Source organism: Micropterus dolomieu, linkage group LG22 (genome assembly GCF_021292245.1).
Source record: "Micropterus dolomieu isolate WLL.071019.BEF.003 ecotype Adirondacks linkage group LG22, ASM2129224v1, whole genome shotgun sequence".
Classification (NCBI taxonomy): Eukaryota; Metazoa; Chordata; class Actinopteri; order Centrarchiformes; family Centrarchidae; genus Micropterus; species Micropterus dolomieu.
Window position 1 is genome coordinate 24,735,181 of NC_060171.1, and position 72,089 is coordinate 24,807,269.

At 42.5% G+C, this 72,089-nt stretch overlaps 2 protein-coding genes across 8 annotated transcripts in view; both read left to right on the forward strand.

Moving 5' to 3' along the window:
* Positions 1-2,180: 2,180 nt before the first annotated feature.
* mtss1la (MTSS I-BAR domain containing 2a) lies at positions 2,181-29,424 on the forward strand. Of its 7 annotated transcripts, XM_046037712.1 has the most exons (17): positions 2,182-2,794; positions 3,254-3,405; positions 5,609-5,670; positions 5,782-5,855; positions 19,156-19,240; positions 19,469-19,560; positions 19,651-19,725; positions 20,198-20,206; positions 21,568-21,725; positions 21,854-21,961; positions 23,069-23,166; positions 25,559-25,691; positions 26,389-26,463; positions 26,737-26,892; positions 27,249-27,425; positions 27,556-27,721; positions 27,974-29,424. In XM_046037712.1, exons 2-17 carry the CDS (start codon positions 3,334-3,336, stop codon positions 28,765-28,767), a joined length of 2,334 nt encoding a protein of 777 aa, XP_045893668.1. In that variant the 5' UTR covers positions 2,182-2,794; positions 3,254-3,333; the 3' UTR covers positions 28,768-29,424. The 7 variants fall into 7 exon arrangements, with proteins under 7 accessions (XP_045893673.1, XP_045893668.1, XP_045893669.1 ...); XM_046037717.1 differs by lacking the exon at positions 26,737-26,892 and having other exon boundaries at positions 2,181-2,794; XM_046037713.1 differs by lacking the exon at positions 3,254-3,405.
* A 17,400-nt stretch (positions 29,425-46,824) lies between these two features.
* si:ch211-186j3.6 (neural-cadherin) overlaps positions 46,825-72,089 on the forward strand; it is a 71,624-nt gene continuing 46,359 nt past the window's right edge. Inside the window, exons 1-7 of the mRNA XM_046038681.1 lie at positions 46,825-46,950; positions 60,041-60,238; positions 63,108-63,333; positions 64,244-64,448; positions 65,549-65,660; positions 67,835-68,084; positions 70,768-70,910. Coding sequence (XP_045894637.1) covers positions 46,929-46,950; positions 60,041-60,238; positions 63,108-63,333; positions 64,244-64,448; positions 65,549-65,660; positions 67,835-68,084; positions 70,768-70,910 — 1,156 coding nt within the window. The 5' untranslated portion in view covers positions 46,825-46,928. The remainder of the gene's footprint in view (positions 46,951-60,040; positions 60,239-63,107; positions 63,334-64,243; positions 64,449-65,548; positions 65,661-67,834; positions 68,085-70,767; positions 70,911-72,089) is intronic.

The window sequence follows — 72,089 nt, forward strand, 5'->3', positions numbered from 1 at the left end:
CCTCTGGTCTCTCCTAAGAATGAGGAGAAACACGCCGGTAAAGGCTGCAAAATAAATAGGCATTATCGCACAATGCTGGATGAAAATATACCCAGGAGTAACAGCCCTTAAAGTCAGTTATATAAGCCTTCAAAATCTTCTGAGTCTCCCCAGCTTGATGTATTTAGGGCTGATGATTGCTTTCAGTTGCACAGCCTTACTGGGAGAGCAAGGCCAAACAGAAACTCTCGCATTTTTCCCTTACTAAAACCCATCCTTGCTGAATTAAGGGAACTCTTACAGACGCACACACATCAGTGGTATGGCGGGGGGGGCGGTTGATGGTGGTGGTGAGGAATGTCAGCATCTGTGTTAGGGATATTTTCTGTTTTATGGATGTTTTCTCGGAGATGCCAGTGAGTGCTGTGGTGAGAGGACTGGGCTCCAGTCCCAGCCTCTCTACCTCATGTCTGTCCACGTGGGCAGGAGATACCAAACCAGACATAGTTCCTAATCTAGTCACCGCAACTTAATAAAAACACAGTATGGTTTTGTTTTCTTTGTGTTATTCTCAGTTTCTTTTTGTTCCTACAGTACTCGTGTTTATGACTCTACTCTTGTTTATAAGTCCTGCTCTCATGACAGGATGCTGGTATCTGGTTGCTCTATAAATAACCACAGTAGAAGTCATGTTTTTCTTCTCTATTAGAAGTATAAAGTATATTATTACACGGTACAACACTGATCATGTAATTGCTTTGTAAGCAAACTCTACTGACATGTGAGGGTGAAAGCAGAGGAAATTATGTGGTAAAAGAGAGGCATGATTGATAATAAATTACCTCTCCGAGGTTGATCTGTCTACTAAAGTGTGGGCTGCAGTTTTTGGCTGGACTGAGCCATGTTTCACAAAGACTACTGCCTGGTAGAGTGGATGCTCTGCCCTGAAAAAAAAACAACAGATGAGAGATGAAGGTGTGTGTGGCAGATGTACAGTTATAAACTGACAGGATGTTTATCAGGAATACTGTTGGGTGACCCCAATCCCCCATAGCCACTCCATAACAGACCAGTGATGATATGGTTAAATTACATTACACTCTGGTGGCCTCCCTGTCAGGCTGAATGTAATGGGTTATGGTAGACTGCTAAACATCTAATCAACCTAATATTAATCTACTGCCCAATTATTCTAAGGTAACAAAACTAGCTTATTGGATGCTTTCATTCTTTCAAATCTTCTCCTACATGATCTGAACAGAATAGTTTGACATTTTAGGAAATTAGCTTTTTTTCTTTCTTGCCAACAGTTAGATGAGAAGATTTACCATTCTCAGGCATAGGCCTATATGGTAAATGAAGCTAGGCCTACTGCTAGCAGCTGGTTAGCTTATCTTAGCTTAGTTTAGCGCAGACATGTGGAAACAGCTAGCCTGGCTCTCTCTGAAGGTCAGAAAATCCCAACTGCCAGCTCACTGATAAACATTATTTATTGTATAATCCATACAAAAACTGAAATACTGAAATATAAAAATGACAAATAACAGGGTTATTCCTGGAGTATCCACTGGGTGCCTAGGTAACCTAACAGAAATAGCATAGGCTAGCTCCAAGAAATAGTAATAATAATTCCATTAACATGTTATTTTGCACAAATCATGGATTAATTTGTGAACTTTAGAGCCCTTGGTAGGTGACCTTCTGACAGAGCCAGGCTAGCCGTTTCCAGTCTTTACGCTAAGCTAAGCGTCTCCTATAACTTCATATCCATATTTTATTAGTGTAACAATATTCTTATCTAACTCTGAGCAAGAAAGCGAATAAGCATTTTCCCAAGTAAGCCTACTCCTTTAAGTCAGGGGCATCTGAATTAACATTCTCTTGCCTTTTGTCATGTTGACTGAAGAGTGAGAGTGAGGTGATAATGGCCTACATGCTACTGTTTCCTGAAAACAACCAAGCCCCACACTGAGAGGTGCAAATGATCATTAAGAGACGCGTGTGGTGAATACACATATAGGATACCAAGGAAATCCTCTTTTGCATAGCCTATCAGTCAGGTGTTCAACGGCAAGGCAAGCTTCACTTTTGTTTGCACGGGTGGAGGAAGGAGGGCGGAAAGGAGGGGTTGTTCCTCCTTGACCCCGCCTACTCACCACTCAGGCGAAGAAAAAAAAACTTGACAAGCCCCCTTTCCATTCCCATGGATTGTATTACTGGAGACTCCAGCTCCGAGACATCTGCTCCGCTACTAACAACGGAGCGCGTCCCCGCGTCGGTCCTGCTCCCGTGGTGCCCCATCCTCCTCCTCCTGCCCTCGTCCCCAGACTTGTGATCTCTCCGTTATCAGTGTTAACGCGGTGATCATGAGGAGCCACAGTGCATGTGCCCTCCGCGGTTTCCGGCGGTAGTTCACCAAAGCAAAGCGCGTCCCTTTCTTCACCATCCCTCCCGTGCGCCCGAGAGGCAGCGAGTTGCGGCGGCGGAGCGAGCAGCAGCCCCCGGTGCCATCGAGCAGCACATTTCTTTTTGTCTGTGGGCTCCGCAGGCTGCTGGCTGCTGGCTTTGCGGCTTCGCATCCTCTCGCTGCTGGCTACGTTATTTGTAGGAGAGGACGAGGAAGGGCGGATGAAAAAAACACAAGATCTCCTCGTCTGATGTATGAAAGCGCTTCAACAGTCGGATATTTAATCAGATTTTGTTTTGTCTCTCTGCGAGCTTTTTGTGTTTGTTTGTTTTTGAAACCATGGAGTCGGTGGAGAAGGAGTGTGGAGCGCTGGGTGGATTATTCCAGGCCATCGTGAACGACATGAAGGTAACTCACGTGTAAATTAAAGTAGAAAATGATTATTATATGACCTCTGTGGCTGCACGGTGGCAGATCAGACGAATATTTTTACTGCCTTTGTCTCTTTCACCGGGTCCTCCCCCACTTGAAACACCGCTGCAGGACAAATTGAGAGATCAAACATGTATTCCCTTTGTGTTATTTGCATAATGTGCAGCAGGTCTGTCAGGCGCGGGTTACATTTAACAATTCTTCAGCCAGTGTGTGTCAGGCTGTGTCCCATTCACTAACTGCTTGCATGGAAGTATTAGAAAAAAATGTTAATTTTGTTCCTTGGTGGTGCCTGTATGTGTTTGGTTCAGGGGTCAAAACCAAACCCCGTCTCAATTAGAATCAAATAAACCAAGTAAGCATTTCATTTTCTGAATAACAAAAGCAAAGGAAAAGAGCTATCAAAACTGGAAGTTAATTTACATTTTTTTGCAGTCATCGCAGTAGAAATGTTCTGCTGTGACATTCGACCAAACAACTGTTCCTCCTGCATCCCAGCCTCCAAGGTAGATTAAATGTCAGACACAGAAGGATGCTCTGAAAGAAAACGACCAGCTCCATTGCCTCAACCTCCTGGACAGAAACAGGCATGAAACATCATTGATTGTGCTTCCTGATGTTTGGCCTTGTGGCAGGAAATCTTTACTTTACCAAAATGTAGTTCAATACACATTTGGTCCAGGCCTTACTTTAGTAATTGAACTGACTCACGTTGCATCTCACTTGTACATGGGTTCTCCACATCTCAAGATAGTTTAAAATTATATCTTAAGCCAGAACTAGATGTCCCCCATTATCTATTAGGCAAGTGTGTATATGTGTGTGTGTGTTGGGGGAGGGGACAAGTGAAGGTAGTTGAACCAGGGTGGTCTGTTGTTCGCCACAACAGATGGAAAGTGTGAACATATTCATCAGGCCTGGTGGCAGCTCCTAGTCTTCTCATTGTGGAGGATGCTCATGCTACAAAATGTTAATAGGAGCGAACAAGTCGAGCATCAGGCAGCAGTTTCCACCTAACATATTTCTTATTGATCACTGACTCACAGGGCCATGGTGCCTTCGGAGAGACTATTTATGGGCCCTCGTTTGTCAGGCTCCAATGAAGTCAGCTCTCAGCTATTGGCAGCGCTAGTTTGGTGTAATATATTTCCCCTTTTGTGATGTGCTCATGCCAGGGCCAGGCAGATAAAGAGGCAGTCTGTGTATTGATAAGCAGCACAGATGAATGAGACTGAAGCCCTTAGTCAGCACAGCGCCAATGTCCACTGTCTGAGACACACATCTGACCTCATTCCTGCCGCCTGGCTGGCCCACGCTAGCCTGTCAGACCAGCTCGCCCCCCCCGGGAGCGATGCCGCAGCACGGCTTTCCTGTGCTGATCTTGCTGATTGTGAACAATGTTACAGTATAGCTCACAGTTACGTACACGATACCCATACAGTGCACTTGGAGAACTTAAAAGGCCTGTTATAGGCCACACAGACAAAATGTGTTGATACAAGCAGCACCGCTTGGTTATATAACAGCACGAAAAGAAGTAAACGAGTAGGAGGTGGTAGAAGCGGAAGTAGGGGGTGAAAAGAAATAAAATGAATTTAAGAATTAGGTCAGCAATGGGTGTGGATGTGATTCCTTCTTGTGTGTGGGAAAGCAACCACCTTCTAAAAATGGCCCCAAGCAACACTGCCTACCAGCTCCAAGTATGATAGTTTTGACCTCACCCTAGTGAATGACGAGGCACGGGAGGAAGAGCGTCCCTCGCCTTCCCCTCCCTGTATTTGTCTCCCCTTACCTCCCTCGGCGCTGCTCTGTATGTAGCCCTCTTTGCCCGCTTCTTCACCCTCCTCCCTCAGCTGTCTTGGCAGCGCATCCCTCCTGCCTCTGGGAGTCACAAGCCACACAAGCTAATTAGACACCTGTTGGAGTCAAGTGCAGACAGCGAGGCGGGGAGGTTCACGGCAAACATTTTTGTTAAGGTTGATGGCTCCTTACTCAAGGCAGAGGCTTTATCCGATAGAGGCCGGGAGTTAAACACTGTTATACCAGAAACGACAAAGAGCAAGACTGTTTCCAGATTGCGTCCTGACTATATATAGTCAGGACGTGTGGCCTCTTTTGGCTCCTCTCCTTCAAAGAGGCACATAGGGGTTATGGCCTTTCTCCAGGGCTCAAGCTCTTGCTCTAATGGGATCTAGCCTTGAATGTGTTTTATGTTTGGCTTCTGCTCTCATAGCTCAAGGCAGCGTGTGATGATCCTGGGGTAAATCTAATCCAGATTTCTCAAAGACCAGCCATACTACCTGCCCTGTGCACATAAAACACTCATGGTATAAGAGCTTATGCGCAACAGACATGGAAACACGCAAACCCGCATAGACCAGCTCACAGCAAAGAAGGAGAGAAGAGGGCGTTTAGGCTCATTGAGGACAATCATAACATAAGGGTGCACTGAGAAATCAAGCTGACCTTTTTTTTTAAAGACAAGTCAGAGAGCTGAGCACACACACCAACCTGGTTCTAACCCCGGGACAAGAAAGCCAAGCTCTTTCTGTGTTATTGCAAACTTATTAGGAATTCAACTCTGGATCTCATCCGTGTAAAATGAGGAGAAAAAACATTTACTGCAAATATAGCTGACAAAGAAATGCTATTAAGTTGTAGGGTACATTATGTCTTCTCATCTATGTATGCATATGTGTGTGTGTGTGTGTGTGTGTTTGAGAAGGAATGCCTGTACACGTGGCAAGATATTTTGCGCGACTCATTTCTTTTCTCCCTTTCTCTTGTTAGAGCTCTTACCCCGTGTGGGAAGACTTCAGTGCCAAGGCCACAAAACTGCATTCTCAACTCAGGTGAGAAGTACTTCCTAAACCTTGATGGGGGGGGGGAAGAATCTTGTGCAGTATTTACACACTCTTTATGCAGTCACAGTGCAGTGAATATATATGCCAATATATTTACAGGACCACAATTCTGGCAGCTGTGGCCTTTTTAGATGCCTTTCAGAAAGTGGCGGACATGGCTACCAACTCTAGAGGTAAGGTGGAGTTTTTTTCTTCAATTAATTCAAGCTCTCACACTGTGGAGTTCGTACTCTGAAAGGAATAAAAGCAGAAAGATCACCTTCTCTCGCTTTTGAACAAATCGATATGTTGTCTTCATGGGGTGTTGCACGCTGATTTTTTTGTTTCTTGCTAAGAATGTTCAAAAGAGGGGGAAAAAAAGCAATGGTGCAAGTGTAACTCTGCGTTTTGTTAGACTCTGAGCAAATTTTTAACCCAGAGAAAATAGCATGGATAACTGAAACTTATTTATTTATCATTTACCTTTTAGAAATGAATTTGCTGCTAAATATAAGAAAATTAGCAGTGGTCTGGCCCTGCGGTCCCCCCTGAGACCCAAGTGTGCCTCACTAAGATGGCCAAAGTTGGGGACAAGCGAAATTCTGAGCTTATTGTTTCTTCGGACTTAATGAAGTCTGTTGATCTGTTGTTTTTTTTTTTAACCCTGATAGTGGCGAGCATGCAAAGGCTCCTGATATGCACAAACAAAAGCACAGAAACACACACACACACACACACACACACACACATATCCAAAGAGTGACAGCTGGTAGCCGGCCACCTGACCTTGCAGGTCAAATGCCAACAGGCTTTTAAACAGTTTGTACAAGTACAGCCCCTTACTGACCACTTATACTGGAGATAATAACTGAAGAGGAATTTGTTCAGCGGTGTTCACACATTCTAACCGGTTTCACTCCTATAGCCTGTCCAGTAACAGTAGAGTTTATTGCTGCGATACATCAAGTTACCTTAAATGATTCCTGATGTGAGTGCACGAGTTCTGCAAGATGAAGCAAGGTAGGCTAGGGTCAACCTGCTAGCTGCAAGCAGCTGGCAGCTTGCATCTGTGAAGTAGAAGTACAGAGCATGGCATGGCAGGACATCAAAAGACAAGTGTGTCTACAGTAAAAGAAGTGAAAACAGAAGAATGATAGACGGGCCAGAGAGAGATGAGAGCAAGAGAAGGGAGTATTGAGTTTTACAGCTATAGATGCATAAAATCCCTGTAAGTGTGTCACCCATACGCCCACTCACTCTTCTGTTCCTCTCCCAGGGACATTAACTTTAGGATTAATGTCATCCTTCTCGGGCCACAGACTGCATGAGGGCTGCAGAGAACACTATGTGATGAGAGACTTTGCAGCAATTATAGAGAATCAGATGAAACGCGGTTTAGACTACGGCTGATGAATTGATGTACAGACAGTTAAGACAACCATTTGATTTGGACATGCTAGTGGTGTGGCTCTGTGGACGGCAATGTTGCTTTATTGGTTGGTTTTGGTTTATGACCAAAATCCTGCAAAACTGTGAATCAATCAACTTGCTATAATAACGTTGGCATTTAGGTCAAGACACGGCTGTACTCGTAGTTGCTTTCGCTCTTCTTGCATTCCAACTATTATTTTATGGAAGCGATTGTGCGTCTTTTATGCGGTCTTTACCAGTGCACCACTTCAATCCCACTTCTCCTCTGGGAGCTGTGTTAGTTTTTGCGTGCTCCTATACCCAGCACTTAATTTGGCAGGAGGAATGTCGATATTTATTGGAGCTGGCTCGTAGCGGACTTGGATAACCTTTGCACCCGAGGCTGCAGGCTCAATGGACATAGCTTAGGCAAGTGTGTCTTTCTGGCAGCAGCAATGTTAAAAGTAATTAACCTAAAATACATTGGCATCCAGATGTTGCAGTCTTTGCACTTGCTACACTGACTAGACTCTTCAGGAAACAGCGGTAGATAAATAGAATTCAGAGAATACTTACTCACCATTTTGCAAGTCTCTATTTCTGTCTCTGTTGCTCTTTCTCTCCCTGTCCCTCTACCTTCATGTGTGTGTAGGTCTGTCTGCCTGCAGCGATCATGTTTGTCTCAGCGTCTGCACCAGCACATAGGGCTGATTGCACCGCAGGAGGCAGGCCCTCGGCTGTGAACTGCTGGCCGTTGTTACTGTCACCCCGATTCCCCTCTGGTGTTGGGGGGACGAGCTGCAGCTGCTGGCACAGCTGGAGGTTTCATCACGTTCTTCTTCTGCTTCCTTTAATCTACCTTTGACACAGTCACCCCGTCACCCCTTTTACACACACACACACACACACACACACACACACACACACACACACACACACACACACACACACTCTCTCCAGACTATACACATTTCCTGCCAAGGAAAGTGACATTTCCCCTCATTCAGTGCTTCTTGATTGATCCAGGGAGAGACGACGGTTCGTGGGTCAAACTACCTTGGTCTGCGTTCATGTTCAGGCTTTCTCTTGCCCGTGTTGTCTGCTTTTAGAGTTTATGATCACGGTCATGGCGTCAGTGTCTGCATTTTCTGAAGCAGCTGGAGGAGTGTGGCTGCCAGGCGTTTTGGCACTGTGTCTGATGGTGCTGTTTCCCTAAGCTGTGTTGATGGATCCATGTCTAAAGGCACGTATGTCTTGTTGAACTGGCAGCTCACATCTGGGTTCCATAAAGGTCCCCCAACCACAAAGTTTATATTGGATGAATGTATTTGGAGATTTTTTTCCATTAAAAGAAAAATGTTTCATGTTTCAACACCCATCTTTTTGTGACACTGTTTGAGGCCCTGCAGCTCTCTAGAGTGTTTTATTGTTAAATTGGTCATCCTAATTGGTTTTGGTGTGTTGTCCAGACTATTTTTGGCATTCATACTAAATTGTTGTTGTATTGTTTGTTTGTTTTTCAGAGTGGCGGACCTATGTGGAGAATAGTGGGCTCTGTGTTTGGTGTTTTGTTGTTGCTAGGCTGGATAACGTGTTTTAGTAGAAGGTTTACTTAATTTTTTTTCCCATTTTGGACATGGTTGAATTAGATGGAGGTCAAAGAGCAGGGCTAACGGTCCATCAGGGTATGAGATACAGGCTCCATATTTTTTGGAGATAAGTTAGTAGTGTGGGGGGTGGGTTGGCCAGGGTGGGGGTTGCGGTGGCAGTGGGATTTCCACAGCTCTGGGTATCCAGGCTACGCGTTTATCTAATCCTCTTAGCCCCACTCTGTAACACACAGACACAGACTGCCTTCTCTTCCCTTCCTGATCAGCCACCCCCAGCTTTAGAAATTCACACTCTGGGATCACTGGCCAGACTGCAATGCACTGCAAGTTTGTGTTCAACACTGATGAAACCTTTCCCCTTTACATCTGTGTGCCAGATTCTGTAGTGTGGTGCACACACACACACAGACATCATGTTCCAGTGGGTCATTGCAAGCTCTCTCTGCATCTCTTACTCACACAGTCCATACTCAGTGGAGGAATGGAGGTATGCTAGTAGATCAGTGTCTCAGCGAAGCAGTAATCTGCTTGGCCCCTGTGCTTCTCTGGCTTGGCAGATGGGACGGATATCCCTACCCGCCATCTGGACAGCCTGGCATGGACGAGATGCGGCCGTGGCCTAGTGCAGGGCAAGATCAGGGGATTACAGTCCTCCGCGCTATTCCAGCCGCGCAGCTATTTTTACGGACATGTCAAATAATGAGAGTGTGCCCATGTAACCAGCACGGACATCCATTAAGCTTGGCATGTCATGTTCAAGCCTGATATGAGCCTGTATTGTACTTAGTCTGCACGGACAGGGAGGTTAGATCTGCATCTTAAACGTCGGGTTGACTTCGTAAAATGAGTTTATGGATTATGACTGGACAATACATTTACATGCAGTCTCTTTAATGAATGCACTAGCTGACGGATTGTGGCCTGCTGTCATTCTGCTGGCTGTTTGCAGGCTCTTCAGGTATTTCATGCCCCCCCAGCAATAAAGTAACACAAAAAACTCTTATTTCTCCTTCAGCCATCTACCTTGTCTGTCAGAACAGTTCCAACATAGTTCTCCATGTCCCACTCCAGAGTTTATGGGCTTTGACCTCAAAAACTAAATGTGGTCGACCCGCTAAGGAATGTTTTCCAGCTATTGTGATGACTATGTGCAAAGTGAAAGGGTGAAGTGGCTGGAACAATGATGTGAGGAACAGACTTGAGGAATAATAATGGGAGAAAAAACAAATCTTTGGTCTCTGCATAACTTTCGTTCTGAGGCAGAATACCAGATTGAGAAGCCAAACGTGAGACTTGAGGGGAACACTGTGTTCAGCTATATCCTGAACACGAACTTGGCGCGGAAGGGAGCCGGAGAGGGGAGGGAAAATACACATGAGAGAGAGTCTGATAGAGGGAGGACATTAAAAGAGGGAAAGAAAGGGACATATGCGTAGTTTTAATCAACTGAGGTGGCTGATTGAAAACTGTTATCATTAGAATTGGCGGAAAATGAAGGATCACTGGTCAGATCACATGATCAATTGTAATTATTTTCAGCACAATGTCACTGTTTTTAATGTGCTTCTTTTTGCATTACATTTGTTTTGTCTTTTTAGTTGTTCTGGCAGCTTGGCTCTTGGGATGGCAATGTCAGTCAGTCAGTTGGTCGGTCCACCACTTTGTTCCAGACACTCCTTAGAGGATCAATCATACTAACTTTGGTGATTTGACTTTTCCTCTAGAACCACCAAGAAGTTGACATTCTTGGTTATTAGTGAAATAGCTGAACAGCTATTGGATGAATTATCAGGAACCCCTCAAGATGAATTTTCATTTTGTGGTAGATCCCCCTGACTTGACCATATGGTCAAAATGTCATACCTGCAAAACTAATGATCTTCGCAGCCTTAGCCTCAGCCTTACCTTGTGTTTAGTGTTAATTAGCATGCGGACATGCTAAACTAAGATGGTGATCATGAGTGTGAACAATATACAGGCTAAGCGTTGCCATTTTGAGCATGTTAGCATGCTGACGTTTGCGTTTACCTCAAAGTATCACTGCGCCTAAGAACAGCCTCAGAGTTGCCAGCATGGCTTGTAGACATGTCTAATTGTGACTTGGAGATACTTGGGTCTTTTGGGTATTCTCTGTACAAACACTTTAAGCAATTGTGGTCAGAATCAATCAGCATGAGAGGAACAAAAGAAGACAAAATAGGATTCAGTTTGAAAATGTATGGAGTTACGGTTTAACATTTAGGCAGACTAGCAACAGATCGGTACTCACTTAAGAAGACTTTATAGGTTTAGGGTTCTAGTGTAATGTAATTGTTTAGTAAAAGAAGAGAGTCCATCCACCCACATGGAAAAGTTTCATCATCATTATGTGTATATAAGTATGTGCAGAGTTTATATTTGACGTCTAAGCTCCGACTAGCCTCTCCCAGCAAGCACACACCAAGATCAGCGCAGAGGAGAATAGGGAGTGATGATAAACTTCCCCTCAGGGTACTTCACATTCAGAGGCTATGGGTAGAAGGTGGAGCTTATGAAATGATATATGATCAGCATCAGCGGTGGTGTCAGCATTGTTTGGAGGACTGTTTGCAAATGAGCTGCATAATAGTTGGTAGAACATTGTCAGCCGAGAAAGCCTTTTTTCAAAGGGTGTAAAGCAGGACGGCTTGAGTCATCTGATTGAACTGGCTTGCAGACGTTGCTCTATTAAAATACTGAGTCATTCGCAGACTGCTGCCTCAGTGTCTGTCTCTGCCTGTTTGTATCTGGAGTTTGGGTCTTTTGCATTGCATAGGTTCCTCCAGTGTCCTCTCGAGGTGAGGCAAAGTCATACTTTTCATGTTATTGCACTGTGCACTACTCATTCTCTTACTGTACATTTTCTTGTTTTCTCTCTCCATCTCCAATGAAAAGCACATCTGGACTAGGAGCGGCATTTATTTTTAGCAGCATTCATGTTTCCTGAACAGGAAACTCCTCACTCACTTCCTCCTTGTTCTCCTCCTCCTCCCTGTCGTCTTGTCCTAATGCACTCCAGAACATGTTTACACCACATCAGGACACACAGAATCTGTCAGCGTCTGTGGGTGTTTCTGGTCGTGAGGTGAAACTCTCTGTGCACACTGGCCAAACAACAATGGGATGTGTGTGTGTGTGTGTGTGTGTGTGTCTGTCTAAAACAAGTGATCTTGGAGCCCTTTCCTCTGGCTTCCATTAGTATTGTTGCTGGGAAGAAGAGACATTCCACATGTAAGCAAGTGACACAAATGCGGTTTCTGCTGCAGACACACACAGCACAAATAGCAGCACATAACTTCACTCATAACCATAAATATAAACACATTCATTTTGAGTTATTTCCAGCTTCCCAAATTTGAGGATTTGACACTTGGCTGTTGGTCGGACAAAACAAGTCAAGATAATAAAAATTTGTTACAGAATAGTCCCCTTATAGTCCCCTTACCCTGCACAAACCTTAAGTCCATGTCTTTGTTCTTGTGTTTTAGTGTTGGGTCTCATAAAATCTATTCAGTTCAATTCAATCTAGCTTTATTGGCAAGAATGTAACAATATAACAACAATATTGCCAAAGCTACAAATAAATTACAAAAACAACAATTCATTTTATAGAGTTCATTAATCACCTATAAGAAGATGATGATAATAATTTAAAAAAATGTATGTATGAAAAAATATAAAATTAGTAAATAACAGTAAAAGTGTGTGTTAAAAAAATTAAAATAAAACAGTAAACGTGAGTGTGTGTTTATAGTAATAGACAAAAAAATTTAAAAATCAGTAACGAATGTGAAATTAATAAAAACAAATAAAGGAACAATTACTAAAGACAAAAACAGACAATGAAAATAATAATATTAATAATAACAGTTATTTAATATATTTATGAGTCTGTTCTGAGTTTCCACTGGTTGTCCTTACTTCATGGCATGAGGAGCAATTATTTGACATTTTGGCATTTCTCCCAGTAAATAGGGGAGTTTCTGTGTGTCTGATTTCTATCTCGGGGTATATTTGGGAAATGTTTGCAAAGTGTTTTTCTCTTAATGTTTAATATTTGGGACATGAGGTTAGAAAGTGCAGCTCTGTCTCTACCTGTCCCCTGTCACCCTGGGAGCAGAGTCTCTCCTCTTGTGGTAGCCAGCTCTGTCTGTGGCGACCCTTTTCTATGGCCAGGCTGTGTCTGTGTGTTGTCAACATTTTATTGTGCTCAGGTAATTTGCCAGTGTGAATTCTCATTTTAGGAGTAGATAACATTGTGATTTACTTTTGTGTTTTGGTTATTTCTTTCCAGTATTCAATATATTTTTCTTTTTGCTTGTTGATAATTTGGTTTGGTCTGCATTGTTGGTTTTGATGTTCTAAGAAGAAAGGAAAAAAAATCTACATTTAAACTCTAGGTAATTTTGCAGTTATTTTAATACATACAGCAGTGGAGCCCAAATGTCATTGAAGACGAGGAAAACAAACGATGAGCTTGTTTTGACCAAAGTCATTTCAGTATGTAACCCCTACCTTAAACACCATCACACCACATTGGGCTTTGTTTACAAGTAAAATATACTCTTCAACCCAACCTATTATAAACATATTTTCAGCTGATAAAACATTGACACCATTTCTTTCTGTTACAATCGTGACCAAAGAGTCATATGAAATGCTTATTTTTTTCAAATCTACCTCCTAAGAATGTGAATATACTCGCATTTTATATTAGAGAGATTGTGGAGAGTTTCTCAAAAGACTTGCACACAGTCTGTGTATGTCATCCTCCTGTGTAGCTCTCTTGCTGCAGGTGTACAGCGCAGTACTCTTGTTCCGCATTCAGTGTCCGCACGTGGCTGTTCTATCCGCCACTCTTCCCTCTATCAGAAGATATTGCTCCCTAACCAGCAGATGCCGGGGATGCTGCTTTAATTTTTAATACTGACTGCTCCCACTGAGACACACCCCCAGAACTCCTGCTGTGCTTTGAAGCAAATGTTTGATGATGTTTCATCAGGTTTTTGAATTCAGAAATTTCAGAAATCTTGTTTCTTTTCATCGCTGGGGGAGGGGGGCATTTGCATGATGTTTTCAGTTCCTTGGAGAAGATAAAACAAACTCCATGAAGATATTGATGAAGCTAGAATACATTAGTTGAACCAGTTATTCCCATTTACTGCTAATCCTCAATAATGATATATTTACTGGGCCTAATGTGGGAAATTTTATCCTGGCAGCGGCTGATGCACCTGCAGCAGCAAGCAAACACTTCCTCTGTCCCCTGACTGGCTAAACCCAGCCGGCACCTCGGCAGTGTGTACCCTCTTTCATCCTCCCCTCTAATGCCTCCTCATCCCAGAGCCCCTTTCATCCATCAGTGGCCTCCGCTGTGTCCCTGCCAGTTCACATTTTGTAGCACTTGAAAGGGGTGAGGGAGGGTAAAGGCAGGAGGCTTAACTGTCTGTGCCAGCTCTGCAGCCGAGGTGCCAAGGTGAAGAATTACTGTTGTCTCAGGAATGATGGAATTTCCTTAGCTAAGCGGTGGCTGTATGAGAGCTTAGCAAAATAAATAAATAAAGGGAAGTGTAACCGTGAGGATGTTCTGTACCATTTCGCACTACAGCCCACATAAACATGCTTTTATTGACGCAGGAAGCAGAGAGAGACAGTGCACCCGCTCAGGAGAACTGGATTCAGCCTGAAACTCACCTGAGCCTAACTGCGACAGAATCTCACTCCAGCTTGGTAGTCTCGATGCAAATGAAACCTGAGCCAGGCAGCAGGGTTTAGATGCTGAAGGAGAGAGATAGTTAAGCTAAGCTCCCATGTTGAAGACATCAGGGAATGAGGCCCATGGCAGTTTAGCTCCTGGCTCCCAGCTCCTGGCAGGGGAGCCCCCTGTAAAGCAGGCCTATTAAAATGTTCCTCCTTCCCTGCGGAATCAGAGTAGTAAATCAGAACCAGAGCTCTGGATGGAGTAGCTTACTGAATGCTCAGACCACATTATGCTGGTCCTGGATCTGGAGATTAAGGTTCCCACCAAAAACCCAACACTGGGGGCTTGACCTTCCCACCAACAATCCCATGTACTTCTCAACATGCATAGCAGATCTCGTGGCAATTTATATTTATGTTCGGCATATATATTGAACCAGGTGCCATCAGCCTTGGCGACATGTGCAGTGGTGTTGTTATAATGAGCCACACATTTCTGCGCTGCTGAGTTGCTCCCAGTTGTTTTCTCCATGTCTTAAGATATGTGGTTGGGCTGCAAAATAGCTCTCTTCCATCCTGGCCTGTGTTTTGCTTCATTAATGCACGTGTGGGTGACTGCTAAGAGGTCGGCCCTGCTCCCCCTAAAGCCCCAGGGGTCCAGGTCTGCTAAATAATCACTTTCCCAGCTCTTACGCACAAGTTTGAAGCTGCTGCAAAGTCAAATATCAATAGATCTAGAGAGACAGTTTAGTACATTTCATCAAGGATAGAAATTCTCTATGGATAGAAATTCTTTATATTTTTGGTTTGAAATCTACAAAGGTTTGGAGAAAAACTTTATAGCCAATCTAAACTAATCTGTCACATGCCTGTGTGTGCGTGCAGGGTGCTGTGACAGTGAATCACTCTGTCCCTGTCCATCCGGTCGAGGACAGAGGCCAGCAGGGCTCTTGGACATGGGCAGGAAGCCTCTGGACCTCCCCAGGATGTAGCTGTCAGCTGATCCCCCTCTGGGAGGGAAAGGCAGAGACGGGAGGGGAGAGGAAGAGAAATTGGCAGGTGTGGATGGGACAGGAGAGTGGGGGTTGGGGACTCTCTCTGGCTGACAGTGACATTGGGAAGGTCTGTTATACAGATAAAAGCTCACATAACTCCGCCTCTCTCTCCCTCCGTCTCTCCTTCAGTCTCCCTCCATCCTGCAAGAACTGATTTGCGGCTGTGGACGCCGCCTGTAATGCTTTTAAGAGGAAAGATGCATAACCTGCACACTCGTCTCCTGTGTCTGTGTTTCTCAAATGTCTTTACGCTTGGCTTTATGAAGCGCTGAGGCAGTGTGAGTAGAGGGCGTTACGTGACAGATACTCAACGCCTGTCCTTTTAAAGATGGACATCTCTTATGCTATATATATCAACAACTCAGTTTAAAGGATCCACATGTTCGCTCTATCACTTCCTGCTGGTGTTTAACGCCTGTTTTACAGCTGGCTGACCTTTCGCCTCTAACCATTCCCTCTCTGTCAGTCAACTAGAAAAGCAATGCGGACACAGAACACACAAACACACAAGTTATTCTCCATCTGCCCGACGAAAATGTCCCCAGGAAACAGAGTCCAGGTCTGTTGAATGTGTAACAACAATATTGCCAAAGCATCATATAAACTACATAAGAACAATCAACCTCATCCATTTCATTAAACAAGTAATTAAAGCATGTGTGTTTGTGGAGAGAGAGAGAGAGAGAAATTTGTATCAAATGTAAAAACAAAACAATTACTAAAATATCAAGAAATAATAATAATGTGAAAATTTGTACAATTATTTATCAGTCTGAGTTTCCACTGGTTGTCCTCACTTCATGGCATGAGGAGACATATTTTGCAGTAATTATTTGACATTTGGGCATTTCTTCTAGTAAATAGGGGAGTTTCTGTGTGTCTGATTTCTATCTCTGGGTATATTTGGGAAATGTTTGCAAAGTGTTTTTCTCTTAATGTTTAATATTTGGGACATGAGGTTAGAAAGTGCAGCTCTGTCTCTACCTGTCCTCTGTCACCCTGGGAGCAGAGTCTCTCCTCTTGTGGTAGCCAGCTCTGTCTGTGGCGACCCTTTTCTATGGCCAGGCTGTGTCTGTGTGTTGTCAACATTTTATTGTGTTCAGGTAATTTGCCAGTGTGAATTCTCTTTTTAAGAGTAGATAACATTGTGATTTACTTGTTACATTGTGTTTTGGTCGTTTCTTTCCAGTATTCAATATATTTTTCTTTCTGCTTGTTGATAATTTGGTTTGTTCTGCTTGAGTTGGTTAACTGATTTTAAGTGATTGTAAAATTTAATAGATCTTTTCTATATTTTTAGTAAGAGGGGGTATTGGCCGAGCTCTGTTCTGCACAGTTTATTTGGTGTCTTTCTCTGCACCGGCAGGTTGCTCTTATAGAACGTCCCATTTGTCAAATTCATTATTTAGTTTTGGCCCTCAAATTTTGCTACCATGTAAAATTATTGGTTCTAGTACAAACTGGAAAATTTTAAGCCAGATTTCAATTGGAATATAGATTTTAATGTTTTGTTTTATTGCATAGAAAGCTCTCCTTGCTTTGTCCCTCAGATCTTTCACAGCCACGTTGAGGTTTCCTGTGTATGTAATGTTAAGGCCACGGTAAGTGTAGTTTTTTTTATGTTGTAATTTAGTTGTGTCTAAATAGAAATTGTGTGTAACCTGATTTCTGTATTATGTATTGTTATAGAAAAGGCCCTCGTGCCAGATGGAATCAAAGGCTTTTTGGAAGTCAACAAAACAGGCATATACCTTTCTTTTCTCAATGTTTAATTCTTGATCAATTAAAGTCTGGAGGGTAAGTATATGGTCTGTTGTGCGGCAATTTGGCAAAAAAACAATTTGGCATTTATGCAGAATATTGTTGTCATCAAGAAAGTTGACAAGCCGTTTATTAATGATGTTGCAGAATATTTTTCCCAGGTTACTGGATACACATATTCCTCTGTAGTTATTTGGGTCATATTTATCTCCGGATTTATGAATTGGGGTTATTAAACCTTTGTGCCAGATGTCTGGAAAAGTTCCAGTTGCTAGAATAGTAATGAATAGTTTTAGTATAGCCAATCTGATTTTATGGTTTGAGTATTTGATCATTTCGTTGAGGATTCCATCAGTACCACAAGCCTTTTTTCCTTTCAGGGACTGAATGACTTCTGTTAATTCTTGTTCTGTTACAGGGTAATCTAGAGGGTTTAGGTTGTTTTTTTTTATCACTGCCTCCAGAGTTTTCCATTTTGTGAAAATATTGTACTGATCATCAATTTTTGATTACTGTATAATTCACTAAAGTGATTAATCAAAGTATTTCCATCTTGGATCGCCAATTCATCCTGCTGGGTTTTGTTTAGGTTGTTGACTCTAAGGATTCCTCAGTTTCACAGAGCTGGTTCTTGCTGTGTTGTTCTTTCTTAGTTTTTAGGGTGTACTTGTATTGTTTCAGAGTGGCCTCATATTGACAGTGTCAAACCATTTGTTACCGTTCATTTGTTGAGGTTTTGGTTTGGAGGCTTTCAAATTAGACAATAAAGCCAAATGATGAAATATTAGATTGATTTACACAGTAGAATTTACACCAGAATTATTCTGGTGTAAATGTTTTGATTTTCAAGTGCCTTTTGGTACGCCCCCATGCTGTCTGGGGTCCATCTGTATGAGTATGTGCTGTTAAACAGTTCACAGGCACTAGGGGCTCCAGACTTGGAGCCCCTAGTGCCAAAAGCTGAGCTGTAAGTGTAGCGACCCAGAGAGTCCCCTCTTAGTCTCTGTCTCTCTCTCTCTCTGTCTCTCTCTCTCTCTGTCTCTCTCTCTCTCTCTGTGTCTGTCCGCCCTTCATGAATGGTGTTTAGGAAACAGAGTGAACAGGAAAGGCAGAGCAGACAGGGAAGAATAGAGGGATATCCCCTTACAGGGTTCCCTCCTTTTTCCTCCGGGATAGAGGGGTTGAGAACTTCGGAAAGGGTGTGGGGGTTGGTAAATCACACCACCTGTCCGCACACACACAAACATGAACCTGTGTGCATGCAGTCCAAAAATCAAATACAATCCTGTCCTCTCTCTTTCTCCCTGTGTGTGTGTGTGTGTGTGTGTGTGTGTGTGTGTGTGTGTGTGTGTGTGTGTGTGTGTGCGCGGCAAGAGACCCTCAGATTAGCCCTATGTGGCCCAGATTACAACGGGATCAGTGCTGCCACATATTACACAAGCCTGTGAACCATCAGTGACACAGTGGGCCAGCCTTGGCTTAAGGGGCTGAAACCCCCATTTAATTACACTCTAGCAAAGAGGAAAAGTACAGTATCTAAGTCACACAAGCTGTTTATTTACACTGTGGTGAGAATCGTGCATGCAATCTTGAAAAGAAAAAGAAGGGGAAAATGCATGTTTTGTCAAGAGGGTGGTGTAGTAGGGTTTTAGTTTGCAGGCGCTGTGTCACATTGGCTTTCCACAAACAAATGTGACATTTATAGGCTCTGCTTTACCATCAGCACTTGTCCACCTAGTGGCTGCAGATGGAAACGCCTCTCCAGCAGGGGGAAAAACACCCCTCCATCTGACAGCAGAGAATTAGACCTTTGAAAATGCTCCTCTGATATGTATTGTCTCCTTATAGAAAGCCATATTTTTCTAGGCAGGTTTTTGATTTTGTAATGCCAATGTCTAGACAGTAGATGACAATTTCTTCTTTTTCCTGTTTGATCCAAGGTGCCACCAGGGACGTTGGCTCAGCTCTGACAAGGATGTGTATGCGACACCGCAGCATTGAGACAAAATTACGCCACTTTACCAAGTAAGTGTCACCTGTCTTCCACTAACACACTCCCCACCTCAATTTTCTCTCTTCTCTTGCCTTGAGTGGGGATTATTGTGTTCCCAGGTCCTGGCCTATCTCTGTTGACCCTCTTCTCATTCTGCCTCTCTTCACTGAGTGCTTTTGTGCCATGGAAAAAACAACAATTTGTTTTGGCCCTCATTCTCTTGCTGTCTCTTCTCATGTTGTGTCTCCTCGTTGCTGTAGTGCTCTTATGGAAGGCCTGGTTACGCCACTCCAGGACAGGATAGAGGAATGGAAGAAGACAGCTAATCAGCTGGACAAAGACCATGCCAAAGGTGAACAACCAGGAAACACAATACCTGCTTGTGAGCACTGTACATGGGACAGAAATTGATACATCTTTGGTTTTGACTTGCTCTCCACAGAATACAAGCGGTCTCGTCAGGAAATCAAAAGGAAGTCGCTAGATACCATAAAACTTCAGAAAAAAGCAAGAAAAGGTGAGAAAACTTTCTCCAGTAACCCTTTTGATTAATAAAACCTGTGATAAAACATCTAAATTGAGATTTTAGGAGCAATATTAATGAAGTCTGCTTGGCTGCTGTTCCCTGCTTTGGTACCAATGGTTCAGATTGAACTGGCGCCATCTCCAGCATAGAATCAGAAATGACAACTCTTTAAAATCACAATTTCACAATTTCACACTTTCTAGCTTTGGATGATTTTGCTTCTAACCATAAATCAAAGAAATTACCTTCTTTCCTGGCTGTGCTTGGATTAGCCCCTACTGCTGGTTGTAATTAAACTCCTATTTTCATGCAGGACTTGTACACCAGTGGGACGGGCTAGCCATATACATGCAATGTGCCCTGATATGATATAGCTAACACTGCCTCTTCTTATGTCTCTCCTCCCCCTGCCTGTTCTGCAACCCCTCCTCTATTTCTTTCTGGCTATTTACCCTGGCTGTAGAGCTTCTAGGTATGTCCGCTGAGATCTGCCCTGTATGATAACTTCCATGAGACAGTTTTCAGAAGCCATTGTAATCATTTTTACATCAAACTGCCAATGAAAGAAAACCCTTTGCTGTGTTAGCATTTTTGGTTTAAGGAAGGAATAGTTTGACATGTTGGGAAATACGCTTAATCCTTTTCTTGCTGAGAGTAAGATGAGAAGATTGACACCCCTCTCATGTTGCTAGATATGAAGCTACCACCAGCAGCCAGTTAGCTTAGTTTAGCACCAAGGCTTGAAACGGGGGGAACAGCTAGCTTAGCTTTGTCCAAATGCAACAAAAGCCACCCCCAGCTTCTCGTGAGTAGTGTAAAGATTACACATTGTTGTGTTACAGATTAGCTAGCTAGCTAGCTCTCTGTTTCCCCCTGTTTCTAGTCTTTGTGCTAAGTAGCTGCTGTGGTAGCTTTATTCTATAATCCAAATCTCAAGCGATGCACTCATTGTAAGCATCCTTACATTAAATGATGTAAGTAATACATGGCTGTAAGTGAATAGGCCCAGGTCATAGCAGGAAAAGCACATTATGGGACCCTTGATTTAATCAGTGCCTTTATTAAATGAAGGTGCACTGAATTAAGCTGATATGTATTAAACATATAGACAGTGGTATGGCAAATATACACTGTGCTGCCTGCTAAAGTGGAGTGCTGTTAGAGTGATTATGATCTAGGCAGCTGCTAAGAACATAGCAAGACACAAGTCTGAATGTTTATTTTCAAGTTGTGAGGTGGTTGCCGTGTGCACATTGTTTGAGATTGAACCAAAAATACTAAGATATACATTGTGGTGTGTTTAAAAACTTGAAACTGGCAGCATATATCTGTGTAAATCATGCAATCAGATAACACAAATGGCATCTTCATCGCATCCTCCTTTAAACCTTTTGCCCTTTTTCATCATCATCTAGTCATTGTAGTATGCGGTCTTGAATGACTCTTGGACATTCTGTTTACTTTCATGTGTCTAATCACATCCATCTCACGACCTACAAGTCCCCACCAGTTGCTTTGCATCAACTCATTATTGATGACATGTTTCAGTTTCCCCTCATTCCAATGTACACGAACCATTTGAGTGTAATGTTTGTTAGTGCGTTGACCTCTAGTACACAAGACGTTTATCATTGTTTGCTCTAATCATCTGTCATTTTTTACTCCCTCCTCCCTGTGCTGTGTACTCTTTTCTTCCTTCCATAATTATTACCCGCCCCTCAAATTCCCAATCTCTTTTCACTCCTCCTCCTCCTCTCTTTTCACTCCTCCTCCTCCTCTCCTCCCTTTCATCGTCACTTCTGTGTGTCTGCGCCCTTGCTTTGCCTTGCACAGGCCGGGGTAACCTGCGCCCCCAGCTGGACAGTGCCATGCAGGATGTCAGTGACTTATACCTGCTGATGGAGGAAACGGAGAAGCAGGCAGTGCGCAGAGCCCTCCTGGAAGAGAGAGGCCGTTACTGTACATTCATTAACCTGCTGCAGCCTGTGGTGGTGAGAGGCATTAAGGGTTGTAAAAAATAACTTTGAATAGCACTGATGTAAAAAGATGGTTTACTTTGCTTGCTCTTGCTGTTGATGTGGTAGCTGTTTAATCCTATCCATCCCGTTTCCCCCTCCAGAATGTAGAGATTGCCATGCTGGGAGAGATAACACATTTGCAGGCCATTGTTGATGACCTCACTGTGCTGACTGAGGACCCACACAAGCTGCCACCCGCCAGTGAGCAGGTAACAGAGGTGTACTACTACTACTGCTGCACTGACTCCCCCAGAGATGGTCACTGTTGTTAACTGTTAAATGATAAGTCTAGTGATGTTTTTTATTTGTCATATTAGCAACACAAAGACCAAAACCAACATCTTATTATTTCCACTAACAGGTATTTTCTGTGTAAAATGGGCACTGTAGTTTATTTTGAGTTGATGAAACACACTTAAGGTACATGCCCATCTGCTGTAAATACTTCCTAGTGCACCATGTGGGTATCAGTCCGCTAGTAAAAATAGTCCCCAACACATCACACTATTTATTATTTACCCCTGTTTGAGTACTATTCGCTTAAAACTACAGTGCCCAGCTGTTTTAGGTAGGTAGGTAGGTAGGTTTATTGTCACAATATAACAAGTTATAGAGTGAAATTGAGTTTTGTAACGCCCCTCTGCTACTTCGCAGACAATATACATTAATAAAGAATCAATTATTAAAAATGGTAAACAGACATATACTATCATCACTGGAGCAGTGCTGAGGATGAATTACAGTTTAAGACTTTGATAGCTTGGGGGAAAAAGCTGGTCTGCAGTCTGGTGGTGTGGCAGCAGAAACTTCTATATCTCTTCCCAGAAGGCAGCAGGGTGAACAGGCTGTGGCTGGGTGAGTCCTGTCCTTCAGTATCCTTATCAATATCACTGAGGCTCAGGAGATGGGTACCAATGATCCTCTGAGTAGTTTTAATCACCCGCTGCAGAGCCCTCCGGTCCTGGGCCATGCACACATGCCAGTTTATGATGTTTCCAGTCAGGATGCTTTTTTCTGCTCCTCTGTTAAAGCTGGCAAGAACTTGACACGGGAATTTGGCCTTCTTAAGCTTCCTCAAGAAATACAGTCGCTTCTGAGCTTTCTTCACCACGATTTTGTTTTAGGACATTATATAGAATTGTCTAACAAATGAAACCAATATCTGTGACTTATTTTTAAAGATTTATGTCTTCAGTAGGAACAAATGGGCTTAGGGCCGAGCTTATCAAAAGTATTGTCTTTTCATTAAATGTGCAGGCTCTAAAAGCGATTTAGCCCAGGTCTATTGTTGTTAACATTTGGTTATGTGTTGCCAGGTGATCCGGGACCTGAAAGGCTCCGACTATAGCTGGTCCTACCAGACCCCTCCTTCTTCCCCGAGCAGCACCGGCTCCAGGAAGAGCAGCATGTGCAGGTATATTCTACACACACACACACACACACTCATGTACACACACAGTTGCTCTTTAGTTCAGTTCTGGGCAATGCAATGCTATGTGCTGATCCTACATTAAGAAGTGATATGTTTCGTTGTCATGGCTTATTTTAGTCTCGCTGGATCTGAGCCGTCAGGCTGTTTTGAGCAAATATGCACATTCTTGATTTCAACCCTCTTATACAACATAACAGCAAAGGATTGAACTATTAAAGGAATACACAAGCAGGAGATCCCCCCACTCCCCTTCACCACACAGCCAGACTAACAGTGACAACATGCAGTACATGACATATCTTGCCAGCTTCTCAGCTCTTGCTCCTAGCAGATTTGCAGTTCCCGAGCTCCTTATAGCCAGATTAGGACCAAAGCTGTGAAACATCACATCCTGACAGCCATGAGCCTAGACGAGAGCCAAAATGCACATATTCTTAAGGCTAATGGTGATAGTTCAAATGTGGGTCAAAGGTGCAGTCTAGGTCAGGAAACAAGCTATTCTTTATAAATAAACCCTTGTAAGTTGAGTTTAAAGAACATCAAACCTTGTTATCACAAGTCATCACTTTGCTTTAGTGTGACAGTTCCTATCCAAACCTCCCTGATTTCTGTACCAATTAACACTGCAGCCTTTTTATATTTATTCACAATGCAGTGTATGACGTGTGTTACGTGATCTGTGTGAAGGTTGTAAACTACAGTTAGTGTGATCATTCAGCTTAAAATAAGACTAGTCCATAAATCTTATATCTTGTAAATGTCAGCTTTTTCTGGAACTTAGAGAAACAATTCTAGTTTCAGCTTAATGGCTGTAGGTTTTTCAGCTGATCCAATGAGTCTGTAAAAGGTTTTTGATAAGCTGAAGGTCATAGACTATCTCTCTGCTAGTAGAGAAGCATGTCAGTTGTGTGTAAAAAATGAAATTCACTGAGACTGGTGTTACAGGATTTTCAGTTAAAAAGTAAAACACAGTAGTAAAGAGGCAATGGACTCGGCAGCATGATAGAAGAAAAACAAGTTTACTGAGGAGAGAGAGAGAGAGAAGGCATAAGGAAACATTGCAGTTATGAATCTTGTTAGGTTATTTAATTTGTCATATTTCATTTGGTATTCCTCCTTAAGCCTCACACTAGAGGATGAAGATTAAGGAGAAATGATAACTTTAGATTGATTCCAGAGGGAGAGGGGGAGGAGGAGGTGTGGGAGAGCAGTACAGAGGGAAGGTGAGAAGACTAAGTTGCTCATTTTTAGATGCGTGGATGACAGAGAGAAGCAACGCTGAGTGAGGATGACAGAGCATGAGACAAAAAGCATGAAGACAGCTGTTGATGTTCAGTTGATGTTCAGAAGGAAAGAAAAATCAAAGCGATAACTTTTTAATGCTCTTTGATGCAGCAAAATTAGAAGAATGGCATGATTTAGAATCTTCACATAACACTGCCTTCATGTTCTCAGCTTTTGTGATAAATTTTTCATTTAGCCACGGCCTACACATAAATCCGCCCAAAACAAGTTTCAGAACAAAATAAGGGGGGGAAATACTAGAATATTGATCACAATCCTGTTTTACATGAATACTGTATGGTTTTTTTTTTTTGGAAGATTTACAATGCCTAAATGAAAACGAATCAAGCAAGGGAAGAAAATGAAGTAAAATACATACCTTTTCATGTATGCATTTACTGTGTCATTATTAAATGGAAAAAACACATGTTAAAAGGAAATTTAATTAGCCTTGTAACATATGATTGAGAATTCTCAAAACAGCTGACAGTCAGTCACAAATGTAACAAAATATATGGTATAACAGTTTTGTCCCTCTGGACCTGCTACCCCACAGGGGGCTCTTTTAAGGTGAAAGGATGTCAGTCATGGCTGCCATCTTTTTGAGTCAGCAATGATAAGGTCCACCCATGGTCGTACCCCCTGTGTTTGGTCAGTTTATTGTATTTAATTTAAGAATGGATGATTTATTTCTTTTCTAGCAAGCTCCCTTAATCTCCTATTAATGAAAACTAATGACTTAGTATTGGCAGATCTATGCTCCCCTCTGCTGGACAACACGGGAATGCAATACACCTCTTCACTGTGTTTTCTGTGTTATCATTTGATTTCTATGTGGCATGGAAAAGTCATGTCACAATATTAAAAAAAAAAAAAAAAAAAAAAATGGATTTGGTTTTTAAAGATAAACGGCTGAATCATTTACATTTAACATGTTTTTAATTCAATTATGACAGTAAAGGCATACATGCAAAGTAATCGACTTAATGTGTTAATGTTTATTGTATTTCACTTTTTTCCTTGTTTGATTTGTCATTTTAAGACTTCCATATTTATTGAGTTACATACTGACCTGATCTCCTGTCAACAGTCTCCTTCAGATGCCCTCTGCAGGAGCCCATCGGCTCAGCAGCGTCTCTTCCCACGACTCAGGCTTTGTGTCCCAGGACGCCAACACCCACTCTAAGCCTCCATCGCCCATGCCCTCTGACATCGCTAGCCAGGTAGCAGTCTCAGCCATAATACTAAAGTTCATTCTTTGGTCTGGAGGAAAGAAGGGCATGTATCGCAGTATAACCAGGAACAAAGCAGTCGTGTTGGCTCTGGAGATTCCTCAGGCAGTAATGCTGCAGGGCAGGAGGATACGGACACAACACCACTTTCTTGTCACAGTAGATCTACAACGAATCTCTCTTTTTAACAGCAATCCTTTGCCATCTGGCACGTTCAATCTCCTCGTGTTTACATTTCAGACATAAACCCATAACTTCAATAAGAGCTCGATAACCAAACTCAGGCAGAGCTGTCTGATTTATTTTATTTATTTATTTATTTATTTATTTATTTTTTTTACTGCAAAAGAGCTGCGAATGTTGAATTTTTATCCCTGTGGTCTGATAGTTATTCACACTCTCATGGTCTGCACAGATATCAGTGTACATACAGAATACACTCAGCAGCACATCAGCACACCAACTGATGCAATGTTCTGTTCTGAATAAATGATCTTACAGGCTACTTTATTTTTGATCTAGGCTGTGGTCTATAGATCCCTCAGAGACAAAAACACCTCCCTCCTCCTAAAGCTCATCAACACTCTTCTCCAACCCTCACCCTCCTCCTATGCATCTCTCACACCTACCTCTCTCTCTCCATTTCGTCTTCCCCTCCACTGTTTTTACCCCATCTCCCCTTCCCCAGAAATCAACCAGCTCAGCCTCCTCTGAGGCTTCAGAAACCTGCCAGTCTGTCAGCGAGTGCAACTCTCCTACAGCGGTTAGTACTGCATGCATCTCACCAATCTACTTAATTTATTAGGCACACACACACACACACACACACACACACACACACACACACACACACACACACACACACACACACACACACACACACACACACACACACACTATGTGTTGTGTATTTCACCATTATTATCTTTAGTTTAAAGAGTCCTGTGGGCTCTTCTCGACAGCCGCAGTACGGTTTGACGTGGACTATTCATGAATGTTGAGCACTCTGACTCAGACTTGTCTGTCCGTTCCGCAGTTTGGCTCATGCTCATCCTTCGGTACCTTTCGCCCTGCTTTCTCTCACACTGGCACCATCAGGCCTCTCTCTGTCATACTTCCTGCGTCCCCCACATTTAACCACTCCCCTGGATCCAACACCCCCTCACCCACATCAAAGGTTCCTAGCTGGAAGGTTTGTTTTTGTTTGCAATTTTACTTTTAGGTCTTATGCTTTTTTGCTCCTTGTGTTTTTTTGGCCTTCATGCACATTAATGGACGTAAGGATTAACCTCACAGTCACCATTTTGCTGTTGCTCATCAAGCTCAGTTTTCAGCTTTCCACACAAAGATGTGCTAAACTTATATGGCTCTGTCATTTAACAACACTATCATAGTCGAATGTATTCTGCCCACATCTACATCGGCATCTAACCAGTTCATGAGCCAAATCCGCAGCTTCCATGTTTAACTGACTGCACGACTGTTGGATGGCAAACACTGGAGATGCACGGTTGGAAGACATTCTCATTGTTCCGTCTGCTGCCGCAGGATTGGGCCAAACTGAGTTCCTACGAGCCATCACTGGCCAGCACTCTGCATCGTCGGAGGGAGTCTATGGATAAGATGAGAGACCTGGAAGCTCCGCCCAGTCCACTGGGGTATTCTGGGATGCAACCAGATGATCCCCATCGAGCAAGAATTGGCCCAGGATCCACAGCAGCCAAGGTAAAAGCAAACAGTCAATGTGCACATTTGCATGCCTTGAGAATTGTAGTGTGCTGAATTGCATGTGTAAATGTTTGCTAATCTTTATGTATTTCCTACGTGTGTGTGTGTGTGTGTGTGTGTGCTTCAGCATGGCGAGCCGCTCTCTCCAGCAGCCAGTACTCTAGCTATGGTTTTGACCAGGGGCTTGAGTATGGAGCAGCAGAAGAGCAGCAGGGACTCTCTGCAGTACTCCAGCGGCTACAGCACCCAGACCAACACCCCGTCTTGCTCTGAGGACACCATACCCTCACAAGGTAATACTCACCCTTAACAGCCACACAGTCCTTCAGGATAAAGCACACAGTAGCACAGAATTTCTGAATGCCCCTGTTTTTTTCCCATGTAGTTTTGATTGGAATATTTGCGTTTTATGCAACAGTATAGGAAAGTGCGTTATTACTTGCCTTCAGTGCTGGCCTGATTACTGTAAGTTATTTTGTAATAAAGCTCAACGGCTGCAAATAACTCTTCAGAAATAGATGCTCATGACTCACTGTCACTTCTAGGTTCTGATTATGAGTGCTACTCTCTAAATGGGGATGCTGACAGTGAAGGACAGGCAGACTTTGACAAGTCTTCCACCATCCCACGCCACAGTAACATTGCTCAGAGCTACCGCCGCATGATCCAAACCAAGAGGCCGGCCAGTACTGCAGGCCTGCCTGCGGGTAAGACCCTGCAGGGAGCTCAAAACGGTGCAGGGGGAAGCAGCTCCGGAGCCATCACCTCGGGGACGGCCACCATTCGCCGGACACCGTCCTCCAAAACTGGAGTGAGACGCACGCCGTCCACATCTGGCCCCATTCCTATCCGGCCCCCCATTGTGCCAGTTAAGACCCCAACAGTGCCAGATTCTCCAGGGTATGCCAGTCCACCCCAGCATCGTGAGGGCAGCGAGTTTCTGTACGGTGATGACCCATCTGCTAGTGACTACATGAGGGCTTCTCCAAAGAGGATGAGCCTCCCCGACACAGCTTGGGGATGTGGGGGAGGAGGGGCGGACAGGACTGTTTATGCCCAGCAGGCCCCCGGCATGACCGCCCACAGTGCTGAGGAGGACCCTCTGTTCGCTGCCAACCGCCACAGCCTGGTGGAGAAGATAGGGGAGCTGGCAGCCAGCGCCCACGCCCTTGGTGAGGGTCAGTTTCCCTTGTGCAGCTCACTGCCAGGGGATCCGAATCCCCAGGAGCTGTCCTCCACGCCCCAGGAGGACATGGATATGCTGGTGTCTATACGCCGGGGGGTGAAGCTCCGCAAGACAGTGACTGACGACAGGTCAGGTCCCAGGATTCTGCGGTAGCTGAGGGAGAAGGAGGCTGTGAAGAAGCACAAGTTTATTTACAAACTGAAGCTTTGTGGTGAAATACAACAGCACTCAAGTGATACATGAACTGAGGTACAAGTAATAAAGAGGATGTAACGTGTGGTGAATGAAGGCCAGTTCACAGAGCAGTGAGTGACCATGAACCGTGTCAAGTCTATTCATGTCATGTATGTATTGCGTACGTACAAAGTAATCCATATTTTTTATGTTTTTTATTCTTCTTTTTTTGTTCTGTTTTCGTCTTTGGGCTTTGTGGCTGTGCATCTCTGCTCCCTGTGTGACAAGTTTTTTCAGCCCAGTTTGTCCCTTTAGATCCAGTGATGAAGATGTCACTACCGTAGGGATCGAATGCTCTGTGTCTTTGTTCTTGCTCTTATGATTATTATGATATTGTGCATTTCTTAATTAACACAGCCACCCGTCAGTGGGAAGTGATAGGTGAAGTGCTCTGTGAGCCTGTCTGTATGTTGTGTTTCACATCATTACTGTATACATACCGTATTACTGTTTTTATTTCATAAGCTGAACAGCAGCTGTGTAAGTCATGTAAAATAGAAGCAATATGGCAGTGTTTTTATTGCTGTACTGTGCTGTCAATATATTCTGCAATTAAACAGGCGTTTTGCTGTTAAATGGCTTCATTGTCTTTGTCAGAAAAAGTAATGCGTTTATTAATAAATAGAAAATTATACATTCATGTTGTCAGGAATCCATTAGTATTTGGATGCTGACATGGCTGTAGTTATTATAAATTGATCAGTATATAACATCTAAAAGGTTTTTTTTAATATTTTCCCCAGCCTTTTGAAGTTTTATTTCTTCACTACTTTCTCCATTACATATTTTCTAAAACTGAGAGTCCACTTTAACGGTGCCTTGCAGTCCTCTGTAAAGACAGATGAGGGTGCCAGAGAACCTTCACTGTGGCCAGGCTGACACAGTGGCGGCAAAAGGAGCCGTAATGGAGGACATTCATCGACATTACTGCTTCAGTGAAGACATTTGGCAGGCTGGAAGATGAATGATATGTGGGATAAAGAAGAAGGGGAAGATGGTAATAACGTTTCACAGCCGCAAGGACGAACAACATTCATGTTACACCAACAAAACAATGTAAAAATAACCAATAGATGCTAGCATACTCATGTTTACAAAGAAATTTTTTTTACCAAAACTGTATCTGTTCACTGGAACGACTCAAATATGCCAAAAAATGTAGCTTACATAAGCTGTTGTAAGATTATGCTTAATTAACATAATATAGGCCACCATATAAGTAGAATTTACTCAGTGTCCATGTTCATTTAGGTCATGTTTATATAGCCTTCATTTTGCAAAGCACACTCAGAAGATTTTCTGAAGCAGGCTGTCTTTCTTTAAATTAATCTATAAATTATTCTTCCATTATTGTTTAAATGATTGGTACTCTTAGACTGACCAGTCCAGCAGCCCAGTGATAGGACCTTTTCTCTGTGTAAGGGACCTCTACTGGAGGGCACTATTGAATGATATATGAGCATAAAGTCCATTTAGAACCACACTTATTAAGATCCCACTTAACAGTAGAGTCCAAAGAATTAGATGAACTGGAAAAATGAGTTTGGGTTGAGAGTGTTTTTGAGACGAAGAATATAACTAATCTATTTTGATCTCTGACAGCTAGTCGGTCACTGACAGTTCTCACTGATTTGCAATGAAAAATGGAGGCTTAGAAGGTCTGAATAGATCCAGATATTGAAGATCAGACAGGTGGATCCAGTATTCTAACTACTGATAAGGAGCCATGGAGCTGTCTTTTGTGCTGGTCCAATGTGTAAATCCTACAGTAGATGCTGCAGGACCACCACCAAGAAATAATTTGTCTACTTGGCTCTGGAAGCCTTCAGTATTTTTTAATATTCTCCCCAAATGGGTCCCTCATAATCCTCTCAGCCTCATAAATAGCACATTATTGAATTTACACTATTAGTGCATAGCCTTGAACTGGTCCAGTAATGGGAATCTGCCTAATGGCTGGGGCTTGCTAGAATAATTAACTGAGAAAAGAACTGAGTTGAGTTTCATTGTGCATCTGAGGTAATGTTCTCGCTTTCAAAGAGAACATCATCACTGCCTCTTTTAACAAATCTCACCTCTTAGTTGGGCAGAGTGAGAGGGACACTAAGCGGTGCTAATTTTCATTCGCTTTTATTTTTCAATGACGGCCCTTTTGTGTCTTTTGATGATGTGAGAAATCTTTTAATGTGCTAGATAGTCATGATTGTTCGGGGCGTCAATGAGATACTGTTCAAATCAATGATCATTTCTAAGTGTGCTAATCACTGCGGCCACCCCAGGCTCTACTAATTATAATGTAGATGTAATAAAAGCGCTCCTCAGACAAGATGTGGCCCCGAAGATGCGCGTTTTGTTTCTATCAAAACAACGTGCATTAATCATTAAATCGTTTTTCCTGCTGCTGTTGTCATTTTATCATACTACTTGCTGAGGCTTTCAATGAGCAAACGTCAGTTTTTATGAGATGTAAGTAAAAAGGCTAAAGAGACACTCAGTAATGAGATGGTTTGGTTTTATTGTTGTTTTTTTTGCACAACTGACATTTTCAAAACCTGATGATACCTCCACTGCGTTATTATTGGTGAAGGGAAATTCTGAACCTGGTTGCACACGTTCCTCCATAATTAATACCTCTATTAATAAACAGTTATGGTTTCCTTCTTCAGCACAGCTTAAACACTACCGTAGGTGGTAGGGGCCTTACGGGGATAACAGATCAAATCTAATTAGCTGTACCTAATACATGAGGGAAATGTCTTTATATTTATCCAGTTCCTCTAACTGCTTTTTGCCGTCAGGTTGTGATGAGGGGAAATGTCCTGAGGGGCCCATATACACAGGAACACTACAGTGAACAGTACTGCAGAGCTGCTGCTCCTGTCAGGTGTGCTGGTGCTTCCAGAAATGGCTCTTTGCAGTTCTTCCAGGGGAACATGTGGGGAAGGATTTCCATAAAAGTTCACTGTTAATGCTCACAGATGGATAGCAACCAGAGAACTGGATGCTTAGTCATCCATTTTAATTGTCCTGTCATTCTTTAATAAACCTGCCTGTTTCAGCCAATTATTATATTGACTTCTGCTGTACAGTCTATTTTTATGACATTTTTAACACTCTACTTACTCTGTGGCATAAACAGAGTATTAACTGATGTCAGTGCCAAGTCTTCTTAACACTACCTTCCATCATTTCCTGTTTGTGTTTGTTTTACCCCGCATTTCCAGGATGAATAACAGACAACCTGCGATTTACAGAACATACAAGTTACATTATGGGACCTCCACCCCCCTCCAATCCCATTATCACTTGTCTCAGAGCACAAAAGCAAAGGTAGAATATTTTTAATGCTACAAGGCTACAACCTTTGCCTTCAGAAGCTACGTTGGCCTCTGAGTGAAGGCCAGGGAATAGATTCAGTCAATTATTCATTAAGTAAGCATGAAGCTTTCTAATGTTTGTCTGCTGCTTGCTTCAGTGGGATTTTTTTCTTTAATGCCCTGCAGCTCTCAGTTATCTGTTGGAGAAGAGGGATGATGAGACCGTTTCATGATTTTTTATTTTTTTTTTAAACTTCATTACAGCTTTGTTGTTTTTATGCGGTGTATGTTGGCGTTTCATCTTGGTTGATAACTGCTGCAACCCTCAAGTAAACTACCCCTCACACTCTGGCCTGGCCCCGTGATTGAATTAGCCTTTGCTACAGCTATCTCCAATGCTGGCAGTCATGGTGAATTTCACCATGTGAGACAACATGATAAAAGACAGGATTTGATTTGCATTCATGAAGCACTTAGGAAGTTCAAAGGGAAGTTCCAGAGCTGAATAGAGAACACAGGGTCGTCTCAGGCAGTGTCTATTTTAGATATCACAGTTTCACCTTAAATTACAATACCAGTGATGTCACATGAAGCCATTTCCCATCAATTTTGGCTCCCTGTCATATTTTGGTCTGAGGTTATTTTGGTGCAAATATTTTAAAAGGCCTTTCCCTCCTCGGGTCAGAGATTGTAAAAACACCAGTGAGCGTGGCATGGCTCATGTGTCCTGGTGACACAGCCCACAGCTTAGGCCGTGTAAGAAATACAGCGATCAACCAATATGAGCGTTGTGCTCCAGCTGCAGACTGTGATTCAAAATTGTCTGGGGGCTCACTGCCAGTTACCAGAGTTATTGCCTGAAAAGAACAGTTTACTGCAGAGAGTGGATTCGGTTAAAATGGCAGTGATGGATTGTGGTTTCAAATTGATAAGAATCTTTCAGCGGGAGCTTTGATGAATTTCCAAACTGAATACCGATAGCCTATGTATGAACAGACGAACACTGCATAGCATTGAATTACATGTCCAGCATAATATCACACCTCCAATGCATATGAATATTGATCTTTGCATGTCTAAACTAAAGATTGACAAAATCTAGAGCGTACAGTTGTGCTCTCTAGCCCATTATCCCCTTATCTTTTTGACAAATCAGAGCCCTACAGTCCATGTAGTAATTAGGCTTCTGACTTAGGGAGAGGTGAGGGAAACTGGAAGTGTGCAGTCTGTGGGAATTAACGGTAGCCTCCTACAGCTTGGGTTTAGAGTGCTCTGGGTGCTTGTCACACTAGCAGAGTGGGAGGGGATAGGAAGGCAATCAGGGCTACCATATTAATTTGAACGTATGGAGCGACGTAGCGTAGGCTGTCATGTTTGCAGAGTTTAACAGCCCAGATCATCGCATTTGCATTTTGATGCATTACCCACTTTTTTGTAGCGTCTTAAGCTATAAATGAACTGTGATTTTAGGAACATGTATTTTCCGTGCATTGTAGGAACTTTAGAGAGGACGTGGGTTCCGTTCCTCAGTCACGCATGGAGAAGATGAGTGCAATGCAAGATACATTTCTCCTTCACCAACAACTGTACAAGTGTTCTTGAGCAAGGCAGCACAAAGTGCTACACTGGAGCCAGGAGCCTTTTGGGAGTGTATCGGATCGGTTGATTTCCATACACAGCGTCGGTGGGAAAGGGGGCATATGTGGTTGCTCGACTTTCTCTGGACACCAAGGATGAGTGATTTTCTCGCTATCCACACTCCATTACGCTGAGAGCGGATTTGTGGCAGACGGTGTCACACAGCTTGGAAGGCTCTTGCTGTGTGTGCACAGGCTCAGCCGGCGTGGAGAGGTGGGGACCCTCCTGACCATCACGCAGGGTGGGGTTCACGGAGGAGCTCCGTCCCCGTGCGTCGCTACGCCCCCGCGCTTGGCGCTGTCCGGTTGTCTGGTGCTGAACGCTGCGTACGAATACAGCCAACTGCCTGCAGCACCGTGGACTGCCTGCACGCAGCCTGCATGGATCCAAGAAACGGATCTCCCAGGATGACAAAGCTTTAAGTTCACGGGGGTCTCCTGGAAGGACAATGTTGTGGATAACTATGAAGGCAATGTTTCTCAAGTGTTTCTCTGTTCTTTATTAATGGTTTTCTACCAACCACCCTGAGTCGCTTGGAGGTACATATAACTTGCCACCAACATGATTTGGGGTGTTTTGTTATGCTGCCTTTTGACACCGGCTGCTGGATATCAAACACAGGGTCGACTGCCTTTCTTTCACGGGCATGTTTTTGAGAACTCCCCTGCGGCTTCTAAAGTAAACGGACTGAGCATCCCGGTGAGGCGCATCAACGCGCAAAAATGGTGTCCAGTCTCCGGGATGCACTTCAAACTGTATGGAAATGGCAGCGAAGATTTCCGCGCCTTCGCCCACCACAAGCGGGGCCACATATTGCTAAAAACTTCGAGGGTTTTAGACAGAGAGGTTCGCTCAGAATACCTGCTGAGCGTGGGTCTGTGTTGCCGGACCTGCGTCTCGGAGTCTGTGGTCTTCGAGGTTGCGTCGGTAAAAGTGGACGTTTTGGACACCAACGACCACGAGCCGACTTTTCGCAGTGCAGACGCCGTTCACATAACTTTAGATGACACCACTGCTCTCCGTAGTGTGGTTTACAGGCTAGAGGCTGTCGACGCAGACAGCGGCAACAACGCAGAGTTGACATACATCTCCATCCCCAAAAACGGCAGTTTCTATGTTGTCCCGAAAACAGGTGAAGTTTTGCTGGTTGACTCTATCCTGGGGCTCCCCTCTAAAGTCACATTCTATGTTTTTGCCAGAGACCACGGATGGCCCCCTCTAACCAGTAAAGGTGTAGTGGTTACTATTGCTCCACAGCGGTGGGCGACGCGTCCTGCTGTATTACCGGGGTCACGGAGGGCGGGACGGTCGCCGCGGGCGTTACTTGACCCTGGCACTGTGATTTCCCTCAACGTGTCTGAAGATGCCAGCATCGGGTCGGTCATAACGAGCCTGAGTCCCACCAGGTTTCAAGCAGCCGCCTACGAGCTGATTTACCCGGACTCAGAGAGCCCTCCGGTCACCGTGGGGCGCGACAGTGGAGATATCACTATAATCAGGAGGCTGGACAGGGAGACGGAGCCTTTGGTGGAGCTCACTGTTAAGATTCAGGATAAACGAGGTGTGTAGAATATTACTCTATTAATCCGCACTTAAGTTAGGCCATGCAACCCACCCCACCCCCCACCCTACCCCCCGGAATTATGTGCATTGTGGTGATGTTGCCCTATTTAATGGATTGCTGCACATTACTTGCTCATGGTAAAAACGCTGCTGCCATCTGGACTCCTCGCCCTTCATCAGTGGACTCCCCTCTACAGCCCTGTCATATCCATCATATATCCATACAGGGCTGTCCCTGTAGCTGCATCATAGGATCATTCTACAGGTGTGCCTCATTATCATCTATCCATCCACACACCTTAAACATCAGCTCAAACAGTGCAACATTCAGTGGAGGCTTTTTTGAAAATGTATTTCAATATTTGTCCAATTTATTATTATATTTATTAAATATTTCAGTTATGAGCATTACAAGCGCACTCATAGCAGGGAGACAATGAGTTTTGCAGTTTATTTTTTAAGGGTCTGGTTGAATTATGTCCTTGATTGACACAGTTTGCCACTGTGAAGTTGTTTTCTGAGCTAATCCTTGCAGAGTGGCAAACCACTTCGACCCTCTCTGTCTCATCTACTGGCATTACCCCTCTAATCCCCCTCTCATTCACTCTCTAGTTCTAGGGATTTGAAGTAGCACTGCCACAGTCAGTCAGCCTCTCAAATTCTTGGAGGAAAGGTGAAAAATCGTGTGCATCAGTTGTTCGAGTTCTGTTGTGCTCCTCCAAAAGTTAGACTGCAAGCTTAAAAAACAAGAAAACAAGTGCAACAAAAACAAGGAATCAAAATGATTTGCTTTGTAATTGAGCTACACAGTGTGCAGGAAACAGTGGGCTCCGTTTTCATTTGAATTGCCTGCTGCTGTTACCGTGCACAGCATGTTCTAGATTGTAATTGCATGCCTGATTGGGACATGTTCTTGCAAAGGGGTGTCTGGAGTTTTTTTTTTTAAGAGAGAGCAAAAATAGTCAGAATTTCAGAAGTTTTTTTTTGCTTTCATAGATGCGTAACAAAAATAAGCCGGTCTAGCCTGACAGATATTCAGATACTTTCCCTCATTTTATCTCTCTCACCTGTGAAATTCTCCTCTCCTGATCAAAGGCATGACATGTCCTTTATCCTGTGACTACAGCTTTCTCTGCAGATTCCTGACGGGAGTCTGGGAGGACAGGCCTTTCTTCTGCTCGTCTCATTCCCAGTGCTTGCATACACGTCTCTCTGAGTGAAGGAGTCCATTTTAGCTCTTCTTTTATTTTTTAGAGATTTACCCTAATCTCTCACGTGAATGTGCTTCCTTATCCTTGCATGTGGGTTTGCTTGGGTGTTGCAATAAATTTGTGGTCTGTCTCACAGGCTCATAGATAAAAGAGCAAGCTCATAGACACAAACAGAGAGGGGGGCGGTGAGATGCTTGATATGTCTGCACTTGTCTTGGTAGGTGTCTTTGCATGCAAGTATGAGCCTACTAAAATTGACCCCAGGTACAACAACAAAAGTTTTAATAAGGCCCCATGTGTTGCATCGTCTAAACTTACTTCACCACCGTGAACTCTGTGTAGCACAGAGCTGTCTGCGGTGCTGACAGTCACCTGCTGAATGTCAAACAGAAAGCACTGTCAGGTAGCAGTTCAAAGAATACTCAAGTCAGCAGCATTCAGTGCTTTAGCCTTAAAAATATTTACTACATTATTCACATACAAAGAGTGGATAAAAAAGTAGGTACTGTACACTCTTAACACAAGCTAGTGCCACAGCATGACAGACCATGACCTCAAAAACCAGTAGCAGAGCTGAAATAAGGCTTCTCAGAGACATATACAAAGGTACAGTACTACCTGTACCTTTGTAATAGTACAGGTAGTTGTTATTGCAGCACCATTGTAGGGATTCTCTTTTCATCTTGTCCACGCGTTGTGCATTCTGAGCCTGTCACTTTCATTCAAGCAAAGATGTGCCAACACTGATGAAAAGTCTCGCTTCTGATCCTCTTCTTCTACACTTTTATTACTAATTAGCATGATTACCATAAAACCATTTCTTGTAGTGTATATGTAAATGTGTACCTTACTGATTGATTTTCTGTTAACAGGCATCACTGCTTGATGTTTGCTCTCCTGGATAATTCCAAGAATACACACATGTTCTTTATAGCCTGTATGGGGGAATACTTTCATTCAAGCAAAGATAATATTAATTTAATTATGTATTGAATGTGTTCATTAACTGGTTAATTTGGGCATGAAATGCTAAACGCACTGGTGCGAGGCTTTCTTATGTTAATACGTTTGCTGTGGGTGCAGTGTTATGATTAGAGCCATCAGAAGAGCTGTTTATTTGTGTTGTTCAAATGGAGATTAAAAAGTCTAGTTTGACACTTAGATATCTCAGATAAAATATTCTGGCACACTGCAGAGAGGAGGAAGATGGAACAGTTGCACTGGACTACTTTCAGTATGGAGTCCATCCTCACTGGCCACCCCCCCCCCCCCCCCCCCCCCCCCCCCCCCCCCCCCCCACCCCCCCCTGACTCTAAGACATGACACATGTTTGAACACTGAAAGGTTTTATTTGAATACATGTTGAATAATAAGGTTATAATTTAGTGTGCCATCAAAATGTTAAAATGTTTTAGTATCAGGACAGAGAGTGAAATGCACAGTTTGTCATCCATTTCTAAAACGATGTTGAGGCCTACGTACACCAAAATGTGGTTGCATCTCATAGTCATGAATATAATCAAAGTAATTCACTGTAACTCTCCTATCTGATGCTGCCGCTATCCAGATCTGACATAATTAGTCATCGTTGTGATTGGCAATTTCTGCAGATCATTTAATGTAATCATGCAACATATTGTCACATGTGACTGCTCTGTGTGAACAACGCACAGATTGTTTAACCAGTTTGGGATTATTCTTTACTCTTGTTCATTTCAGAAGTAATATTTTTATATTACACATTACCATCACAGCGCTGTGATTCATTACGCCACTTACTTTTTAATTACACCCACAAAGTTAGGAATACTCTTTTGCAAAAACAAAAACAAACATTTTTACTTAATTTCTTTCCTTCAAATTATACTTTGCTCAAAACTTTCTTTAATGTAATAAGAATATTACATTGTATGACTCTACATCGGAGTGTGGTGCATTGTTTTAGACATTTTTGGGGGTTGGAATGTAATTAAGATTTTCCTGCAGATATAAGACAGAATTGCACGACCCCCTGACAAGCTTTGACCCTGTTCCTCCCACTCTGATGCATCCGATTTAGTTTACGGTAGTATCGCTGTGTTTGCCTCAGGGGTCTATTCATCCTCAGGGCCCCATGAAAGTATTCCTCCCTTCTCCTCAACTGGATCCCCTGCTAATGTAGGAGAAATATTTACCTTCTAAATTATATTCGGTACACCAAAAATCCCCAGAGAAAACAGTGAAGTGATATTTTTCTGTCATAGTGTGTGTATCAAACCAGCAGTACAAGAAAAAAAGGTAAAAGCAATGGAAGTAGGCCATGACTCATGACTCACAGAAACTGGTTATGTGGTGTTGTTTTGAGGAGAGGGAGTGAGGGACCTCTACAGCTTTTCATGTAAAGGGTTTTTGCCGCCCCACAGAGAACGTCAGTTTAGATTTGTATTGGTGGGGAATTTTTGCTTTCAGTTGTCCCACCCGAAGAATCGTTTTCTTTGCACCTGAGTAGGAATCTGTTAATGGTATTTGACGGGTTAGGAGGAGTATTGAACAAGCGGTGCAGTCCTTTGTGAGTTTGAGTAGGGGATATTGGAGTGGTTTCTCTCTCTCCTTTAGGTATCTGTGGGCAGGGTGGCATTCAGCTTGTGGTAATCACCTCTTCTCAGCCTGTTTCGTCAGGGAACCTTCTGTTCTCTCTCTCTCTCTCTCTCTCTCTCTCTTTCTCTCTCTCTCTCCGTCCTCCTCTCTTCTTCCTGTCTCTGTCTCATAGTCAGCATCTCGCCTCATGCTGTCTTTAATCCAATTTCCCCTTTCATACCCCCCCACCCCACCCCTATCGCTATATTTGCATATTCCCCTTGTGATGTGAAATGAATTGAGAAGAGACCCGATCTCAGTTTTGTTTGTAATTTGTGACTGTGGGGCTGTTTGTTTAAATAGAAAACAATTTCACAAAAGGCTGTCTGCATTTATTTAGTTAAAAAAAAAAATAATTGCCTGTGGTGATTATGCTTCATTTTGTGTGTGATTGTGAGCATGTGTGTTGTTGCATGTTCATATACATGAGGATTTTTTATTCATGCGCATGTCTAATTGTAAACGTTTGTTAGTGTAGCAGTCTGTGCGTGTGTTAAACGCTAGGATTGTCCTTTCAGTCTCCAGATTCCCCGCAGCAGAGATTCTCAGATTTGTTGTTCCTGACGACACACTGTGAAGCTGTAACATGCCTGCAGCATTTGATTTCTGCTCCGTGGTCTCTCAGATATCAGATGGATGCGTCTAAGCAACACCCCTGCCGTCCTCTCTTCTCTACAGTCCTAGCATGTGTCTGATGCCATGTAGGAGGGAAGGGGATTGTGTTTGCCACCGTTTTTTAAAGATGGGATTAAACCGAGAGAATATGAGCGCTGAGGGAAATGGAAGTTGCTCTCCTGTACATGTAGATGAGATATTTAAAGGGGATACAGGACACTACTATCAGGGGCACAGAAAGGTCAGGACACGCTGTAATGCTGCATGGTCACAGCCTGGCTTTAAGATCAGGAAGGTTAAGTGAGACAAAGGTGAAAAACCCGAGGAGGAATGAGAAAGACAGGGAAGGATAGAGGCACAGAAGGATGGAAGAAGTGTGTAAATGCATGCCTGTGTGAGATTGCTTTTTCCTGCGTGCCTATAAGCTTTACTGAAGATAAGTAAAGGGCAGCCAGATCAGAGGCAGGGAGTTGTATACTGCTGACGAGAGGTCAGCTTGGTGAAACATAATTGTCAGATGGTTAGAGGGCAGGAGTGAGAAACTATTGGGGTGGCAGGAGGGGAATGAGGTGTGCATGTACTCTAGCCTGTAGTATAGAGTGAATAGCTACAGGGCACAGGTGGGTGGGGAAAAAATAAAGTACTGTAAAGCTGCGAAAAGGGCAATGTGTGCTCGTATTTGTCTGAAGATTGTTGGGGGGCAAACGGAGGGAAGATGAGAAGAAAAGTATGACCTGCCCTTTGGAATGGCATGAAGAGAGGAGGCAAAAGGTAGAAAGACAGAATATTGTTATGTTCTCTCCTGATAGGATGCTTCTTTTTCAGGCTACACTGAGTAATAATCCAAATTTAAACTTCAAATTGATAGGGATAATTTTTATGTAAGGTGACACGAGGCTTGTTGGCTTTTCTGATCTGACGCACCCATCAGCAGGACAAAATAATGGACAAAATAATTTGTCTGTGCCATCTAAAACCTGCTGAAGGTTGGTTAGGTTTAGGCAAAGAAACAAGTTGATTAGGGAAAGATCAAGGTTTGAGTTAAAAAACTTTGTTAAGGTAAGGGGAAGCAAACCACATTTCAAAGTCCGATGTTTTGATGACTCCTCCGCCACCCCGACTTCCTACCTTTGTGGACTTTGTGGCTCCATAACAAAGTCACACTGACTGACAAGAGTCATAGTTCCTACAGCAGCTAGAGGTCTCTGTCACTTCAAGGTAAACGTATATTGTTATTGGGGATTTGTTGAAATGACAGATGCTGTCTTTTTTTCTTTGGAGGACACTTTCCAGGGATTGCCGTGGCACTAAAAACCTAGTCTGTGGCCTGCCGTGTGTGTGTGTGTGTGTGTGTGTGTGTGTGTGTGTGTGTGCAGATGTCAGAGCAGGGTAAGTTGGCTTAAGTTGCTAAATTTACACAAGCAATGTATATCTCATCACAGCAGAAACCTCAACACTCGACACACCTAAATTAAAAAAAGAAAACACAAACAAAAAGTTTGTTGTGTGAGGTTTAGTGGGAGATGTGAGTGCTGCACAGGGCCCAACACTATGAGGACAGTCATGGCGACAGGGAGTTTTTATCTGGCCAAGGGTCTGCATTATTGATGCCCATTACCACAGACATTGTCATCTCCAGACACTGCACAGAGGCAGTCGCTGTCAGGTAAATGTCTTGCTGACCTCCAACAGCATAGATTCCCAGAATGCCTCCGTGCAACCTGGTGTCATCCGGTGTGATAAATGAGCCTGACTTGCACATTGTACGAGAAGCTTATCACCAACTGAGAAGGTTTTGTTTTAACAGAGACAAAGGTTTGAATTTGAGGGTTTGGTTGATGTAATTAATTTTTCGTGCTATTCTTTCTGCCATTGTGCGGTGATTGCCTAAATTTGTAACGATTTGTAATGAACACAGTAACAGTTTATTTCACTGGCTGAGTGTTCCCTCCACACCTGCCATTTCCCCCGTTCATTTAAAACTTTTGTTTTGGCTCCACCTTTGCATGCTGGGTCGCCTCTGTGTGGCGTTTCCTCAGAGAGCTGAATTGATTTTGTGCTATTGATTAACCAGGAGCTGTTTTGCTCCAAGTCACAAAACATCACTTTAAACAACAATTTATATGTCGCAGAATAGGCTGTGACAGACTGTTGCTGATACTTTCCAAACTCGCAGTGAGGTAGGTGTGTGATTGAGTCGAAGGGCTGATAGAACTGTCCTGAAGCACTCTAATGAATCAGCTTTTGAGACAAGTCCGCCTATAGGCTACAATGAGCAAGGGAGAATTGGAGCTAGCACTGGGATATGTCGTGGGAATTCAATGCTTGTGCTTATTTATCTATTTGGTCTTGAATTTCTCAACCTTTTGTACCCAAAGGTCCAATTAACTGAGCATAACCATGGTTTGCAGCTCTGCTCTCGGTGGCCCAAGGAGGCGCTGAATAAACACACAGGACACAGACAACTCTGAAAGCTTTGCTGGATGAACTGTGAACAAGAAGATTTTTAATGCAGGAAAAAAAAGATCACATGGCTGGCCAAGTTGCCTAGTGAGATGTTTTGACATGCCATGAACTTTGCTTTGGAGTAAAACGCACAAATTGCAGTAATTGTGCGACACCAATTTGCACAGTGTAAGTGTGGTTTTTGTTGAAAAGATGAAAATGACTGCCATGCAAAAAGAGATGGTAGAATGAAAAAAAACAAGAATTTTTCAAAATTTTAGTGTGACTGGCAATCAAAAAGACCATGTAGAAGGCAAGGGAATTGTGGCCCAGATTAGAAAATGTGTTTGAAGATGATGTCCATCTCATGGTTTGGTTATTTAATCAAGTCCAGGAAACAGAGAGACAGTCTGCATCTCCATCACAGCCAGACTATGGCTGATTACAGTAGCAGGTGCCTTTGATGCAGAGAAAATGTAGTGGCTCTCAGGGCTGATGAGCATCCAGGTGAGAGCATGGGCCACACCGGCTGTTACATGGATATTTTCAAATGTGACTGACACATAAATGTGTGTGTGTGTGCGGATGATCTTAAGACCACAAATGAGGACATACAAGAGACCATTTTTGTTCCTGCTTGTTATGTGATCTGACTTGGACTGTCTATTGTATGCTTTTGTTATGTTTTTCCCATATATCGACATTTCTGTCTGTGTCTGTTCCAGACTTGGCTCATTGTGCCTGTGCGTGTGGATCGTGTGTGTGAGGGTTTTTTGTTCTCTTCTCTGTGTTCCAGCTTCCAATTTGTGTCTGTTTTCACTGGAGCCAGTGATCGTGCATGGCTTTCTTTCTCTCTGCCTCGACAGTGTAGGGCTTAATTCTGTGGACTAATCAGACCATATGGTCTCTACAGTCTTATGATGTGCTGAGAAGGATGGGATGGGGAAGCTGCTGTGTCGTTAGTAGTGCCAGCCTTGCCGTGGAAACACATAGACACGCACCACTGCCACACATTAAGGATCAAGACCCGGAACTGAGTGCACAGAGTTTGCAGCAGCCCATGTAGCCCCTTTTACTCAAAATGAAACCAAGAAAAATATTTTACAAAATGGGATTGTGGATATCTGCCATTAAGACTCTGTCCACGGTTTTGCATGTCATTTTTCACAAGTTATCAACTCATAATTACTGCTGCCCTTTCTGCCAGGACACCACAGCTGCTATTTAATCGAGGAATTTACAATAATTTATTGTTTGAATGTACGCTAACTTGGCTTTGATGGATATCTCTGACTGAGAAATGACTGTGTCTGTCAAACACTAAATTGAGGATCTGTCCCCAAATGTTTGGTTAGCCCCATGAATAATCATGTGCTCAGCTTGTCTTAATATTTAGATTGAGTGCGAGATCACCAGATATTTACAGTAAATCCTTCTGATGGAGCATTACTTTTTGAAAATATTAATATGAGATCATGTTCATCCAATGTGAATGTGTGAACATTATCACAGATTAATGTTGATTAATGTTGCTCTTTACCACATATGTTAGATATAATCATAGATTTCCGTTGTTCACGTAGTTCTGATAGCAGATATTGTGATAAATCGTGATGAGGTGGGGGAGTTTAACACTTGGTTTCTCTCACACACAGTGGGTGATAAACATTGATCTTGTTTAATCTTGCTGGCCTACTGTTAATGACGGGAGATGATGGTCCACACAGGACAGACTGCTCACTGGATTAGATATCTAAATGAGGACTTTATCCTCATCCTCTTCTCCTCTTCCCCCATTACCAATAAGCCAGACCGCAGTCACATGCTGAGTTACACTTTAATGCATGTGACTAGTGTGGTGTGTAGAATGTTTTGTGCACATGTGTGTGTATGACAATGGACAAACCACATCCGTGTGTGTTTTGTCAGTGTGCGCTCATGCAAGTGTGCAGGGTTTACATTGGAGGAACACTGTCAGAGCTCCACGCTCACACTGCTGCTCCATACCAGTCTGCTGCACCGCTACAGGAATACATTTGCAATCACATTATTGTACCTTTGCACAATAACAGACAGTGATAGGGTGTTCCCAGAATGCCTCCCTCTCTGGTGTGCTAAACAAACAAAGACCCAGTTTCTGGTTTCTGTGATAGATTAATGCTGTCTCACCCTCACACTGTGGCTTGTTTTCCCATTAAGCCTGCACGGCTCCCTCTGTTGCTTCTGCCTGGCCCTTGTCTTGTTTGTGTGTGCTGGAGTCTCTGACCGTGCACAGGCTATGTGTGTTTGTTTCCCTATATACGTGTTTCTATGGAAAGATATCGAAAGGGCTCCGTGGACAACCCCCATCAATCACCAACTCAGAAGGAAATGGCGAGAGGGATGGAGGACGGGAGGCAGGGAGATGGAGGAAGCATCATTTGGAGAAAAGGAGAAGGGGAGACAGAAGAAAAGTGAATGAATGGATGGAGCGGTCCAGGCTGGCTCTGATTGAGCTGGGTAGTGTAGTTTATATCCTTTATAGATAAGGATGGGGAGCACTGCTCAGCAGCTTCCTCCCCCTGTAGCTTGAACTGAGCGTGATAATAGGAAAGCGTGAATGGGGCAAATTGAATTAATACAGCGGCACACCATAAAAGCCCTAACTATAATGCATTTTAAAATCCTATAATGAGCAAAGAGCTAAAATAATTTCACACTCCAGTGAAGAAGATGGCCCTCTAACAGATTTTGGGCCTGGCTGACACTGCTAGGGCTTTTGTCATTTAATGTGACTCTAGGTGCTATGTCAAAATGATACTTACTCTTACTTCCTGGGGTACATCAGCGTGAGGCAAACTTAGCGAACAAGCAATTCAAATTCCCGCAACACATGCAGAGCTTAATCAGAGCAGGGAGAGGCTTCTTGCCCGCTGATGTCTTGCTTGGGTCAGTTTTACAGTCTCGTGGTAAAACAGTTGCAGAGAGGGCACATCTGCCATGAAAATACTCCCTCATTACTCTCCATTAACCGCCCATTCAGTGATGGGGACAGCGGTAGGAGTTGGACCCTATCCCACTTGTGTCCACACAAACTCGCACGCTCATACGCGTGTACACACACTGGCACAGATGTGTGCTTTTGCATGGACACGCTCAGAAACACACTGTTTTCGCACCCTCACATGCTCTCAGCTCTCCCATCTTTATCATTAGAGTTATAGCGTCATAAAGCTGAAATGACCTCTCCATCATCAAACCAGGGAGAGAGAGAAAGATAGCTCTCTGACACACACTAACACTAACAGACGGGTGCTGATAGAGACTAATGACCAAATGAAAGCCTCTGGTATGAACCATGTACCTTTCTGGCTGGAATGGAAGAGAGCAACATGGTATCAATCGCTATTTCCTCTCCTCTCCTCTCCTCTCCTCTCCTCTCCTCTCCTCTCCTCTCCTCTTCTCCCCCCGACCTTCATGAACATCAAACCCAACCCAGCTTCCTTGAGGAATATAGCTTTTTGTTTCGGAGCTGTACTGGATTTCTTGGAACTCCTTTCACTTTCCACTTAACCCCAGGCAAGAGTGAACTGAGCGTGCGCATAGGAGCATGTCACTCATCTGCTTTCTACTGGAAACACTCATCTGCTTTCATACTGGTGTACACAGCTACTGTTAAACATCAGTACGCAAACAACACAATACAAAAGTGCGCACACACGGGAAAGCCCAGCAACACACATGAACATGCAAACAAGACACAATTCAGTGAACCTTCAGCGCTCTGATATCGCAACACAAACACTCGTGCAGACGGAACGTGACACACAAGTGCATACACATGGCATAAACAAGTTGGGAAAACATGCTCACCAAATTTCCAAAATTAAAGCCCAGAACGAATTGAAAAGCATGGCATGGAGAGGCTAAACAACTATTTATATCCGTATACCTTGGGTGCTCTTAAGAGATTGCACTGGAATCTTCCATCTTGCCTTGTCATTTAACTTAACTCTCCTTGCCACCTTTTCCAAAAGACTGGTCTCTGCTGTGAAGTGCATGTGTACTGCTGCACATCCATGTCATTGCAGTGGGTTTGTGGGTGGAAGGGGTATGAGTGCACTGTGCTATGTGTATGCTTGAGTACATATTATTTCTCCACTAAGTGTCTGTTTGGATAGCCGCAGCATTGTTCCATCACAAATTTGAGAACAGAAAGCATACTTCATAGTCAGATTTAATTATGTATGATATCACAGATAGTTGTGAAAATGCCATACTTGACTGCTAATGTAGTGCTTATGTAAATGTGACCTAATACCTGTCTGCCTGTTTCTCCACCAGTTTAATTTGAGAAGCAAGGAATTCCACACACCGTCGATCACTCGTACTCAATTTCATTTCATTTAAAAATATCCACCAGAAAGCTCCATTTGTGTATTTATGTTCACCTGTCCATCAAAAAGCCCAGAGAACACAGCGCCGTATGGCTTTTAGAGAACTGAGAATAGAGCTGTAGCCCATTCCATCTTATTATGTAGCATTCCAATCAATTTCTAGCCTTAAGATCTTATTCCTACACAACAAATGGGCTGTCTACAGCCTCTGTTAGGAAGCTTTTAACTCCCAATCTATAGTAATCTCACAGAGTATGTACAGCTAAAAAAGCTGCTTTGTTTAGGCTTTCAAAGTTTAGATGAGAGACACAAGGCAATCAGGTATTTACGATCAGGGCCTCAAAACTTTGACGCCACTTGCCTAACAAAATGTAAACAGTACTAGTGTATCTTCTTTTAAGACACATCTGAAAACCTAATTATCTTCAATTCAATACTCAACCTGTTACTGCCCTCATTATGCTGTAGGACTAATATTGATTTTTTTATAGAGCACTGGGCCCCGTTGGCTTTGATGGTGTATTTAGCATTTGCTGAAATGGTGAGTGGACTATTAAGCCTGTTTTTATGTGTGTTGGTGGTACCCCTCTGCTTTGTGGGTCTTGATGGGAAAGTGTAGGCTTTACTATTGGTATTGCTGATAGTTTGGCCACAGTTATATTGTCCAAACAATTCAATGAATACTGCAACACTTGGGGAACATTTTGTATGCATTGTTGCCTAGAGGCAGAGGATGATAAGAATACTGATATCAATATAATATCTGTGCATCTAGTACAGATATGCTGAAGGTCAGGGATGTGTTTAGCACAACGTAACCTTAGCGCAAAGGCTGTGAAAAACATTAGTCTACCTAGCCTAGACTAGGTATAGGGAAACAGTTAGAGTAGCTCTGTCAAAAGTCAAACAATTAATTGAAAAACTGTAAAGCTGTGCCTAGTTTATTTAGTAGTAGTAGAAGTAGAACTAAAATATGACTTACTGTGGTTTAAGGAACTGTTAGCTTATAGCTGTCCTACCTATCCCACTGTCCACCAAACAAAACTCAGGTGGTTCTTGGAAATATTGACAAGTTAACTCTTTACTTTTAGGATTTCCTTGTTTTGTGGACTAAACTCTGTGGCTACATTATGATGGTGTATGACAGTGCTCCTTTTTTAAACTTGTGCCCCAAGAGACACATTTGACTTCAGTTCGCATGTTTGTACTGTTTGTACTGATGATTCAGCAGGGAGACTTTTATTCAGTGTTAATTTGGGAGACCTGGATGCCTGAAATAAATTGGATGACTGCATTGTAGCCTGGCAAAAAGTAAGTAATTTACTGAGATACTTTGCATTTTACTTGTTTGCGTTGTTTTAGATGAAGCCAGTGGTTGCTAGCCCTTTCAGGTGTGCCTCAAATCACTTTTCACTATATAGTGCTCTATATCCATCCTTCGCCATTTTATTTAAATGTCTGAATCAGTGTGAAATTTATGCTGTATATCAGTGTTTTTCAAAGTGAGGTCCGGGGACCCCCAGGGGTCTTTGAGGTGGTTACATTGGGAAGTCCATGAGGTGGATTATTTTTGTCATTGGTTTCATAAACTTTCTGTGATAAAACATAAAAAAGTAAAAACTCCATCAAATGGGGGTCTGTGGTCTAATTTGATGTGAAAAGCTTTGAGAACCACTGCTCTATGTAGTGCTCTCGGAGTCCAACAATGAAACCAAAACGTAGTGGCTATTGTATTTACACTACAACAGTACAACAATACCACAATGCACTGAGCTACATTTAATAGAAGCAAATATCACTGTTATGTGATACTACGCTTGTCAGTGATGATGCAAAAACCTGCATTGTAGTGCTGGGCCTTTAATATTAGCTTCACCTCGACCCGCTACAACATTAAATTCTGCCCACACATGCATTAGTAATGATAATCCAATTATGTTGTTCGACAGGGCCATTCTTCCTGTGAGGACATTTTTTTTTGTAATGGGGTATTTTTACATTGAGACATTGCTTCTTTTATACAGTAAAATGTGTGAGTACTTCTTTCATCAAGCAATAATGAAAGCAAGCAATGATATTAGTGTATCTACGACTCGGAACTTTTATATATATTACATATTTCCCCAAAAGCTACAATTTACAATTAAAGCTGCAAGCAGCGTTGGGCAGGCCCTCGCACGTATAGCGAGTCGAGGTGTGAGGTGGCTGTGTTGCAGATTCTGGGGCTCTGCTGGTGTGGCTGTGAATTTGCCATGCGCTTCGGACGCTGTACAAAGGTGTTAATCATCACTTCCTGTGCCCACTTTGTGGCACTACATAGCACTTGGCACTATGACTGTAACTAAATATTGGCATGTAGATGTGTTCGGGGTGTGACTGTTATGAAGCACATAAAGTGTGGTGCAGATGTGAGTATGCACACTGAAGTTACAACAACTTCCTCTTTCATGGCGAATCATCGATTCTGGACGCCTCGGCCATGCCGTTTCACAAAAACAGTTTGCATAACATTTTATCATCAGTGGGATATTATTCTCTATATATACTTATATAGAGATATACTTATATCTAGGAGGAGTTTGTTAAAGTACGGAGTGTGTAAATCATCCAAAAATTACCATAAAATTCTAAATGACTGACTTCCTGTTGGTTTTAGGGCATCGCTCCAAGAGGCTTTTTTGTACATTTGGCTTTTGTACATGTGTCACAGAAATTTCGTATATGTAGGTGACACGTGCTGCTGGCGCTGCTTCTTTGAAGGTCACTTCCTGTTCCATGGGGGAATGTTGGCATGTAGACGTGTTCGGGGCGGGACTCTTATTAGATGTGTAAAATTTGGTGCAGATCTGATCATGTACAGTCAAGTTACAACAACTTAGAGTTTGATTAAGAGTTTAACTTTGCCGCCACGCCACCACCATGCCGTTAATTGCAAATTCACAAGTTTTACAACATGGCATTATCAATGTGTTAAGTGTGTCCTGGGACAGTTTTGAAGTTGATATGTCCAACCTGCTAGGAGTAGTTCATTACAGCGTAAAACATGTCATTTTCTGTTGCCAGCAGGTGGCGCTAAGACTTTGAGTGAAAATTGGCATATGGATGTGTTCAGGGCGCAACTCATTATATACATATCAAATTTGGTGCAGATGTGAGCATGTATACTGAAGTTATAACAACTTCCTGTTTAATGGCGAATCATCGATTTTTGACGGATCATCACGGGCAAAGTGATCGACTGGTAATAACCGTTGCATAACTTTTAATCGTCAATGGGTTTAGACTGCACAGCGAAAATTTGAAGTTGATCGGACTAATTCCCTGGGAGGAGTTTGTTAAAGTACGGAGTGTGTAAATCGTCAAAATGACCATTAAATCCAAAATGGCTGACTTCCTGTTGGGCAGGAAGAGGCTTTTTTGTATGTCTGGCTTTTTTGTATGTCTGGACATGACACACGTACCACAGAAATGTCGTACATGTACGTGAAACTTTGCCCGGGGGCTGCTCTGCAGGGGGCGCTAGCGAGCCATTTGCCACGCCCATGCACGAAACCCTTTTTTAGGCCTCCAAAATTGAGTTTACTTTGCAGGAAAAAGAAAGAAAGGAAAGAAGGAAAGATAGAAAGAAAGAAAGCTGATGTTCTTGAAAGTATAGGCAGCATAGAATTTTATACTGATGTGTATTTATCAAGTCAAGTTAGAAAAGACATTTCTGATCTATTGCCATTGCTGGAAGGGCAAAGCTTTGTCCCTCCATCTATTTTCATCCACATATTCTGATTAGTTTTAGATGTAAAGCTCAATAATATGCTCGATTAACACTCTTGACATTTCTCCACTGACTCAAACAATATCTTTTTTTTTAACAGAAAGTGGCATAGCAGGACGGTAAAAGAGCTTCTGGCACATATATGCAGGATTTTGTAATGTTGCAGGGCAGTGTTGAGCTCTGTTAATATCCCCAGTAATATGACTCAGTCAAATAAAGAATTAGATTTTATTTTGAACATTTTATTTCAGCCAATTTCTTTGCTCATCCATAAGTAAAAATTACCGTTTTGAGCCTGCGGTATGGAGGAGGCTGTTAACTGTGTGATTAATCATCTCTCTTTATTGCAAAATACTGTAGCCAAGGTAAATGTGTGACGAGGTGCAAGAAAGACCTTGCCTTTGCCTTTGTCAAAAGACAAATGTCAAACGACTTAAGTGACCAAGCATAAATTAAGCTTAGTGTTTGTACCTTGAGTTGTGTGTTTCACAGTCAGTGTGATCACTTGTGTAAAAGCAAAGGTTGCTTATATGGTTTCATCAACAGGCCTTTCTTCGGTAGCTAATCTGAAGTGTGTTTTTCATAGAGGCATTTCAATGCATACGTGGAAAACTGCTATTCTCTCTTTAGGCTTTCAGACACAATCAGGCTTTTTTTTCAGCTTCATATTGATTATGTAGTCAATAAAGTGTCTTTTGTCTATGAAGGACATGAGGAGGGCGGGACAGAAATAGTTTCTTCTATGACGGAGTAAGAATGCAGTATGTGTCCCAGGTCAGGTTATAAAGCTTTCAGCAGTATTTTCCAACATTTTGTCACCAAGAACGCAATTTGAATTCTGTCAACAAATAATCCACCGTAACAACAAACCGTGGATCCTCTCATGTGTGTTGGACTTTTCCGCATGACAAATATAACAACATGACTAAAAAGATCCATGACAGCATGACTCACATTCCTTTTAAGAGCAAGCCAAACATTTTGGTGGGATGGGAAAACGGAACAGGCTCCATTCACAGCTATTGACTTGAAAGTAATCTCCCTCTCTGTGAAGATTGTACATCAGAAAACTAAACAGATTTTATAAAACTTTAAGCAAAATCTTTGCAAAATATGAGCTTTCTCCTGCCTCGCAGCACAAAATACCCTTAAATCATCTGAAAGTAGTTAAGAGGGTTCCTAATCAATTACTAGAACTCAGTTATTACTTCCAGAAAAAACCCTACCCGATAACTGATCAGACATACCCTAGGGCACCATTAATCTGTATTAAGGAGGAGTTCTACACTGAAAAAAAGTAAAATATCTACTCAGCAGTAAAGTATATAGACTTTACATCAAGCATTCGTTTTAAAAACGACATGAGACACACAGGCTGTCCAGAAAGATTGCTGGCAAAAAGAAGTCACCTTAATCCAATATTGCAATCCAGTATTGCAATATGCAATATACAATTCCTCAAAACGTTTCAAGTCAAGTACAGTCAGCTGTGCAAACTTCATTATTCATTTGCACCTCTCGTGGCAGGAGGTTTGGAGCTTGAGCCTGTTTAGCCTGTTTGCATTTTTTTCAACATTGAAATCTCAAACCACTGCCACAGAATGGAACAGAAGAAGGCCTGTTTTCCAGGACACACATGACAGTTTGATCACATCAGTCTGGCACATTTGTATCCTCATCTTTATGGCTAGCAGGGGTTTGATGAGTCATTTTGAAAGTGACTAACGATCTGTCCTGTCATGGATGTATTTTTGCATCTCCTCTCTTCTGTCCGATCACGTTCAAATGATGTCCAGTCAGCACGTTGTTTCGGCAATGACAGAAGTGACACTTGTCATCACGCATGTGTGTTAAATGCAAATGCAATCTATTATTCAATCTCTTTCAGACAAGAATCACAATTTTAACACAAAAGACCCTTTTCACGACAGACAGGGCTCTCGTGTTGTGCATGCTCACTCACTGACAGGCCCACTTGGAATGGAGCCATTGTTAATGTCAAAATGTCTGCCTTAAAAAGGGTCTATTGACTGAGCAGCCCTTCTCCGAGATATAGGACGGTGCTCCAAGCTTCAGAAAAATGAACCTAGAGGGCATCACAAGTTATTGAGAGGACAAGTTTATCTTAATATTCATCAACAACAGTACAAAGTAAAATATATAAAAATCATGCTTTCTCCATAATATGCTTGATGGCTAAACATTTAGATCATGCTCCAACTTTTTAAATCCACCTTTCAAGTCTGCACAGACTATTTTACTGTTTTATATAGACTATTCTAGGGATGTCATGAGAACTGATACTTGTGTACCAAGTCGATGCCATGTCATTTTTTTCATCCAACACGTGGAAGATGGTGACAAGTGCAGTTGCTGCGACAGCTGCACCGTTGTATATGTTGGAAACCAGGCTGAAGTTAGTTTAACATTTAACATTTGTTGGTTTTTGCGACTGTTACCTTCAATAGCTCAGTCTCAAAGCCTCAATTTCTCCCAGTTATGGGATATGTTGGAAAGCACCTGACACTATAGGCGGAGTTAGAGGCCGTCTTAAAAGTACAGTAATACGATCCACTTCAATCGTCAATTACTTTTTTTTTTTCAACATCAAAATCTCATACCACTGCCAATATAGATAGTGACCACCCTTAAACATTTCACACCTGTGAGTTTGTAAAAAAAATTTTAAGAAAATTATTTAATTAATTAATTATGCACACTGCAATGTTTTAATTTCGATCTATTGTTTGATTTTAATTTTTACTGTTGTATAGAATTGGGTATCGAGAATTGTGGAATTTCACTGCTATTGGTATCGAAATTCTGGTATCGTGACATCCCTGGACTAATCCTTTTTAAAGATTTTTATTTGGCACTTTGCATTTAGTCAATAGTTGACACTAGAGACATACAAAAAACTTGGGAAGAAAGGGAGACCCATACCTTGGGGATGCCTGAGTTTTTGTTTGTGTGTGTGTGTGTGTGTGTGTGTGTGTGTGTGTGTGTGTGTGTGTGTGTGTGTGTGTGTGTGTGTGTGTGTGTGTTTGTGTTTGGGCAGTGCCAGCAGTCTTACTGGAGTTGCACGGAGGATCCCAAAGAGAGAACAAGCGAAAATGTGTAGGGCTGCACGGTATGGGGAAAAAATATCATTTTGCGATGATTTTGACAGATATTACAATTTGCGATATGATTCACAATTTGTGGGAATTAATCATTTTTGTACTACGGTTTTAACTAAAAAAACTATTGCACAACATGGCATTATCAATGTGTTAAGTGTGTCCTGGGACAGTTTTGAAGTTGATATGTCCAACCTGCTAGGAGTAGTTCATTACAGCGTAAAACATGTCATTTTCTGTTGCCAGCAGGTGGCGCTAAGACTTTGAGTGAAAATTGGCATATGGATGTGTTCAGGGCGCAACTCATTATATACATATCAAATTTGGTGCAGATGTGAGCATGTATACTGAAGTTATAACAACTTCCTGTTTAATGGCGAATCATCAATTTTTGACGGATCGTCACGTAAAACTATTAAATTATGATGATGTTATATTTGTTGGGGTCTGTACCAAACAAACATGTTTTCTTACATCTGGAGAACAAGATCTGCAGCACTACAGTACTTCATCATAATGTTGTTTTGTGACATTTTTGACCTTCATCAAAAATTGAAGCTTCTACAATTTGGATGAAATTTTGATTTATTGTTCAGCCCTACAAATCCCGTTATTTCATGGGTGTGAATTATTGGTTTCATGATTCAATTTGATATCACGATGCATCACGATGTGTCACCTCTAGTGATCGGAATCTCTAAGCAACTCATGATTCTATTACGATTATGAGGGCTACAATGCGATTGTAAAACAATTAGGATAAAGATTTATTTTTCTCACTGTGTGACTACTTGGTACTTTTAAAGCAAAGTATTTGTGATGGTCCAACTAAGTAGGTAGTAATGACATGCAGCTATTTAACATTACTTCCTGTAAATGTAGCTAATATTACATGGCAATATTATTATTATTACAGCCTTATTACTGACCTCTGTTGCTGCTATTTTTTGTATAGATTCAGATATGAGTTGCACTATGCACTTTACAATGCTCCAACCACACCATGTTCACTTCGCCTTAATAGAGCGTCTCTTTTTCTGTAGTTACATTACATTGTGATCTTGTTTTGAGCATCAAGGACCGTGAGACACGGAATTTCGTTCATTTGTGCACTCGGAATGTGGATGTCGAATCCGTGTATGGTTAGCCTTACCATTCTTGCACAGTGTGTGAGTGAAAATCATTAGTTGCGCATTGATATTAATGATCATGTGAAATTTTGTGGAGTCAGTCATTCATTGAGCAGCTGCGGTGTGACAAACAAGGAGAACGCGTCTCTGTTATGTGCACACCACAGACGGTCCCGTGCTGCAATTCCGCATTTTTAAGTTCTGCCTTTTTTGTTCCGTCAACATTACGTTATCAATTATAATTTTAAAAAATCGATTTTTGACATTTGTGAATTGATTCAGAATCGTCCACATCGCAATCTAAGCATCGATCCCCCCACCTCTTGTATTATTGTGTGTAAAAACATTTGATGGAAAACGTCTTGTGGATATGAAAGCGAGTTGCAGAAATGAAAATATTTGAAAGTAATTTTGAACATTTCACCTTTTTAAATATTGTAAAGTTATTTTAACATATAAAGACAAGAACATATGCCATACAAATAAGTCATAGGCCAGATTTTAACATATTCAGTTATATTTACTTTCCCTACAGGCTATACAGTACTACTGTATCTGCATTCAACACTTGCTCCTCTCTAAATCCTCCTCTTTTATGTGCGCAAATAGAAGTGAACAGGGCATATCTTTCTCTGCTCAAGGCAATAGAACAAAAGGGATTGAATGAGTTTTGTAATTCTTTTGGCTGGACTACAAGAAAAAACAAGCTTACCAGAAAAAAGACTATAGCTGTGTCTGATGGGAGAGAGCCATCCAGCCATTCATTTTCCAAATGAATGACTTATCCTGTTCAGGGTCATGCAGGTTACAGGCGACCCCAGCGTACATCGGTGACACTGAACATCTTCACTGAAAAAACAATTAATACTAATAATGTTTAAAGTAAATAATAGAGTTCAGGGAAAAGACATCCTACAACAGTAATTACTGCTGTAGGATGTTTTTTGTTACAACTCCCCATAGCCATTTGTAGTTTTTAATATTGGATTGGTGAGGTACACATTTATCTAGACATGCAGTTATCTACATCTTTTTTATATCTCACTGCTGCAGAAGTAGAGAGACTTTTTTTGTGTAGAATAGCTGGATTTAAATGGAGGAAAGAAAAAAAATTGGATCTGCCCCCTTGTGGAATCAGACCTGTACAGAATAGTGCTGCAAATTACTATTTACTTATTGTGATGTGTTCATTTAAAAGATATATCAGATTGAGCTCTTGTCACCCTGAAGGCCACTTGCTGTTGGCTCCAGTTGTGCTGAAGTGAATGGGTTACTCTCGCGCAAAATACAAAGGCACAAATTTGCCTTCCACACACGTCAGGAGCCTTAACATCCACTTTGCAACTGCACATGTGTTTCGCCATTGATTCTGAAAGTTATTGTTCCTTTTAAAGATACGACGCTGTCAAACATGTACGTTTGCATGCCAGTCAAGATAAATCTCTAAACGTCCCCTTAGTAAACTGATGCTGATGACACAGATACTATGTCATGTTGCATATGTGACTTGTTTTTTTTATTTCAATCACCTGAAAGTTGTGTCACAACCCTGGCAAACTGTTTGCAGATGTAGCTGCTAAAAGACACACATTTTCTGCAGAAATGTAGATTTGAATGTGCAGAACTCGAAGACATAATTGTCCAGAGGTGAAAATCCCTGCATGCGTGTTTACATGGTTAGTGTGTCAGCCATTCTGAGCCGCAGAGTCCGGGGTGTGTAGTGCTGGGATCCCTGAGTTAATAGATTTCTGTCTCCAGTGCTTTTAGGTTGTTGATCTCCTGCTGACGGCTTCACACTCTGCTTTGAGCACAGAGACGGCGAGGGGGGCAGCTTAGAATAGAGCCTCCTTAACACTGCAAACATTTGGTTAATGTACCTTATTACATTGAGCTGATTTTCACTTTCCATTCACTCGCTGCTAAAAAAGCACCACTGAAATTCCATGTCTCGCACGGGCCATTGATATTTATGCTTGCAGACGCAATTTATTTAATTCCACACAGAAATATTTGTAGCTTAATTTCCTCCCTCACTGGATGTAGGAGGAACAGGGGAACCATAAGAAGACCATCTGATATAAATTAATACTGTATGTTATATCCTACTTTTCTCTTCTTGTGGTCTGTGCTCTACTACTGTATGTTTTCTTTCCAAACATGGATGCTCCTAGTATCTATTGTTGTGCTGCGCTGTTTGTTGTGCTTCCCTTGTGCTCTTGTCTCTCTAATGTTATTTTACTTTCTGTGCTAAGCATCACACAATACTCCTTCCTCCACGCTGCCTGCCTCCTTCCCCCTCTCTGTCTCTTCCACTCCCTCTGTAGATATTTGTGTTTCTGTATCTGTGCCTCACTCCTTCACTCTGTTTCCTCTCATCCCCTTCCCACACACACTCAGTGTCCTTGTACTGTGGGCAGTGTACATGTGCACAGAAGCACTTGAGACAACTTTTTCCCCCTCCATACCAGCAAGCCACTTAGCAGCTTTATATAGCAACTACCCAAGGAGAGGATTAACAGCAGGAAACATCAACAGAATGGCTTGCAGTGATATAGAACACACACTCATGCACGACTCATGCACGCGCACACACACACATGCAAACCCACCACACTCATTGTACTCACTGAGCCTTGGCCAACCATACAGTGCACCCATCATCCATTTTTTTATTACGTTAGTCATCCAGCAGATGCTCTTATCCATATGGGATTGTACTATATCATATTATATATATATTATACTATAGACCGGCTTTTCATCACACTGAGCGAGCCGAAAGCATATTTGATAAAATCCAGTGGAGCCTGTGAGCCTCTGCCTTGCCCGGTTATTTGATCGGATCTTTTGTCTCGGTCAGGTGAGGCAGGTTGTGTTGGTTTGATGCTCATGGGGCATCGCTCACTGCCGCTCTGTACTTAACTCACCAGATCACAGAGAAATCGCAGAAGTTTGCAGCTCCAGAACATGTAGCATGCACACCAACAGTCTCTCACCTCGCAAACACACACGCACACTCACCACACTAGTACATTCTTCATTATCATTCCAGAGCTGATAGGCTCTAATTATCTGCCTTGGCTCTGATTAGTCTCTATGTAACAAGCTAATTAGATGGAGCCTTGTAAAATCATCACCACCATTACCACGGAGACATGGTTGGAAAAGACAGCAAGCAAGCAAGAGGCAAGGAACATGTCTTGCACTGCTCCCCGCAAAGATTTAATAGTCAACTAAATGTTAAGTGCTGGAGCTCTGATTTCGTTTTGATTAGGTGGCTTTTAAAGCCCTCTACATAGCAAAAGGAGCTTTCTCCCTTCTTATTATTCATCACGAAAGGATTGTTTCGTCTTACAGGGCAGGATGATCTGGCTTAAACGGCATAAACTGCCGCAGTCGACATTTTAGGAGATAGCATCTGAACATTGATTAGTTTCTCTGCCCCCATGATACTGTGGCTATTTATCCAAAACGAACTATCGTCAGATCCGAGTCAGAACTTTTCTCTCCGCAGAGCAACTTTAAAGCCTGAGCAGAAAGCTAGATTAATTCTCTCCTCTAGCTTCTTCCTCCCTCTGTTATTATCCCTCTAACAATCCTTTTAGGAGCTGTCACACACTTTATAGCTATTGTGTTTCAGTTGTGAACACTCCAGAGCTAGTCTGGAGTGCAACACATTGTATTTCCCATCAAAATGCATCTTAACTGTAAGCCAGTTAAAAGAAATAGGAATTGTGATCTCAGCATCTGTTTTCTGCTTTCCAACTCATTTGAGCGAACACGAGGTGCTGTAAGAGATTTATTGTAGCAATTCGCACAGTTTGAAGACTTTATACCTTTTACTGTATGCACGTTGCGCTCATTGCCAATGTATAGTTTTCTATTATCAGCTATAATCAACCTTGGAGAGACGTTATGTTAAAGAATATTTGGGAAACCAGCAAAGTAGAACTGTTTGGTACAGCGACAGCGCATCTGTTGAGTCAGCCCTCAGCTAGAGAAAGGATGCATCACAAACTCCTGCTTTTGTCTTGGATTAAAAGTACATATATAGCCTGTGGTCACAAACAGGAGAGCTTTTACATAATGGGATTTGAAATCCATAGTAACTTTTAGCCCTTAGGTAACTCACCTCTGTGCATAATGGTGCACTGCCGTGTGTTTGTTTGTGAGGGGGAGAAAGAAAGAGAGAAAGAGACATGCTAATGTCAGCTACGTCAAATGTGCAAGCATGTGTTTGGGTGTGACGGGACGACTTGCCTGTATGTCAAATCTTTGTGATTGTGTCCATATCTGTGTGAGCGTGTGTATTTGTGCGTGTGTGTGTGTGTGTGTGTGTCTGTCCAGCAGGGGTTCTTTTTCTCTGGGGTGAGGTAGATGGCCTCTGTGGATCGCAGCCTACTGAACTGGTTGGCAGCTCTTCTGACATTCCTTCACGCCACGTTGACACAAGATCACAGCCAATATTTGCGGAAATAGTGTCTTAGCTCACAATTCTGTGGCTTGCTCCACTTTGCAGGAATAGATTCTACACAAAAAGTGCCCTAGATCGAGCCCGTGACAGTGTCAGGAGTTTTTTGTGCACATTGTTTCCAAATTGTGTCACTGTATTTAATGTGGATAACTATCTCCTACTATCAGTTCCAGCGAAAAGCACACTATGCTCCTGTCATAGAGACTGCAACGCAGTTGTACACCGCTTTTCTTCAGGCGCTGCTGTGCACTTTTGCTGTCTGCCCTGGCTCAGGGTGAGCGAGATGGTAATTGGATTCCTGAAATCTTCTTATTCACTCCAGTGAGGCAGTGTGCAGGCGACAAAATGCCTGCAGCCATGAGGCATCATCCCTAGGCCCCTGTGGGAAGATCACAGTAGCTTTACACGGACTTGGTAGATGGGACTGTGGCTGAGTCTCTCTCCCATGGGAACCTGGGTGTCTGGATGCCTGGATTGGAGCCCTGATGGAGAATGGATGGATGACGTCATGTCCACCAACCTCCACCGTGGCCCCAAACAGCCCTCCTGACATCCACTTACAACAATCTCCCAAACCCAGCAGCTATGGCGAAGTAAAAGGGAGTGGAGAGATAGCAGGCAAATTGCTGTGGTAAAGATAGTGAATTGATTTTGACCAAAACTCTGAGCTGAACTGTATTGGGATCACTTCCACATTGCAGATACAGGAATCACTGAGATGTATTCTAATCCTGCAGCATTATGTTTTGCCATCTACCAGTGAGGATATATATCTCACATACCTGTACCCTCAGTTGACTCGCTGCTTGTCGGTGCTTCGCATTCCCTTGGCTGCTTGTCTCCCCTCCACACACAGTTACATGACAGCTGTCACTTTCAGTAACCACGGCTCCATCACTATCTCTGCACTATCCCCCAGGCCCAGACTGGTACCTGAACAAAGTGAAGCTGAAGATCACCGATGTCAATGACAACGTCCCTGAGTGGAATATGAAGCCGTACCCTTACCTGGCTGTAGTGTCCCCTGAGGCCCCTGCAGGAACGTTTGTCTACCAGCTCCAGGCTCATGATGGGGATGAGGGAAAAAGCGGAGAGGTGGAATACTTTTTGTCAGATGGTAAGTTGCTTTTTCGCACACACACACACACACACACACACACACACACACACACACACACACACACACACAAGAAGTATAGGACAGAAGTGGTATTAAAATAGGTTGTGTTGTTGTTAAAATAGGTTGACAGGCTGTAAAGCCTTGGAAATAAATACAACTAGTCAGACACCAGCACAAACGCTCAGATCGACAGCCACAGGCATTCACACATTCATTCATGCACTCATACACTCTTTAGGTGTCCATTAGCTTCTCTGTCTCTCTGTCACCCTGTCTATATCTGCCTCTGTATCCCCCCTCCCTTTCCCATACACACACGTACACTCACACACATGCACACACACACAGCTAGAGGCCTTCACACATTTGTTTATGCACTTATCATGCACTCTTGTCTATCTGTCTGCTTCTCTCTGTTTCACACACACACAGAATCACACAAGCATGCACTCACACAAACAGGCGCACACAGTGTGCTGTTGGACGTCTACCAGAGTAGGAGACCCCTGGTGGGTTAGGGGATAAAGGTCTGTTGGCATGTCAGAGATGGGGGGGATGTGCTAATCTTGCCAATGGGGTTTTACAAAACACTGCTGACTTCCCTCTGACTCACATTAGTCTGCTGAGTTCAACCACAATTACCGCAAGGTACCCATGGTCTGACTATGCAAAGAACTCTTGTAAGCAGTGAGGTTTACCTCTAAAAGCTTGTGTGAAATAAATAGTTTCCAATTAATCTAGACCCAAAATTTCATATGTATTTATATGACCCTCTTATCCTCTGCTTAACTTTTAAGACCTCAAGAGGATGAGAGTAGCAGGCTTTTTGATGAGCGGGGTCAGTCTGTCCCCCTTTTTTGTTTGTTTTCAACAGTGGTAGGAAAAGTATAGATATTATAGATAGATATAGATATTTTATTTAAAGGGGCCCTGGAGTTTTCCTGTAAACAAACAGTTTTCGTGTTTCTCACCAAACCACAATGTATCCTTGAGGTCACATTTGTTGAATGCATTTCCTTCCTCATAAAACATTTGCAAAGCCCATTTCTTAAATATTTAATCTAAATACATTGTTATTTTCCATGTTTGCTTGCTAGCTGTCGTCTTCCTCACTGGTTTTGGTGCATTGATACATTGGTTGGTGCTTTGCTGCCACCAACTGTGGCTTCGTGGAATAGTGTGAAACCAAAGGCAGGCTGTTATTTACGCGCGTGACACAAACAAAAACAAAATAGGGATCCAGTAATTAAAACATTGCTTCATAGCACTACTTTTGACAAGACAGTAGTGCTGCTATGAATTCAGGAAAGTGGGGAGATAGAGAGAGGGGATGACATGCAGCAAAAGGCACCAAATCAAACCCGGGCAGCTGCGTTAACGTCTCAGCATTCAATATAAGTTTGAGGTTATGCAGAGATTTGTGAAGTACGTTAATGGCAGAATGTAATGGACATGCCGCAAGTAACAGAGCCATATACATACATACAAGATTGTGTCATCTGCTTATCAATAAAAATAGATTATATGTCTCAGTTGGAGACTGTTGTTTTTTACATTAAAATTCTGAGTTTAAATTCAGAACACATTTCACATGTGGCCCTAATCCTCTTCCGTGTCTGGATACAAGCGGGAGAATGAGGTGGTCTCCATCACACAGCTAATATTGTTTTGCAGCAGTCAAACCAGCAAGTAAGATACATTGTTGTTGGGTTGATAATGACAAGAATCATCATTCAATAGTAATAAGTTGGGGCAAAAAGTAGGGCTGCACGGTTAATCTAATCGCAATGTCTCCCTGTGTGTAAACAAAAAGGTGTGTGTGTCAGACACTCTCCTCTATGTATGCACTGCAGTCTGCTCATTATCCACGCCCTCACCGCGCTCTACAGTGCAACCATTTCACTAGCATATGGCCCTAAAAATAGATACTTGCGTACCGGAAAAGTGATTCACGAGCACAGTGTGCAAGTAAAGACCCCTCCGCACCGCACTGCAACGCTAATCATTCAAAACAAAGTCGGACTGGCCAATCACAATTGCGTATCGCAATATTGTCCACAGTAATTGTAATGTGACTTTTTCTTCAAATCGTGCAGCCCTAGCAACAAGGTATTTCCATGTTAAGTTAATGAGTTAATGAGTTTTGTCTCTAAAACAATGCAAATGCTCATCTATAGACGTGCCACTAAAATAGCACCCACCTACCTGAACTCCCTCATTCAAGTTTATGGGCCTTCTCATTCACCACAATCTGCAAATGAACAACTAGTCCTACTGTGACTTGTGTCAGGTGGAACGTGTTCAAAGGCTTTTCCTTGATCTATTGTGGCTTGGATCGTACCTAATTTGTACATTGCTTTGGACAGAAGCATCTGCTCTGAATAAATTTAAGAGTAATTTTAATAAAGATGCCTTAAATAACTTAATCCATTGGGTGTTATATCATAGTAGAGCCCGTGTTAGAATGATAAGAGCATGGTGGACATTGATAAAACTATCAAGAGGCTTTAATAAAAGCAAAAATGTGGCCTTGTGGTACAAAAAAAGAACATTTAGTTAAAATGTACCAAGTATGTTTGTGAGTTGGTTTATTCATATGACTACACTATTACAGTAAGATGTTTTGAAACAGAAATAAATGAATTGCACAGAAAGATTTAATTAGTAATACAAATGGTAATTTGAACATGAATCATATTATAAGAAAAACAAACTCTGCATGTGTTAACTCAGTAAACCAAGCGTAACAGAATCACCTCTTTCAAACTGCCATTTGGGTAACATTTCTAAGTTAGTATTCAAGCCATCAGAATTGGATTGGTTTGGATCCAGTGCTAGAAAATAATTCCATTGTATTTCCCTGTAGGCGGTGATGGCTGCTTTGCAGTGGACAAGAAGACAGGCCAGGTGGTGACCACGGGGCTGGTGCTTCAGAGGGACAGAGAGTACTTGTTAAGCGTGGTGGCCCTTGATGGCCTAGGTAGCCGCAGTGCCCCTGCCATGCTCTCTGTGGTGGCAGGAGCCAGAGCGCCACAGTTCACCAATACCAGCTATGCCATTTCCATACCAGAGAACACGCCTGAAGGACAGCCGTGAGTACTGCACGTGGCGTGTGTCAAGATTCACTCGCGCATACATAAGCAGGCATGAATTAGGGCTGTGTGATACAGGCAAAACGTCATGATATTTTTCCTTTTGTAATATCAAATATTGTGTGCTGATATTTCGCCTTTTCTGTAGACATTACAGTATTGTGATATATATTTTTTTATAACAGTGATGCTGGGGCTTTTATTCAAATGTGGTCTATTCCCATGTGGTTATCATCTAACAGTCTTCTGTCAGATCCTTTATTGTTGCCTCAATAGGTGTAATTGCCTGCTCCTGAAGAATACAAAGGAAGAACAATATTAAAAATTGTATCGTCAGTATACCTCTTTAAACACTAGGGTGAATGCATGCATGAAAGCATCGTGATTAACTTACACAAGGACTGTTTAACATGCACATCACCAACGTTAATACCCTACATTTGTAATAATTAAAACTGAAACGCATGCCTGTACATCTCTGCAAAAACAAGTCCTACAATAACTAATGCAGACATGCTTAAAGACACACACTTGTCTTCTGTGTCGATTTCCAAACTCTACCTGTTAAGACTTGTGTTGATGACTATTCCATATTTGGTCACACCAGGGCACTCAACCATGAACAACATATCATCTTCACACACCATTAGAGAATGCAAACAATCTTAACCGTGAAAACAAACATTGATATCTGCATAATAGTATCACATTATTACAATGGACTGACAAGTACTGATAGACTCTGTTTATAGCACATAGTCAATGAGCCAAACCGTAATTGATTTCAATACAGTGCAGTGCTGATGTAGGAAAAGAGGATTTCGATTTTAAGTCAACATGTGTGCATCTGAAATCAAATAGTAAAGTCTGTTTTTCCTTTTCTTTTAATCACTTTCTCTTTGTCCTGCAGCTTCCTGGTGGTGTTTGCCATTTCCTTCCAAAAGCAGCCAATCAGCTACAGCCTGCTGATCAATCCCAGTAGCCTTTTCAGCATCCGGCAGGAGTCGGGGGAGATCAGTCTTACCAGGACGCTAGATTATGAGAGTGACCAGCGACGCTATCTGCTGATGGTGCGAGCCAGCGAGGAGCCCGGCAGCCTCAGCACTGCCACTGAGGTTAGTTTAAGAGTCCATGCACTCAGGTCAGCTAAGCCCAAAGCTGAGGTCCACTGTGATGTTTTATTATTGCATCTGTCACACAGGTATTTATTCTTACTGCTGAATTAAACTGAAATAAAAAATCTGCTATGTCACTGGCAGTTGTTGTGTTGTGCTCTCCCACTGGACTGTCACAAAGCTCTCAGACAGACCAGTTTTCACCTAAATGATATGTGGCTGGTATCGGCTGACCAGGCTGCATTAATGGCAATGATCTGATCTCAGCGCTGACCTTTTGACATCGCACTACTTGGCGATAACCACAGAGGAGAAGCAGCAGTGTTTGTGGCTGTCTACAGGAATGGCATGGGTGAATGGTTTTCAAATGTTAACAAGTGGACTGGGGGCCCAAGTGAATTTTTTCCTGCGATTTGTTTCACCCTTTTGTTTTTGTCTTTTGTTTTCAGTAAGTGCTTTTTGTTGAGAGTGTGATCAAGAGGTGAACTGTGTAAAATATAGAACACACTGATGCGCTTGGCATGAGAACTCAAAATCCAAACACTTCATTTACAAACGACTATTTCTTGCTAAACTATTCATGAATTCAGTGTAATCTAAATTATTTATTCAAAGATTTTGTTACCCAATTATCATGTCAGGCACTCACTTCGAACCACAGATTTAGCAAGCAAAATCCGCTTCTGCTCAGCTGCATGTTGGTGAGTAGGAGATGGGAGACTAGGAAAACCTATCCCAGCTATTTCAGGACTATTACTCAGCTGTCACTTCACACTTTACACACAGTGGTGACAGGGAGCTTGTAGGGCGGAGGGCACACACATGCTCAGAACATTTCTATTTTCGACTCAGGAAAATCATGAAGTGGAAGATAAAAGATGTGTTGAACTGGCAACTTGAGAAACTATAAAATGCAATTTAGATTATTTTTTGGGGTCAGCTTTCTGTACAGAGAATTTCGTACGGCTGTCTCCTGGATTCGAGGGTTATAAAAGAGAGGCTAATTTTGTATTCTTCTACTCTGATTTTGTCTGTTTTCTCTCCTCTCCTCTCCCATCTCCTCTCGTCTCTTCTTATCCCATCACACTGGCACTAATCAGGTTCAGGTGTTGATAACGGATGAGAACGATTGTGTCCCAGAGTTCCTCCAATCCATCTACAGTGTGGATGGAGTCCCTGAGACTGTAACCACGGCAACATCCCTACTGCAGGGTGAGACTCCTCTGACCCTAAATTTCACATCCATCTGGCAGAGAAACTATTCGAAAAGTAACTTTTTCTACAAAAGAACTATCAAGAGATGTATTTTGGGAGAAATCCAAAGCTGCATTTGAGACTTTAGGTCATTGTTTCAGCATACAGACCCATAATGCATCTATTTTTGCATACTGACAGGAACTAATAGATCTTTCTGATCTGCGATCATAATCATAACTGAACTAGCTGCTACAAAGACACCGTACATTTGTTTTGATTTATTATGTACTGTATGAATAATGGCATGTCAATTTATCTGTTACTGCATCACTCTCCCTTATAATTATCAATTATGAGGCTAAAGGCCTATGAATTGCAATTACCACATATTAACTTCAGTAGAAATGTTCGTAAAAATAATACATTTTAATTAGTTAATTAATAATTTAAAAAATACACACCAATGAAGAAACATACTGTGCAAAGTGAAGTGTAGAAATTCACTGTAATATGTCTTTGAATTGGATTAATTGGTTGTTTGATAATAGGTGATAACCTATGTTCCTTGAAACCACATTCACTAGCACTTGTTTGCTGCTTGAAAAAAACAACACCTCGGATTGCACTCATGAGATACCTTTGAGATCCATTTAGCTGCAGCCTTAGATAGAAAAATACCTCAACAGGATTTGCAAATATTCCACAGTCTCTTATACTTTACTCACAAATTAACAGGGGCTCTTGGCAAAAAATACCCTAAGTTCAGAAAAAGCACATTAAATAAATAAGATGCCCCATTATTCAGGACTATTCCTTTTTGATTTCACCTTTTTCTATTCAAATGTTTCTGCATCTGTGGGACTTCTGTCCCCCGTGGGCTACCATAGGTGATTCGTGGGAATCTCTGGCTGGGCGATTGTTTCTAGTGGATTCTGGGTGAGAAAAATTGAACAAATTGAATCTGAAAACATTCGAATACACAGCCTGGAGCGGTAGAAATTGTTGGCACTGCAGAGCCAGCAGTAGGAGAAAATGGCACCCAACACAAACTAATGCATCAACAAAAAATAAAACAACCAGTACGGTAGGAATAACTCAGCAGTGGAGGCATCAAAGGTAGGAGACAGGGAGTTTTCTGACAGAGCTGCCAATGGGAAAGTTAGATCTTTACACTACAAATAGACTGTTGCCAATACACCATGAAAATGTTTGACTTCATAGTTAAAAAAAACTGCCCCCTTACAGAAGCCCAGAATGTTCCAACAATTAAGATCAAGGGGGGTAAAATCTGAAAAGAAAAAGCATTTGTTAATTTCTTAATCTGGTGAACTGCACAGCTAACTAATGAAATATCAGTGTTTTGAGGCACCAAGGGAATAAAACCCCCACTACCCCATCAGCTTGTATTCTACTGGGGTAAAGACACAGATGAATAGATTACAATTAAGCCGTCACTTCAACTTTACCCACAAAGGTTGATGGTAAAGAAGAAATAAATAGTCTTGTATTAAAGCTGTGAAACACTAGTGACAGTGAGGTTTAAGGGAAATTTACTACTTCAATTCTTTAACATTTAATGAGTCCGTCACATTGTACAGGCTATACAAAGAATGCATAGTAAATTGCCAGTCTTGCCACTATATTACGAGACATTGAGATGGAAGGCGAATGAAGCACTGAGATGCGCCGACTGCTAGTGCTGATGCCTGACACTGAGGAAATAAACACATCAAAAGGATATGCAATATGCAAGAGCTGGAGGGGCTATGTATGAAACAGTGAGTTTAAGTGAAATTCACCAAACAACAAACCTAAATTAGCTTTGCAACCAAGGGTGTCAATATCTGTGGCTGTAGTCTTAGAAAACAAATCTATAGTTTTCTGTGTAATTACCTCAGAATGAAATCATTTCCAAACACTCTCTACAGAAAATACTCATCTTTCTTGTCGTTGGGTTCTTTTTGCTGTCTTCATACTCATTTTTGCAAATGATAATCCCGGAGGGGCACTGTGCATTTTGGGGTAATTGTAGCTGTCAGAGCTTATGATCTATTACATGTTTAGCAAAGCTATAAAGAGATAATGATCTACACAGATGTCAACATATTCATCAGCTGAAGCCATCTCATCAGCTCATTTCGATTAATTGTAAATTGATGGTCCTTGTGTGATGTCTTCCCTCCCGCCAGTGTTGGCCACGGACTGTGACTCGGGGTTAAACGCTGAGCTCACTTATTACACGCTGAGCCCAGACTTCAGCATTTCACCCCATGGGACCATTTTCCCTGCTGGTCGGCTGGACTATGAGAGGCCTAACCATCTGTACGAATTTGTGGTGATGGCGATGGACAGAGGGGATGATCCTCACTCTGGCACTGCAACGGTCCGCGTGAGGATGGCAAACATCAACGATGAGGCCCCTGAATTCTCCCAGCCTGTGTGAGGAGCTTTATCGCTTATACTTGCATCCGCATACAAAATACCTGTCCATTCTTTCTATGAACTCCCATTTCCTCCATCATTTTTCCTGTTAACTTTGGCCGTAGTAATTTTTTCAGATTTCGTCTTTCTGCCTTTTACCTAAGACCAAACAACAATAAAAGCATGACCAAGATGTGAACTTTAAGAGAAAGCTGATATTGATGTAGTTATTGAGAATTCCTACTTATGAGGACTCAAAATATAGCATCTGGAAGATTATATATTGGAATAAAAAAGTGCAAGGCCAAGACACAAAGGTGCTATGAGTAAATCAATAAGCTATTACAAAAAGTATTCAGTGTGTCCTTGTGCATGTAAATGTCAGATGACACAATAATACGTTCATTTGCAAGACACCTTTATACACCAAATGCAACATGCTCAAGGTGCACTTAACAATGGGCAGAGCTCAGCTGCAAAGACCAACAATTGTCACCAAGATGTCAAGTTTAAGTAATGTTCCTTCTGCTTGCTCTGATCCTTTATATTGAAGCTTTGCTCTTTGAGCAACACAAATTAGTTGCATCACAGATGTATAGGTTGTTACGTTACACATAACAGAGCTGCCTTCCTTCAGGCTGTTCGTCACAATAATATTTGATACTGGGAATCCTGCCATGAATACTGGCCAACTTGCATCAACAGTTCTGTAGTAAAACCACTATGAGTAAGAAAAACTATATTTTATTTGGTGTTAATCACAGCCATCTGGCATCAACAATCTATTACTCACTTCTCACACATTACACACATACACAATCTGACATTGTTACTTTCATAGTATGTTCTTTGCTAAAAATGTCTCTTGTTTAATATCCAGGGTAAATTGAGTATTCACTCGCCATTCACTGGGGCTTATTTTAGGTTTGCTCCAAAGGTATGCAGTAAACTGACATTCGGATGCAATCCAGTGTGTCCTTGACCGCTTTTTTGGCAAAGCTGTGTGAGTGGGTGGGCAGCAACTGTCACTGTGGCTCCGCTGCATTTATTCCCCCAAACGAGTAAGCAGCTTGTCCTGTCAGTCATGTTTCAATGACCGACAAGACTGTTGCAGACCTCTGTTACCCGCTCTTGTTGCATTGTCAGGTGTCAGTCTCAGTGGGTGGCTAGACACAGAGCCAAACAAACAGGTGGGCAGAGAGGTGGAGATGTAGTCAGACAAACATAAAACTGAGGAGAAAAACACACTGAAACATGACTGCAGGGCAAGCAAGAAGAGAATACCAAAACATACACGGCGAGTAGACAGGAGACAGCCAGTCAGATATGCAGATAAACAGAGAAGCCTGTCGGCGGTCAGACAAATGCTGTTGCCAGACCAGCAGACAGATAGTGGGAAATGCAGGCATTTTGCCAGGTAGGGTGTGTTGGGCGCTTCGTCATAATGTGGCTTACTGAGATGTTGATAAGTGCTGTGAGGGCAGAAGAGGACAGAGTGGCAACAAACAAAACAAAGACAGGCATGTAGAGGTAGACTGATACTACATATAATGTTTATGAAATTAATCTCCAACTCAGGCTAATTGAGATACTCCGACATGTGAGCGGCCAGGATAATGTGTCCTGGCATGTCCTCTCAGTTCACGGCTGAATGAGATGTAGAGAGGGTAAAAGTGATTGAAGTGAGGGATGGACAGGCAGAAAGCAAATAGCCCATAGACATGCAGGCCAGCAGACGGACAGGCAGGCTTACTCTGTTTGAGTACAACTTCACAGTTCAGTGAGATGTGGGGAGATGCTTCAGGAAGAAAAGCAGAGGGAGTGTATATGTCTCATCCCACAGAGCTGCGGAGAGGTGGCCTCTGAGCCGGGTGACAGATTACAGGTCACTCATGTTGCCACGGAGACTGCCGCGGCTGGCGGAGATGAATCACCCATCAGCGTTCTTCTGTAAACCATCAATCACCTCTGACTCCCCCCCTCCCTACACACACACGGACATAGTTATACACACACATTAGAAGAGGATACAGCACAAAATCTCACAGGGGATGACTTCTGCTGAGGAATCAGCCCAAACTCCGTGAGAACGCCGCCCCGTCTTATATCCTGCTCCTCTCTGTCTATCAGCCTTCCTCTTTACCTCCCCCTCCCCTCTCTCACTCCCACATATCACTTCACCTGTCATTTCAGTGCCAGCCTTCTTCGTCACCTGCTCCTCTCTTCTCTCTCGCCTTTCTTGCTCTGTTTTCCATTTCTCTTCATCTCCGCGTCCTCCAAGTCACGCAGTTCATCTCCACCCCGTTGTGCTTTGTACCACAGTGGTATATCAGTCTCCTGTGTCTCGCTGGGCATCTCGCTGCCCAGCACCACAGAGAAAGCAAATCACTGTTGACATTTTAAAAGGCACTGGATCAAATGGCCCACAGTAGGCTGGGTATGTGGAAGCACCATTTGTTCAATGACTTCAACATCCCAGTAGACATTATCATTTGTCTCTGGTCTGGCCATCTAAGAGGATAGGTTAAATCATGGTGACAGGCAAAAGGCACAACCATAAGTCTAATCAGCTTGCTGATACTTTGGACTGTGTAAATCATTTGTATCTCCTGTCTGTATTTGTTTCTATCAATGACTTGTGACTTAATGTGTTTGTATTCTCAGTTTCTTGCGCTTGTTAAACTTGAGTTCTTCTTTGCAGATACCGAACGTTTGTTTCTGAGGACGCGGGCCCCAACACCCTCGTCGCCACAGTTTTGGCCAAAGACCCAGATGGCGATGGTATAATCTACTCCATTACAGCAGGCAACGGGGAAGGAAACTTCATCATTGACAGCCAGAAAGGTGATTCTTCTTAATTTTTCCGACCAGGCTTCACATTTGCAGCCCTCACTTTTAATTGACAGGCTTTCCGTCAAATCACACATTCAATTTTCTCTAATACATTCCTGTGACAGTGGTGTGCAATGAACGCCCTCTACTTTCAAAGTCAATGTGGAAAGATATTGAAAGTTGATATTAAAAGCTATAATTTCAAAACGAGTGCCACTCTTTCTGTTATTGGGGTCATAAAAATAAACGATATCATTATTTAAGAAATGTCCACACTTACTTTTTCTTTTTCTTTTTTTTGCACGTACGGAGAGGAATGTTCTCAATGTGTCGGAGCTTTCTAGCATTGGTGACTGCACAGTTTATCTTTTTTTTATTTACCCTTTGATCCGAAACCAGTGGCAATCGCTGTGACATTTGTCACCCAACCCTTTCAATTCAATTTCACAACAACTGCTCTATCATAGCTCACAATCTTCAGGCTGTGCTCTGCCGGCTCCTCTTTCCTTTGTGTCATCTTTTTATATTCCTTTCCACCCTTTCTGTGTATCCCCATAGCAAGAAAATGCTAAGGCTGATATCCTTTGGGTGCAGGAAAGCCACTATTCGTCCCACTTACTGTATATACGAAGAGTGCCGGCTCATTGAATAGCTGCTAGAGCTCAGGTCGCATTTGTAAACAAGGTTGACATTTAAGCCTGGAGAATTACCGTGTACATCCCACAGTTCACTTATTTTAATGTAGTGGTGCAGTGCTGTCAACGTCACGCATTGTCATTAGAATCCAGGGCGCTTCTCTGCTCTGTGGGCAGCCAGGATCACAAGTAAATTGGGAGAGAGGAAAGGCAGGCATTCACATCTGTCTGTATCAGCATGCCGTGTTGTCTTTAATCAAGAGCATTGAAAGAGATGAATAGAAACACAACAAGAGAATAAAAAACCTCCCGATGCTCTCACTTCAATGAGATTCCCCCACATCAGAGGCTGCTTGTTCGTCCTGCAACCTCTGATGTTTTTATATTACTGTTGACGAGAAAGATGTTGACTCAGATGCTGCATCCTTTTATCCCACCTTTTATCTTGACTGTTACATGAAATCAGACAAAGGGGGAGAAAGGAACAGCTAATAGGCATATGCTGAGCATGGTTAACTTCTAACCCGAGTCACTTACTACTTTATGTTTTTGCTCA

Coding starts and splice junctions, on each gene's coding strand:
- mtss1la (XM_046037712.1), top strand. CDS start 3,334: ATGTCAGACACAGAAGGATGCTCTGAAAGAAAACGACCAGCTCCATTG. Junction 3,406..5,608: donor AACCTCCTGGACAGAAACAG/GCATGAAACATC, acceptor TTCTCTTGTTAG/AGCTCTTACCCCGTGTGGGA. Junction 27,722..27,973: donor GGACACCATACCCTCACAAG/GTAATACTCACC, acceptor TGTCACTTCTAG/GTTCTGATTATGAGTGCTAC.